Source organism: Thamnophis elegans, chromosome 13 (genome assembly GCF_009769535.1).
Source record: "Thamnophis elegans isolate rThaEle1 chromosome 13, rThaEle1.pri, whole genome shotgun sequence".
Lineage (NCBI taxonomy): Eukaryota > Metazoa > Chordata > Lepidosauria > Squamata > Colubridae > Thamnophis > Thamnophis elegans.
In genome coordinates, this window is record NC_045553.1 from 48,970,008 (window position 1) to 49,039,573 (window position 69,566).

Consider the following 69,566-nt stretch of genomic DNA (forward strand, 5'->3'; position numbering starts at 1 on the left):
TTTGTAGGGAGTTTAAGCTTACAAACAAACCTTGATATGCATTTGAACTGCCGGGATTTCTGGATTTCCTTGGGGCCGGACAGATTGTTAACGCTCATGGGCTTTCCTTTTTGATTTCATAATAGCAATAGCAATAGCAGTTTGACTTATATACAGCTTCATAGGGCTTTCAGCCCTCTCTAAGCGGTTTACAGAGTCAGCATATCGCCCCCAACAACAGTCTGGGTCCTCATTTCACCCACCTCGGAAGGATGGAAGGCTGAATCAACCTTTGAGCCGGTGAGATTAGAACCTCTGAACTGCAGATAAGAGTCAGCTGAAGTGGCCTGCAGTACTGCACCCTAACCACTGCGCCACCTCGGCTCTATAACCCACATTCTGCTCGGAAATTTCAATGAATCCAATCCAGCAGCGCTACAGCCCCTCACTTCCTGATGAGTTTCCAAACAATTAAAGGTGTTGCTGCTAATATTTGGAGCCTTAGGTGGTGTATTTTCCGTCCTCTCATCCTGGCTCAAGAACTGCCAGGCTGGAGAAAATCCCCCCTCCCCGAAGGGTGATTTGTTTGGTCGGCACTGAGCAGATTAGGAAAAAAAAAAACCCCAGGCACTTGTGGGTTATGCAATGCCGTCTGGGGAAAGAAATCGTGGCTTAGTACAATATGCAACACCCGTGCAAAGGATGTGCGTGTGTGGCGGGCAACTGCATTATGCATGGATTGGGTGCAACACGGAATAAAATGGGGAATTAAGAAATGGCACCAGAGATGCCCCTAAAATCAACATGGACTCTGGAAAGAGTGCAGAGAAGAGCAAGAAAGAGGATTAGGGGACCGGAGACTGAAACCTATGAAGAACGGTTGCAGGAACTGGGTGTGTCTAGTTTAATGAAAAGAAGGACTAGGGGAGACAGGATAGCAGTCTTCCAATCTCTCAGGGGTTGCCACAAAGAAGAGGGAGTCAAACTATTCTCCAAGGCACCTGAGGGTAGAACAAGAAGCAATGGGTAGAAACTAATCAAGGAGAGAAGCAACCTGAAACTAAGGAGAAATTTCCTGACATTTAGAACAATTAGTGGCACAACTTGCCTCCGGAAGTTGTGGGTGTGCCAACACTGGAGGTTTTTAAGAGATTGGACAGTCGGGGGAGGGAAGGTTGGGGGGGAGAGGGGGAGGGAGGGAGGTTTGACGAGGGGTGTTAGATTTTAATGTAATATGATTGCACATGTATACTGCCTTCTCTTATTTTTTCTTTAGAACTAGGATATGTTAAGTATATTGTTATGGAAGTATAAATACCATCAACATAGAATGGAGTTTGCTCAGAAGCGGAAATACACCAATGAGAGGAAGAGTGGGAAACAGAAGGGAGAAGAAAGATGAGAAGAGAGGGATAGGAGAGATGGTAAGGGGGGAAGATGAGGAGGATAAGGAGGTGTGGAATGTAGAGAGAGGAGGAAGAGAAAGGAAGGGGAAGTAGAGTAGAAAAGGATGATGGAGGGAAGAAAGGAGGTAGGAGAGAGGTAGAAGAAAGAGGTGTATGGAGAGCAGAAGAGCTAATAAAGAGTCTTTATCTTTTTGGGGTGTTGATGACAAGAGGAATTGATGTAATTGCCACTTAATACAATAGGATACTGGCTATGTAATAGTATACATGTGATTGTGTGTATGTTATGAAAATGGAAAATAAAAAAGTATGTACTTCAAAGAAAAAAAGAGGTTGGACAGCCATTTATCTGAAGTGGTGTAGGTTTTCCTGCCTAAGCAGGGGTTGGACTAGAAGACCTCCAAGGCCCCTTCCAACTCCCTTCTTCTGTTACTCTGTTCTGTTATTCAACATCTGGGTTCCCTGAGGTGACATGCAGTATGAAGGCAGCTCTGAAACTTTAGAAACGCGACAGGCACGATAGGCTGCCCCAAATCCCACGTCACGCCTGAGGCTGCAGCCTACGGAGTCTTCCCCGCAGGAGGCGGGCTGTGTGACGCACTCACCTGTGGCTTCCACGATGCCTTCCAGGATGATGATGATCTCAAACTGCTCCCTCTTCAGCGCCTCTGCAGACATCTCCCAGAACGGGCTGACGTCGTTGATGATGTGGCAGATGATCTGGGGCTCCACCAGGAAGAGACGGTCCTCCCCCGTGCCGTAGCCCAGGTTCAGTTCGGATTGGTCGAGCGGGATGAACTCCCCTTCCTTGGTTTGCCTGGATTTTATGAGCTTGGCCCTTATCTTTGCGTCCACCATGTGGCTGTCCCGAAGGTCTCCGATGCGGAACATGAGGCAAAGCTTCCCATCCCGGCTGGAGATCACGCACTTCTTGCTGAAGATCAAGGTCTGGGCGCGCTTCTTGGGCCTGGAGATCTTGACAAACATGCAGCCCACCATGAGGGCGTCGATCATGGAGCCGATGATGGACTGGGCCATCAGCAAGAGGACCCCCTCGGAGCAGTTGGCGGTCACGATGCGGGAGCCGTAGCCGATGGTCCGTTGACTTTCCACCGAGAAGAGCAAGGCGGAGATGAAGTTGTCGATGTTCTCAATGCAGGACTTCCACTCGAGGTCCCCGATGTGGTTGATGTCGTCCCGTATCCAGGCGTCCATGTAATACATGACGCCGAAGACCACCCAGGTGACGATGTAGCACATGCTGAACATGAAGAGGAACCAGCGATACTTGAGGTCCACGATGGTGGTGAAAATGTCCGAGAGGAACCTCTTCTTCTCCTGGATGTTGCCGAGGTTGACTTTACACTTCCCGACTTTGGTGACGTAGCGTTGCCTCTGGTCATTGTTGTTCCTCCCGACGAACTGCCGGTCGTCTTCGATGAGTTTGCAGAGCTTGCTCTGCCCTTTCTCCGAGGCGGACATGGAGATGACGCTGCGGGTGAGGGTTTTGCTCCGAGAGGAGTGGATGATGTTGGGCACGCTGAACGCGTGCGGGGGGTACAGCTGAGCGTTGAACTCCCGCAGGAGGGAAGGGGGCAGGGGGTCGGTCCTGGAGGGCCAGCAGTATTTAGGCAATTTGTCTGTGCTGTTGGAGGAAGGAGGCTGGTGCTTGGGAGGCCCAACCGCACTGAAGCTGGCTTGTTCCACCAGGCTGAGTCTCTTCTGCAGGAGGACCGACCTGACGTTGGGGACGTGGGAACTGCAAGGGATGGGGTGGTAGTTGCAGGAGACGGCGCTTCGGTTTGCGCTCATGGCTGTGGCTGGCGGGGGTCTCTTGTCTAACGGTGTCATTATTTCAGGCTGGGGGGAGAGGAAAAAAAACAGAGGACAGGTAGTACTTGAGTTACGACCATGACTGTGCCCCAGATTTTCTGTTGCTAGGCGAGACATCGGTGGAATCTCTCCCCCTTTTACGACCTTTTTTGCCACAGCTGTTAAATGAATCTCCGCGGTCGCTAAGTTAGCAACACCATTATTAAGTGAATTTGGCTTCCCCCCCCCCCACATTGACTTTGCTGGCCAGAAGGTTGCAAAAAGGGATCCGGGACACTGATGGTCATAAGTGTGAGTCAGCTGTTAAGCATCCGAATGTAAATCCCGTGGCCCTGGGAATGCTGGCACAGTCATAAGTGTGGGAAATATATAATTGGGTATCTCCAATCTTGGCAACTTTAGGACTCGTGGACTTCAACTCCCAGCATTCCCCAGCCAGCCATGCATTGAAGTCCACAAGTTGTTGTGAAGTCCACAAGTCTTAAAGCGCTGCTGGTTGGGGGATTCTGGGAGTTGAAGTCCACAAAGTCACCATGGTTGGAGATTCCTGATCTAAGAGTCACCCTGTGTAGACTCTTCGGTTAAAGGGAATGGCGCCTAGAGGCACCTGGCAACCTCATTCAGAGCACCTACCTTCGGGGAAGAGATCCCATGGCTGTCCGTTTCCGTGGGGGGCCGTGGAAGATAAGCCAACATGTACTTCGCGGTGGGGATCTTAGCGGGAGGGATGGAATTCCTGCGGATCCTGGAGTCGTCATACTTCAGCGGCTCACCTTCGACATCGTTGTAAATGTAGGGGTTATTGTCGAGTTGCAATTCTGTATTGCTCCTGCAATTAGGAAGCACCATGGCTACTTCAGACCCTCAAATGGTCTAATCCCAAACATCGTGTTTCCGCCAAGGAGGGAGTCTTCCAGAGAAGAATAAGCCATGATTTGGGTAGCAAGGAAGAGAAAAATGGTTGTTTGAATATAGGAGATTCAAGTTCCTTTTCTTTCTTTCTTTTTTTACAAAAATAGTTTTTATTAAACATTTTTACCTTCAAAAACAGGGTGGAAATGCAACAACAAAACAAGAACATAGCAATATAAAAAATAGTTATACAGCCTTCTGTATCGGCGTTCATGCTTAGCCTTTGTAGTTCTCCATTCTCCGTCGCCTTCCTATCGGTTTTAACCTCTGTAATCGTGTAATAACAGTTGTACTAACACTTGTAATAATATTAATTGTTCGTATCACCTTTGTGTTTACATTGTGGTCAATACTTTTAAGTTTGATAGTAATTAGTAACTTTGGTTAATTTTTATTCAATACTAGTTTAGAAAAAAAGAAAAAAGAAACTTCTATTCCCTGTTTGGGCTTCTGCTTTCTTATTAAATTCTATTCCCTATTTTATAGAAATCCAATTCTTCTCTTTCTTTTAACTCTATGGTCATTTTGTCCATTTCTGCACATCCGCGTATCTTTCTAACTATTGTTTCATCTGTGGGTATATTGATTTGTTCAATTTAATTCTCTTTTTCATTCAGTTTTTGAATCGAGATTTACGATTCTTTACTCAAGAGATCAGACTTAAAAACCATTCAAACATTTCAGGTTTCATCGATTATATAGTTTGATGTAAAGAAAGCAGGAAGGATATAAAACAAACCAGAGATGGGTGAATGAAGAACCTAAGTAAACAAAGCATTAAAATGGGGCAGAATAAATTTGAATTTTGTTTTTAAATTTCAGTTCCAACTCTCTTATCAATGCCCCAAATGGGAGCCGAGGGATGTGAAACTTTCACTATAGCAACAAACATTTGCATCTGGAAAAGCTACACAGAGTTTTGAAGTCTTCCTGGTAATTAGGACGTTTCTAACATTTGTTTGTCCAATTCCAACAACTATTATGCACTGATGGATTCGTAGGGCCTCAGCCACTGCGTACAATAATTAAGTAGCGCATCAACCTATTCTTTTTTTCTTGTTGTAAATATGTTTTATTTTCCATTTTCATTTTCGTACAGTCACACATATACTGTACAGAACTGGGGCCATATAACATTAAACAATAAACACCGCCATTCCTCTTGTCAATAATACCCCCCAAAATAAAAACCCAATGTACCTCTTCGACCCTCCATACACCTCTTTCTTTCGCCCCCCTCCAACTTTCCATCTTCCCTCCAACATTCCCCTCTACCCTACTTCCCCTCCCCCTCTACCACTCCTCTCTCCCGATACACTCCCTCCCTTCCTTCTCCCCCTCCCTCCAGTCCTCTCTCCCACCCTCTCTACCCCTCTTTCTTCTATCCCTCTACTCCTCCCTTCGGTGTATTTCTACAATCTATCAATATATTCAGCTTGTCCTATTTTTACAGTGAAATTAAAGAGCAACAGTATACAAGTGCAATTGTGTTACTTTAAAATCTAGCACATACTATATATCCACCCTCCCCCCTAAGACCCTACCTCCCTTCCCCCCCCCCCCCCCCGACTTCCCAGTCATCAACCTATTGAGGGACCTATTGGTTCCTGGGGCTCTTGAACTATCAAGAGCACCAAATAAGAAGGTAGGATTGTCCTACTGCCGTAGAAGACACAGAAGGAAGTTCAAGTTGAATGGAATGGACTTGGAGGTCAACGTTCAAATACACCCATGTAAACTCGGAGCATCTACAAGTCTGATATCCCAATTTTATCCCAGAAACACCATTCTAAAATAAGAGTGCTAAATACTCGTCTTCTGAGGCAGATTAGGCTGTCAATCCGGATAACTGTCCACTCACCTGCAGAGCAAGAAGTGGAGAAGCAGGGGACTTTCAAAGTAACGATAGGTTGCTTATATCTCTGCCTACCTCGCTGGGGTAGCAGGGATCCCCCAGGCTGAAAGAGACTGGATCCTAAGCGGTCCAAAACCATTAATTTTGAAAGTAGTTTTTTTTTTAAATAATGTTATTTTTTTAAATGTTAATGTTAATGTAATTTTTTAAAATAATGTTAATTTTTAAATAACGTTGGGAATTTAACATGTTAATGATTGGGGAAGGGGAATTTGTGAGATATTTTCTGGGAAGAAGAAATAGGGTAAACAACTGGAAAAAACTGTAAAAAATGGTGAAATACAGGTGTTCGGTGATGTGTAAAAATTGAATAAGAAATGATAAAGAACTACGTAAAGAGAACAATACTGTTGAAGTGGGAATAGAAAGCTACGGCGATAAATGATTCATTTAAAAATGATAACGATGAATTAATAGTAATTAGTTAAAGACCAAAAAAAAAAAAAAAGATCTTCAGCAATGATATGTAAGATTAAATGGATTAAGGGGGAAAGATAAAGCATTATATAAAAGAGAGGAATATTGATAAAAGTGGCAAGATTAAAATATATTGAAATACATTTATAGTTATAAACGTGATGTATAAGATGTGACTTGGTTAACACTCTGTTCCTAAAGTATATGTATGATGGAAATTAAGAAAAAATTGCAATAAAACTTCTTTAAAAAATAATCTGGAAAGAACATGAGGTTTCCCTCCCTAGTTTTAAATGATTTGGGGGGGGGGGGGGGGCGCTACAGTTTTCCTGTGCTTGGATACATGGGTTCAAAGTTGCATCGAGTTGTCGACGGGTTGAAATAATGGGCTTAAATGGGTTTGGTCACACCGGGTGAGAGGATGGGAAGATGGATTTTATATAACCTCCCCTTGCATTTTACTGAGCTGTGTTCTCCCTTTGTCCAGCTGCCCATCTCAAACCAGTGACAGTGAGTGACAGTGAAGAGCAGATGGCAAAACCAATTTCGGGCCGGAAGAGCAGTTCACAGATGGTGAAGGCAGGAGATTCTCCTCTCTCTTCCTCTGGGCACGTGCCAAATGAGGAAGAGGGGGCAGGATCCCTCTTCACGGAGGGACGGAGTCATCCAGCACTCAGGCAGACACACAAATGTCTTTTTTCTTTGCATGTAACATGTAAAATACACATACACAAAACTTAGACATACACCACATTTACACAATACAATACGAACAGGAGCTTCCTGTTCTTTCTAATAGCAATTGCCAATCGATATCGCTCACCTTATTTCCCCTTCTATTATATTTCATTTGTATTTCACCATTCTTAACCCTCTTATCTTACTCCTCTGTCTGCTATATTGGCTGATTATCTCTAGTAAGTTTAAACCACTTGGATACATATATATGTGTGTTAATTCAACAACTATTTTTGGGCTTTGTTGTCTTCCTTCATTAATCCTTGTTTCTTTCCTCCATCCACCTACACCATTTATCCCATATCTGGTAGTTTTCTGTTTCTCCTTTTCCCTGGATTTCTTTTGTTAATTTGTCCATTTCAGCACAGCCCATCACCTTTCTTCTTATTTCATCTTGGCTTGGAATTAATTTGTTTTCCCATTTCTGGGCAAAGGCAATCCTTGCCGCCGTAATTATATGTAATATTCAATACTGAATTTCTTTTTTATATTTCACACTCATTATTCCTAACAAAAAAAAAACTTCAGGTTTCAACAGCTGTTATTACCTCTAGCCACTTTTTGATCCTTTTCCAAAAAATTTTAGCCTCCTCACAGGTCCACCATAAGTGGTAGCATGTTCCATGTATTGATTCACATTTCCAGCATTTTGGGGAGGAATTTGTTGAGATTTTAGCTAACCTTGTTGGTGCCAGGTGCCATCTGCAAAACATTTTGTACTGGTTTTCCTTGTATGCAACTGATGGTGTCATTTTTAAGTTTGTTTCCCAAATTTTTTTCCCATTTATCCAATTCAATATTGTAGCCAAAGTTCTGTGCAAGTTTTTGCTCCTTTTTAATTTCTGTACCCTGCCTTCCTTTGGATTTATTTGGGGCGAGAGCTTTCCTGGGCTGGGTGAGGAAGTCCCCCACTCCCCAATAAAACCCCAAAGCAAAATTTCTTGAGGAAAGGAAATAAGAGATTGCGGTTTTATGAACTCCACCCGAAGGAGCTGGGACGATACGGCTGCTTGGGCTACACACAGGGAACCAGGTCACACCGAGGGCCTGGAGTTTTGGGAGGCTCTGGGACGGTGTCCAGTCTGGTCTTCCCTGCCGGGTTGCCTCCCTTGTGTAGGGACGGCAACTGTCAGAAGGTGCAGCTGAGAGAATTCTGGAAAATGGTGGCGCCAACAGAGTCAGGAGGCTTCAGATGGGGCAGAGCTGACACAAACCATCCCCGGGTGAGCTCTGCATTTTGCCCCAGCTGAAGTTTTCGGAGATTCCTCAAGGACAACATGGACGAAGGAACGGCCATTTTGGGCTGAGGAGAAGGCAAACTTAAAGGAGTCAAAGCTCGGCTTCCAGAGGTATCCCCAGCGCACGAGTAACTCTCTTTACTCGGGGGGGGAGGGGTGTCAATGGAGATCCAGGGGGAAGGGTAAATGGGGGAGAGATAGAGATCCTCACCCTTCTCCTTCCTGACTAAAGGATTGACTACCACAAATACAAGGAATTGCCGGGGGAACGCTAGATTGGAAGGATCTGTCTTTGGAAGGAGGAACCAAAGAATAGACTTCTTAATTGGCCACGTATGACTGGACACACAAGGAATTTGTCTTCGGTGCATAAGCTCTCCGTGTACATCGAAGATATAAGTGATAAACCATGATCCTAGTCATCATAAACACATTCATCATGAAAAGAGATCACTTTCACCCAAACGGGTTCTAAATTGAAAGGAATCAGGAAGCAAGATCACATATATTGATTTACATGCCGAAGAACGGCCCCTTCAGTCCATAATCTCTACTCTAGGCATGGTTGGTGTTGAAAGGTGTACCTACCTCATGTTTGCTGCAGGATGGGACCAGAGGGACAGGTCGAGGAGCTCCAAAGTTACTGGGAGGCCTTCTTGTTACGCAGAATCTGTCGTGATGGTCTTTCCTGGGGGCTCCTGAGCCCTCCAGATGGGCTCAAGAGCAGAGCTTCAGGTTAAGCCGCGTCCCTCTCCCTGAAAGGTTCCCACGCATCCTGGGAGGGTAAGCCATCTCTCTCTCCCCCATTCGGAGCCTTCAACATTCGCAGGAGTGAGGAAGGGAGCCCGAAAACCGCCTTTCAATTCAGCCTTGCAAGGAGAAGGTCACCAGTTAATCTGCTTCAATGACAGGCAGAATTATCTCAAGATGATTTAATCAGAGGGACGGGGTGAGGAGGAGGAGGAGGAGGAGGAGGAGGAGGAGAGCTGGGTGGGAGACTTGGGTGCCCACAGGGTTAATCCGCCAACACTTCCGTCCTGGCGAGAGACGTCTATGGAGAGAGGAACCCAATTCTGCCCAGGCTTCTTTCCAAGAGATGTGGGACACAGAAAAATGCTAAGACTCTGTGAGAATGACAGCCTATGGGAAAGGAAACACCGGGAATAACAACAACAATAACAACAACAATAATTCAAAGATACAAAAATCCACTGACAACCCAAACTGCCAACTTTGCAATAACGAAGTCGAAACTGTTTCTCATTTAATATGTGAATCCAGCAAAATCTCACACACTGAGTACAAAGCAAGACACGACCGAGTTGCTAAATTAATCCACTGGTCATTATGTAAAAAATACGACTTACCTCTATCCAGAAAGTCATGGGAACATAAAGTGGAAAAAGTTACCGAAAATGAGAAGGTGAAGATCTTGTGGGACTTTCAAATACAGACGGATCGTCATTTGGAACACAACACGCCAGATATTATGGTTGTCGAGGGCTGAAATGTACAATTTATTGACATCGTCGTTCCAGGAGATGCCAGAGTCAGAAAAAAAAAATAGAAAAAATAATGAAATATCGCGCGACCTGGCCATCGAAACTACACGGCTGTGGATGAAGCATGTAACAGTGATACCCATTGTCATTGGGGCACTTGGCACCATGTCCAAGAATTTTACAAGATACATTTCCTTTCCCCTCCTTGGGTTTGTGCGCCACCCTGAGTCCCTCCGGGAATAGGGCGGCATATAAATAAAATGAAACTCAAACTCATCAACAAATTGCAGCTTCCTGCAATAACACCAGCGGAACTGCAAAAAACTGCGCTACTCGGGACATCGTATATTTTAAGAAGGTCCTTGGTTGATACCTAGGACGCTGGCAGCAAACAGTCTCAACCATTAGCACCAGTCAATGGTATTTGTGATGCACTTTTGAACGTTCAGTTGGCTGAGTTTCACGTTTAATGAATAAAGAATATAATAATGATAGAGAATACAAGGAAAGCTGGAGAGGAAAACTGGATTTCACCCTGGGTTTCATCTCCTCCACCTGGAAAATTTCCTGAAAAACTCCTGTGGAGAGATTAAAAGTCTAATTTTACACCTACACCTACCTATCAAGGCATTTAAGGAGACGCACACCCAGGCAAGGCTGGGCAGAAGAAAAACCAGTTAGCCGAAACGCTTGAGCCTAATCCCCAGGTGGAGTTCCAGGGAGAACGTTGGAATGACAAAACCGCAAAGTGGTGAAAACTTGGGTGAAAGACAACGGTAGGCTGAGGAGCCCCGTGGAGCTCCCCGTGACTTTGCCTCTCACCAAGGACCGTCTCACAACTTCTGGCAGGCCACCTGGCCAGGCCCCAAGCCAGCATCCAGGTATGACCACCGTTGTAATTTGCAAAGGCCTCGTTGTCCTCACTCGGACAATTTTCCCTGCTAAACTCTTAAAACAAGCAAATCAAGCCCATCCCTGAATATGGGGAACAGAATGGCCACCTTCCTTCCCCAATGTCACCAGCGTCATAATTTCAACCCTCTGGGGGATGATCCCTCGTCCTGCAAGGATCCTTCACAGGAAAGAACCTGTCCTCAGAAAGGTTTAAGAGGATCCATCAGAAATAAAGCGAAGCCTCCATTCTGTCAAAATTAATATTTGGGGAGGAGAGAAGATTCTGGGACGGTAGGAGACGAAGTCTTCACCTCTTAGAGTTGAGAGACCGTGTTCTAGAAATTCCTTGACTTTGCCCAGATATGAAATGGAGCAGTGTTTCTCTTTTTCTACATTTTTTATTTTTATTATATGAAATATAAAATACCCCCAAAAAAGGGAAATTAAAGGAAGGCAAGGGAGCGGGGGAAAGTGGGTGTGAGATACAAGGGGAACGAGAAAAAGAAAGAAAAGGAGGCATTGACTTCCAACTCTTCCTAGCAGAGAACAAGAGAAACAAATTCCAGCCTCATTTTTTTTGCTTTTACACATTGATATATTATGAGCCATTCCTATAACACTAAATCTTTCTAATCAACAAAACCAAAGTTTTATATTTTTTGTTCTCCACAAGCACAAGTGATATCCAAATAAAATATATATTTTCCTCTTTAAATAAAGCGATCAAGTTACCCATTCCTGCTTTCATCTTCCTTGCTACGGAAATAACCTGTATTTCTATTTGCGCCTAGTCATCTTTACTACAAACATTTTTATTTACAAAATTCATTGCGCTCTTTCAAATTGTTTGTCCTAAAAATAAAAAAGATGGAGCAGTATTAGCAATAGCAATAGCAATAGCAATAGCAATAGCAGTTAGACTTATATACTGCTTCATAGGGCTTTCAGCCCTCTCTAAGCGGTTTACAGAGTCAGCATATCTCCCCCAACAACAATCCGGGTCCTCATTTTACCCACCTCGGAAGGATGGAAGGCTGAGCCAACCTTGAGCCGGTGAGATTTGAACCGTCGAACTGCAGAACTGCAGTCAGCTGAAGTAGCCTGCAGTGCTGCATTTAACCACTGCGCCACCTCGGCTCTTGAGGTATTGATCCTAAGAAGTCGCCATGCCGGGCGAGGCCACCATTTTGTCAGCCATTTTTCCTTTTCTCTTCCCACCTGGCGGCCTTTCAGCGGGAGAAGCCTTTGGGCCCTGAGACTGGGATGGGGTGTTTGGGGCGCCCTATTGCCCCACCTCAGCCCAGACCAACAGGAAGGACTTAGGCAACGCACTTGAGCAATTTATGCGTCAGGACAGGGAGTCAGCAAAGTGGGTGGAATGGGACGGATGCCTCCTGCCCCATGCATAGTCAGTCTCCAAGGACCAGTATTTTGCCCTGGAGCATTCGTGCCAATCGAGATGCTGCTAATGGCTTTAATATTAAATCCTGTCCGGTTTAGTAAGGTGGCCAGCCAAAAGTATGGCAACACTTAGGTAAGAAAAACCCAAGGGACACATATAAACTGGGCGAAACCAGGCTTAATAGCAGTGACTGTGAGAGGAATCTTGGAGTCTTAGTGGACAACCAGCTAAATGTGGACCAATACAATCCTAAGTTGTATTAACGGTTCCACCACAAAACCGCGGAGGACAAAATCGTGCTCGACGAAAGCGCGCATTTGACGTCATCACAGTGCGACGAAAACATCGCGCTGTGATCGAAAAATGTAAAAATAAAGCGAAAACCTTACCCTAACCCCCCCAAACCTAACCCTAAACCTAACCCTTAACCTAACCCTAAATCTAACCCTAAACGTAACCCTTAACCTAACGCTAAACCTAACGCTAACCCTTAACCTAACACTAAACGTAACCCTAACGCTCTAAACCTAACCCTAACCCTTAACCTAACCCTAACCCTAAATCTAACCCTTACCTTTATGTGAATCGGCTTGCTTTAATTTTAATTTTATTTCAATTTTTAATTTTTTTCGTTGCGCTGTGATGACGTCAAATGCGCGCTTTCGTCGAGCACGATTTTGTCCTCCGCGGTTTTGACGGGTCACGGTATTAACAGAGGGATACACTCAAGATCAAGGGAGGTGCTAATACCACTCTATAAAACCCTAGTAAGACCACATCTAGAATTCTGCATCCAGTTTTGGCCACCACACTAAAAAAGATGTGGAGACTCTAGAAAGAGTGCAGAGAAGAGGAACAAAGATGATGAAGGGACTGGAGGCTAAAACATCCGATGAACGGTTGCAGGAACTGGGCATGGCTGGTCTAGTGAAGAGAAGGACCAGAGGAGACAGGATAACATCTTTCAATACTTGAAATACTCCTCCTCCTACAGAGAGGAGGAGGTCAAGCTATTCTCCAAAGCACCTGAAGGCCAAGCAAGGAATAATAATGGATGGAAACTGACCAGGGAGAGATTCAACCTGGAAATAAGGAGGAACTTTCTGACTGTGGAAAACAATCATCCCATGGAACAGAAGTTGCCTTGGGAAGTTGTGAGGGCTTCATCACTGGAGGCTTTCAAGAGGAGACTGGACTGCCATCTGTCAGAAATGGTGTAGTGTCTCATGCTTGAGGGGGGGGTTTGACTAGATGACCTACAAGGTCCTTTCCAACTCTGTCAATATGTTAAGAACATTTTTTGCAACGAAACATGGAGAGAGGCCTGGATGAGGCAGAACGGTGAGCTTGGATGCTCTACTAATGTCTGATTGAAGGAACCTGCGCAAGAGGCAATAGAGACTGCTCATCCTCTGGAGTTGGAAGTCTTGCAAGACTCCTGGAGGTCCTCAGCAGCCCCTCCTGACCAGGAGTCCACCTGGTTAGGGGGAAAGAGGAATCGACCCAAGGGTGCAGCTTTACAATCCCTTCTGGGGGGATTTCCCAGCTTCAGTTGGGATTTCCTTCTCCAGGACAGCTGCCCTCCCTCTTTCTCCACCTCAAGGCAAGAGGTCTCCATTGCTGGTTGCTGCCAAACCAAATTCCAGCTCCTGAAATAAACACCAGCCAGAGCTTCAAATCGCCAGGAACAAAGACGTTTGCTGCAACATGGAAGCTGCATTCAAGGGATATCAGAAACCACTTTGCATCTGGTGCAGGGTGTGTGTGTGTGGGGGGGGGGGAGCTAAAGACGCTGTGAAGTCATGGCCAAGCACTGTTCTAAATCCAGGTGCCAGAGAAGAGAAAGCCACCAAGCGGTACTCAAACCTTCTCGGGGAAGCCTCAAAATAGCAGTAGTTAACCCGCTGGTTATATATAGTCTCTGAGCCTCTGTTGTAAACGGCTCAAGGTTTATTAATACACCCAGGAAATCTTAATTACTTTGACGGTGCTCTCCGGGAACAAGTGGCAAGTGGGCGTTTGCTGCCACCTTAAGCTTCATTCTGCCAAGGGAGCTTTTTCCACTTTCTTTGTTGTTTGTTTTAAAGACATTTCGCTTCTCGTCCAAGAAGCTTCTTCGGCTCATTGGAGAAGCTTCTTGGATCAGCTGAAGAGCAGAGCTGAAGAAGCTTGTTGGATGGGAAACAAAATGTCTTCAAAGGACTTCCTGGTTTTTCTTTGAAGATGTTTCACTTCTCATCCAAGAAGCTTCTTCGGCTCATTGGAGAAGCTTCTTGGATCAGCTGAAGAGCTGAAGAGCAGAGCTGAAGAAGCTTCTTGGGTGAGAAGTGAAAGGCCTTCAAAGAAAAACAAGGAAGTCCAGTTGCCTCTTGAAAAAAGCACCTTTGGGGTAACCAGGACCTGGAGGACTGAGAATCTCCATGGATGCTTAAACTTCATTTGAAACACTCCAATGTGCAACATACCTTAATTCGTGAGAATGGGCCCTCGTAAGTCCAATGTCAATGTTTATCAACCTTAAGAGCTTTCCGATCCTCAACTCAGAGGATTCCCCAGCCAGTGCGCTGGGGGTTGAAGTCCAGGCCTTTTAACAGGCTCAACTCGGTCCTATACAGAGGGAGCTCCAGGTTGGATCATTAAAGCCGAGTTGGCTTCATCAATTATCACGGCTAATACTTGGTGGTATGGATGGTTGTGTTTGCCTGTGCCGGCTACCCTTAGAAGCAGCATTTTTGACCCAGGAACTGTCAGAGAGACCGGGATGAATGGATTTGACCCATTCTCGGCTGTTCTTGGAGTAGATCCAGAGAAGTCAATGGGATTCAAGTGTTAATTCCATTCGACTTGATTTATATATGGCTGATTTAAGCTGTCTGCTTTGTTTATCCCTCAAGATCTAGTGCTAATACTGGGTTTTCTTCTTTGCACAAATCATCCTTTGCCCTGTGAGATTTCGCAATTCGCTCATTCTGCCACTCCTGAATTCTGGACCTGAGTTTTGAGACAAACTGGTCGAGTTGACCTGAAATGCATTTTTCTTTTTTCCATCGTCACAATACATCCTGAAAGATGCCAGCCTCTCCCTTTGGTTCCGCAAACTTTTTATAGCATTCCGGTTTCTGCACTCATGTTTGAGGTGCCTCCTCCTCCTCAGAGGAGCTCGCGAGATGTGCTGGCCTCACCTGCCCAGGTCAGTTTTTCTATTTCACGGGATCTGACTGAGATTCAGAACTGTTGGAGTAACATCAGTTGTCCAGTTGTCTTTTTTCATTGTGGTTTTCAATCGGCTAAGCAGTAGCTAAAGGGAACCGGAGAGGATTTGGGCTTCGTTTTCTTTTAAAACAGGGGTGTCCAAACTTGGCAACTTGAAGACTTGTGCTGGGGAATTCTGGGAGTTGAAATCCACAAGTCTTAAAAGTTGCCAAGTTTGAAGACCTCTGATCTAAGTGGAGAGATTGCAGAGGAAGGGATCAGAAGAGAGCAAGCTATGCTGGCTGGAGAATTCTGGGAGTTAAAGTCCACAAGTCTTAAAGTTGCCAAGTTTGAAGACCTCTGATCTAAGTGGAGAGATTGCAGAGGAAGGGATCAGAAGAGAGCAAGCTATGCTGGCTGGAGAATTCTGGGAGTTAAAGTCCACAAGTCTTAAAGTTGCCAAGTTTGAAGACCTCTGATCTAAGTGGAGAGATTGCAGAGGAAGGGATCAGAAGAGAGCAAGCTATGCTGGCTGAGGAATTCTGGGAGTTGAAGTCCACAAGTCTTAAAGTTGCCAACTTTGAAGACCTCTGATCTAAGTGGAGAGATTGCAGAGGAAGGGATCAGAAGAGAGCAAGCTATGCTGGCTGGAGAATTCTGGGAGTTAAAGTCCACAAGTCTTAAAGTTGCCAAGTTTGAAGACCTCTGATCTAAGTGGAGAGATTGCAGAGGAAGGGATCAGAAGAGAGCAAGCTATGCTGGCTGGGGAATTCTGGGAGTTGAAGTCCACAAGTCTTCAAGTTGCCAAGTTTGAAGACCTCTGATCTAAGTGGAGAGATTGCACAGGAAGGGATCAGAAGAGAGCAAGCTATGCTGGCTGGGGAATTCTGGGAGTTGAAGTCCACAAGTCTTCAAGTTGCCAAGTTTGAAGACCTCTGATCTAAGTGGAGAGATTGCAGAGGAAGGGATCAGAAGAGAGCAAGCTATGCTGGCTGGAGAATTCTGGGAGTTAAAGTCCACAAGTCTTAAAGTTGCCAAGTTTGAAGACCTCTGATCTAAGTGGAGAGATTGCAGAGGAAGGGATCAGAAGAGAGCAAGCTATGCTGGCTGGAGAATTCTGGGAGTTGAAGTCCACAAGTCTTAAAGTTGCCAAGTTTGAAGACCTCTGATCTAAGTGGAGAGATTGCAGAGGAAGGGATCAGAAGAGAGCAAGCTATGCTGGCTGAGGAATTCTGGGAGTTGAAGTCAGTCTTAAAGTTCCCAAGTTTGGACACCCCTGTTTTAAAACATTGAAAGAGGAAATCACGGCACAAAAAGAAGAAGTAGAAGAAAGAAGCAATGAGAAAAGACATATGTCAACTATGCTGTGCTGGAAGTCCTTGACTTATGACCACCGTCGAGCCAAAACTTGCTAAGCATAACATTTCAGCGAATTTTGCCCCCATCTTACAATCTTTCTTGCCACAGTCTCTAATAGCAATAGCAATAGGAGTTAGACTTATATACCGCTTCATAGGGCTTTCAGCCCTATCTAAGCGGTTTACAGAGTCAGCATATTGCCCCCAATCTGGGTCCTCATTTTACCCACCTCGGAAGGATGGAAGGCTGAGTCAACCCTGAGCAGGTGAGATTTGAACAGCCGAACTGCAGGACTGCAGTCAGCTGAAGTAGCCTGCAGTGCTGCATTTAACCACTGCGCCACCTCGGCTCTTCTAAGGTGAATCACAGCACGTGTTAAGTTAGCGATATGGTCATTAAGTGAATCTGGCTTCCCTACTGACTTTGCTTCTCAGAATTTCACAAAAGGTTGATCGCATGACCCGTCATAAATATGAATCAGTTGCCAAGCCTCTGAATTTTGATCGCAGAACCATGGGGACGCTGCAACGGTCATAAGTGTGGAAAACGGTCGTAAGTCAATTTTTCAGTGCTGTTGTAACTTTGAACAGTCACTAAATGAACTCTTGTATGTTGAGGAGTATTTGTACACCCTTTGTTCCTATTGCTGTTCCCTTGATCTGAAAACTTTCTTCCCGTTTGAGAAACAATTTCTTCTACATTTTTTTTGGTGGGAAAAAAAAATGTGGGATTTAGTCTTGACAACTTCCAAAGATTAACAACGAGGTGTAAACTGGTTTGGTTAAGAGGAAGCAGATAATGAAGGTATGTCTTGTTCTCCTGCTGAATGTATCCTAATTGTTAGAAGCATAATTACCTGTGCTGAATATGGAAAGACTGTGACAGGCACACCCAGAGAGAGAGAGAGAAAAACAGGGACTAGCTCCTTGCTCAAAAGCTCAAATAAGCACTCAGCTTCCATTATACATTGGGCAGGAGAGCCGTTTTCCTCAACGCAAAGCAGCCAGAAATCCTACAGGTGCAAACTCTTCCTTCCAACGATACAGCCAAGGTAACTGCTTGGCGCCACCGTCAACAATCCCAATGTCACAGTTTTTAATAACTGGAAGAAAGAGCTTCTCAGATGTTTTACGGTGCTGAAAAGCATGGAATCTCTCCCCGAATCATCTTTCAAGGGAGATCAGCTGTGGATGGTGCAGGTTTTATTTTGGGCCTGAAAGAAGAGTTGGTTTTTCCAGAAAAGCTCATTGGAATTTTTTTTAAAGAAACCTGAAAGGTGAGGCTTTCTTTTTTTTACTTATTTATAATTGATGTTAGGCCTGAACAGGCAGAGCAAGTACCAATAATTCCTTCCAGTCAATCAAACTCCTGGAAGGGGGAAACCATTAGCAACAGCATCTTACAGAAGAAAGATGAGCAGAAAAGAGACAGTAATCTTGCAATAACAAGGTTAAAATCCTTGTTATCCTTGTTTGTGTATCGGCTTACGGAAGGCGACACGGGGAAGCACGGGGAAGACGACACACTTCAGCTTGTGTGAAATCCGCTTTGTTTTTGCAACACAAACAGCTTGCCTCCCTTTTATCAACCAGCTTTGGATGTGCATGTTTATTAACGTTTAGGAACCGAGGACATAGTTCGTAAACCAATGAAACTCATTATCTGTTACACCATCCAGGAAGTGAGATGCAGGAGTTCAGTCCTTTGGTATCACCCGTGGATGGCTGTCTCTGTGTGACTTGATGAATGCAATGCGCCTTGTGTTAGAAGGGGATTGCAAAGTGGGTTTCTGCACTTCAGCAAACAGTGAGATTTCTGCTTTCTGGACTTGGAAGGTGTTTTTTTTTTTTTTTTAAATACCAGGAAGCAGAGGTTTTGTTTTTTAAAGAAAGAAATAAGGCCAACCAGGTATGAAAAAAGACTCCTGGCCACACCCAAGAATTAATGCTATCAGAATCAGTTTCTCCACCTATACCGTTCTTAAGAAAGGGAAGAATTGGCACCACATCAGATCTATTCTGTCCTTGCAGCCAATTGTGTAGCAGGTTCCTGACAGCATAAAATGCTGCAGGGAGGTTTTCATCCAAGCTCTGGACGGAAGGCTGAAAGGTCACCTTAAGAGGAGGTCACCCCACAGTCCAGGTATGAACTGGCACCAGGGCACCAGCGTCCAGCTGAGTGGGCTGGTCGTCTCCCTCTTCGGTTGGGTCTTGTCGTGCGTGACGACTTACGTGCCTCTCTGGAAGAGCCTCAACTTGGAATTAAACGACCTGGAGATCTGGAATATGGGACTGTGGCAGACCTGCATCAGCCAGGCGGTTCTGCAGTGCGAGAACTACGCTTCCCTCCTGGCCCTGCCTTTGGAGATCAAGATTTCCAGGGTGCTGATGGTGACTTCCAACGGGCTGGGCTTCCTGGCATTCACCTTGGCTCTTTTGGGATCCGACTGCCTGAAGACAAGCGACCCCAGGCAGAAGAGACATTTTGGGATTACAGGCGGCATCCTCTTCTGCGTCTCCGGAGTGACCACTCTTGTTCCCATCTCCTGGGTGGCCTACAACACGGTGCAAGACTTCTGGGATCAAAACGTCCCGGACGTCGTCCCGAGGTGGGAATTTGGGGACGCCCTTTTCCTGGGATGGTTCGCTGCGTTTTTCCTCCTCCTGGGGGGCTGCCTTGTCATCGGCGCTGCCAGTTTCCTAAAGACCCCGAAGGCGTCTAAGAGGCCAGCAATATGCCACAAAGCGGAGGTAGCCACGCTCGCCATCCAGCAGCTGCACTCCGCCCCCAAAAACGCAGACCTTGTCATCTGAGCACCTGGACCTCGTCTGGAATGGGACGATGGTTGGGGGCAGTTGTGGTTGAGATCTCTGCCAAGGACAGCTTGGGAAATCACGCTGACAAGGGGGTCACCCGTTTCCCGGCTGTGTGTTGTGTTCTCCCTAAGCGCCACTTAGAAATGTATTCTTGAGTAATGTGCTGGCAGAGGAGGGTCGTTGGGGGGTCCTGTATCTACTCTTAGGCAGAAGACAAGGCTTCCTCTCCTCCCTGCCCCCACCTTTAATCTTTTGGAGAAGAATGACGTAAAAACCACCCCGGTTTAATGACGGAAGGAATGTCGGTGGAGGATCGGATGTCTGCAGAATAAAGCTCCATTCAACAAGCATTGTTAGGCTTTAAAAAGCCATTAAGCACTTATAGAAATTGGAACTCTTTTACTTGGCATCAGAGGCAGATCAGCCATCCTGGGCAGAGACTTGGGGATACTCGGATAACAGTTTCAAGCGGGGCAGAAGAAAGCAATCCACAAGCCAAGGCACTGGGTGAGCTTCCATGGATGGATTCAGGAGCCAGCCCTGTTTTCTTCAGCCAACTCTCCTTTCGAATAGTCTTAGCGCTCCTTAAGGCAACCTCTCTCATCAACCGGGGACACAACAGCTGGATTGTTGTGCCACCATTTTTGATAGAAAGGTCACGTAGGAAGAGTTTGCAACTTCAAAACAGTTCTAGGGTCGACCTTCTGCAATCGGAGGCATGCGCTGGCAGGACGCCAGCCTCTTTGTGGATCACAGCCAGAGGTGATGGAGCAATTTATTTATTCTCCGAATCTAAGGAAATTAAGGGGTTGTTGGGTTGTGTGTGTGAAGTTAACTGCCACGGGGGACATGCCTGGAGGCTTCAGAATGACCGCTGAAAATTAGCAGAAGTTGTCTGTAGTTTTCAGGGATAGAAACAAAACCGCAAATATCTTTAAATAGGGTAATATTTATTGCACTTTGAAACCAGAAATCTCGTCAGATTTGTATTTCCCATCTCAATTTGTTAGCCTTCTAATAAAAACAGATTGCTTTAAAAGATCTTGAGGGAAAAAAAATATAATCATTAAAAGTGTGACTTTATTCAGCTCGGTTTCGTCCTGACTTCAGTGCATCCTTTGCCAATTCTACCCTGGTAATTAAACTTCGGTGATTGACGTTCAAGAAATTATTTGGAGGAAGGTTCAAGGAAGCGGCTTCCAATCTCGGCCTTCTGCGGGTTCTGCAGTTCTGTCCTCCTCTTCCTCCTCCCCTGGCACAAATGCCAGTGCTTAAAACAGCAGCCGGGGCAACAGCTGCATGCCAAGTGGCTCACCCATAAGAACGGCTACCGAAGAGGGCAGAGGGACTGCGGACGCGCGAATTCTCTCACTGCGAGGAAACCTTGTTTACAATTAAGGTTCCTTCGCCCAGAGCTTCCCTGTGTGTTATTTGACCCCCTGGGGATGACTTGACTTATGCCCAAATTTGCGGTACTTGAAGGTCAGCAAGGGTCAAGGGCCCCTGGCCAGTATTGTCCATGCAGTCCTCCTCACAATTAATGGCAGCATTCATGGAGCCCAGCGGTGCCGCATTAACATCCTGGGAGGTCAACATGTGGGGCAGGTGCCTTTAAAAAGTCCACAGGGTCCGCCCACAATCCTCTCAAGAAACCCCTGGAACCTCTGGCCAGAGAAAGCGCCGACGTGGCAAAATGGGACTGTCTCTATACAAGGCTTAGTGTAAAATGGCAGATTCTTCCTAAAAAGGCTCCCCACAAATCTCCTTGCCGGAAGTCAAGTCAATAATTAGCAAGTGGGGGTTCCAAAATCCATAACCCTGCATGCAACTAGGACATGGCCAAGGCCCCCCCACCCCGGCCCCCTCTTTCCTAGACATGCACAGCTGTTCAGGCGGAAGGTTGGAGTCCTCCAGTGCAGTCCCCCTCCCTCCCTCCCTCCCTCCCTCCCTCCGGGATCCTTCCCCAGAGTCCTCTGGCAACCGGATCCCACTCCTGGGGAGGTGGGGGTGGTTGAGGGGGCCTGGCAGGGCTTGAGCCGAGAGGGCTGGCCACTCTTTTATTTCACGGCCACGGTGGAGGCCCGGTGGATGGACTCCATCACCGCTGCGAATCGGCTGCAGAGGTCGTAGGGCGAGTTGGGGCGGATCTTGGGGGGCTCCTTGAGAACGACGCCTTCCGGGGAGCAATCCAGCAGGCGGGGCAGGAACTCCCCCAGCTTCATCTGCAACTTCTCTGCAGGAGGAGGAGGAGGAGGAGAGAGAAAGTTATGGACCACCGGCACCCTTGGCCCCTTCGAGGCAGCTTCTGCATAGCTTCTCCACGTAAGATGGGAGGAGGGCTCTCTGCTCCTGGCAGGAGAGGGGGGGTATGTTGCAGGCCCCTCTGGCAAAGAGCTTCACCTTTGGGCACCCCTGGCCTAGAGGGACTTGGAAGGAGGGTCTTTTCAGCCTGTCCTCTGGGACCCCCCCCCCCCGGCCTCCCTCCCTGCCAGCAACCTCGGAGATCCCCTGGGGAGCTTGTGAGGGGACTGTTTTTATTCTCCCACAATCTTGGTTTCCTTCACGCTTCCTGGGTTCCAATGGTCGTCGTATTGTTGGACTAACCAGCCGTATCCTGGATGCGCGAAGGTGCGCCTTAACTACTGCAGGCCAGGGAGAACGCCCGCTGCTGCAACGCCTCTCCAAGAAGCAAGCTCAGGCATGCCCCCCTCCCTCCACGGAGGAAGGCGTTGAAACTTGCTCTGCGCTTCACAAGCTTCTCCTCTTAAAGCCGCAGGTCCGAGATTTGGATCTGCCCAGGGGGGGGGGGGTCAAGGACACGGGACCCACCTCCGGGTCCTCCAACCTCCCATCAGCTGTGCAGGCTTGAGAGAGCTCCCAGAGAGGACCAAGCGAGCTGCTTTCATCAAAGAAAACGCGTCCCGCTTTATTGGAAACCCCTTCCAGATGTTGCCCTTGAAGGGGGGGGAATGAAACCCTGATTTGCCTGTAAGTTTGTGCATTCCAAGTGTGCAAAACTAAAAAGCAGAGCCTCCTTATCTTTATTCTACTGCGCTGAAAAGGACACGGGAGGTTAATGCTTTTCTTTCTGTGGTTTCCTATTCACGCATCGCTGCCTCCCCTCCTTCCTCATTGTCTTATTACTGTGACGGGGAGCCATTTCTGAGGGCCCACAAAGCGTTGCCCTGTCAGCTCCTGCGTGCATGCGCGCCCTGGCCAGCTGCTTTGCGGCCTTGATTTGGGGGCGTTTTTCACCCTCCTGAAGCCTCCGGGGGGGCGAAAAACCACCCCACACGCAAACCGGAAGTCTGTCCCCCGGTTGGGCCGTTTTTCACCCTCCCCAGGCTCCGAGAAAGCCTCTGTAGCCAGGGGAGGGCGAAAAAGAGACCCCCTGGGCCCACCAGAAGTTGGAAAACGGGCCATTTCCGTTCTCCAGAGGGCCTCTGCTCTCCCCAGGCTCCAAGAAAGTATGCATGTGTAGGGCAGCCCTGGGGGTGGGTGGGGGTTGTCATGCGCAGATGCACAGGGGGCATGGTGTGGGGGTGAGCATTAAATTATGGGGGTGGGCATGCTTTTGGCACCCAGGGCAAGAATGTTTCCCCATCACTGTCCTATTATCATTATTTTTACTTGCATTTTGATAAGTTTAATAAATATGTATGTATGTATATCTGTATATCTATATATCTCTATCTATACACACACATACACACACACATATACACTAAAAATAACCCCCATTGCAATAGAGAGGAATGACCGGAGGGACCAGGAGGCTGGAGTGGCGCTTGGGGATCATGCAGGCGTTTTCCTACAAGTGCCACCCAAGAGACGCCTGAGCAGGGCAGGCAGAAGGAAGTTGGGGGTGGTGCCCAGGGCACCTGACTTACCACCCACGTCCTTTCCCAGGTAGGCGCACCAGCGGCTCCTCATCACCTCGATGGCGTCCAGGTCGTCCCTGGAGACATGGTTGCTCATGATCAGGTGCATGCAGGGGATGATCAGCTCGTTCAAGACGCTCACCCCTTCGTCCACTTCCTTCCCGTCGCCGCTTTCGAAGAGGGCGGCCGCAGCGTCGTTCAGCCTCTGCGGGGAAAGCACCGCCGGGAGTCGGTTGGCGAGGCTCCCAGAGAGGCCCCTCCCGGCATTCAGACGGGATGTTTTACAGCCACCCAGCCTGGCTCTTTGGCCCAGCTGCTCCTTTCCTATCAAGGCCAGGCGCTTGAAGACGGCTGGACTTCAACTCCCCGCATTCCCCAGCCAGCCGGGCCTCGGAAGGCCAGGAAAGACTTACTCCAGTTACTGCAGCGTTGGTCACACCTGGCCACTTGGAGAGGCCTGGGGAATGCTGGGAGATGAAGTCCAGCTATCAAGGGAACCCGTTACCTGCAGAATCTGTTGGGGAGCGCTAAAAAACAGGGGGGGGGGGACTAGCCAGAAGAATTACCGCAAAGTTAAGCGGGGATTATCTTGCTCTGTGCTTTTAAATTTTAAACAGCTTCTGAATCGAGAGGGGCACGTTGGGAGGATAACCACTTGCAGGCACTTTATACCACAATTTATGTTGCTAAGTGAGGCATTTGTTGAGTGAGTTTGGCCCCATTTTACGACCTTCCTTCCCACGGTTGTTAAGTGAATCGCCACAGGTGTTAAGTTAGTAAGAGGGTTGTTAAATGGCCCCCCGTTTCCCCACTGACTGACTTTGCTTGTCAGAAGGTCGCAAAACGGAGTCATGTGACCCCGGCACACGGCAACGGTCATAAATCTGAGTCAGTTGTCAAGTATCCGACTGCAAATCACACGGCCCTGGGGGATGCTGCAACGGTCATACGTGTGGAAAAGTGGTGGTAAGTCGCTCTTTTCAGTGTCGTCACTAAATGGACTGTTCTAAGTCCAGGAAGGAGCCTTCAGCCACGTCCCCTTCCCAACCTCGGCCCGAATGGCAGGGAGGGGAACGGTGTGAAGCCTGGGGGAGGGGAGAGAAGGGGAGGGGAAGGGTCCCCCAAATACCCACCAAGAGGCACTTCCTCCTGTAGAGGGCGATCAGGGCGGCGTCCGCTCCCCGGCTGGCGCCTTTGGCCTGCAGGACGGTGTTGGTCTCGTAGGCGTAGACCAGGTAGGTCAGGGCCTCGCAGTATCTTTCGGAGGGTGAGAAAAAGGGCGTGTGGGTGCGTGTGACGCCATCCAGCCATTGCGATGGACGGATACAAACACACAACGGCTCCACCTTCAGGCCGCCCTTCTTGCTTGGTTTAATTCTAGAGCAGTGATGGCTGACTCTTCTGTCCTCGCGTGCCGAAAGGCTGTGTGTGCGCGCGCAACAGGGCGCCCATAACGCAATGCACGCATGACCTCCCCCCGTGCCCCATTTTGGGCCTAGAAGGCCCCGACCCCCCCGTGCATGCACACGCATCTCCCACATACTCAGCAAAGCCCTGAAAACCAGCTGGCTGGCGGGAGGCGCATACGCGGTGGAGCTGAGCTGGGCGAGGAGAGCTGGGCATGCCCAGAGAGAGGCTCCGCCTGCCACCCGTGCTTCCCCATCACGGTTCTAGTGGCAAAGGGCTGGATATCGAGGGGAGTTTACTGAAAAGACATTTCAGAATTCTCCTCCTGGACTTCAAATCGCCGGAAATATATCACTGCCTGGATCCGGTTAGGAGCAGCGGAAACATACATAAATAACTGCGGCAGCTTCAGGGAGCCCTTCGCAAGTGCAGGAGGAATCGGCACCACCTGCCTCCGTTCTCTCCCGAGGAGGCTCAGGGTGCTTTGAGTCGCACAGATTTAGCTCTCTGGGCAAAGCAAAACTTTATTATGGCTTATTAAAATTAAGTAGTTTCTCCTCGGATTGTACAAAATTGTATGATGATTCGGCCAAGTGCACCAAACAGAGGCCGAGGGGCCCAAGGCCAATATTGCCCCTTCGTAGACAACTCAAGACAGGTCGGAAGACACGACTTCCATGGAGGGCCTGAAACACTGCAGGAGTCAAAAAGAGGGCTGGGAAAATAGACCCCCTCGCATCCTGGACATAAATTGTTTCAACTCCCATCCTCAAAACAACACTACAGAGCACTGCACACCAAGACAACTAGGCACAAGGAGAGTTTTTCCCTGAATGCTATCCCTCTGCTAAAGAAATAATTCCCTCACCCCTGTCAAACCATTCACTAAGGCTGCATTGCTGTTACTATTAGTCTTCTCATCGTTCCTCTCATCCATCTCCCCCCACTTAGGACTGCAGGACTGTTGCTTGTATCCTTACAATTTATACTGATATTTATTGATTCTTGATTGTTTATTGGTACCCTCTGACTATCATTAAGTGTTGTACCTGATGATTCTTGGTGAATGTATCTTGTCTTTTTATGCAGACTGAGAGCATCTGCAGCAAAGGCAAATTCCTCGTGTGTCCAACCACGCTTGGCCAATAAAGAATTCTATTTCTATTTCTATTATTTCTATTTCTATTATTTCTATTTCTATTATTTCTATTTCTATTTCCATTCCCATTCTATTCCATTCCACTCCGCTCTACTTTATTCTACTCTATTCACAATACTCTGTCTGTCGAAACCTCAACTCATCCGGCCTGAAGCCTTTAGCAATCCCTTCCTAAAATCCCCGCGGATGAACTTACTGGTTTTTCTGATAGAGCTCCAACCCCGTCAAGAGATAAACGGACACCTTGCGGAACAAGCTGTAGTCTTCGTGCCATTTCTGCCCAGAAATAGAAAATGCAAAGTTTGGTCGTTGTTATGTTTGACTCCCCGCCACCCCCAAATCTCCCTTCTTGGTGCTTCTGCCCCGCCGTGGCTTGCTTGAAGCCACCGGTGACCTCCAGTGTCCCCCAGTCATGCCAGGCAGGAGAAGAGGCCGGTGATTCGACTTGGAGGTGGACTGTGGCTCAAGGTATAAGCCAATGGAGATGGCGTAATGAGCACCCCAAAGTCTCATTTCAACAGAGCCGGCTGTGACGAGAGAATCAGGAGCCAGGCAGCTTTTCACAAAAGTTGTGTGTCCATGTGTGTGTCGAAAGTCAGGACTTCTTACCTTGTACTCTTCCATGTCCACCTCATCTGGGCCGATTCCTTTCAGCTTTTCTCGGGCCACCTTCATGATGCTAATTGACCTGTTTCCCCCAACGGAGAGAAGGAAGACTGTGAGTCCAGGTGAGGTGGCATCTAGACAAACCTCTTCCGTTTGATTTGCTTCCATCAAAAGGGAAGGTCGGTGGTTTCCCAGCAACTCACGCAGGACCTGGAACCCGAAGATGGTTCCTTTAGGTCCCTCTTGCGTAGTAGTAGCAGCAGTAGTAGAAGTATAGCCTATATCCTAACCCTAATGTAGAGGTGGGTTCCGACCGGTTCGGCTGAATAGGTAGTAACTTGGCGGCCTGGGTCACTGGAACTGGCGGTGACCCAGGCCTGCCACGCCCCCGAACTGGTTCTCCTACGGTGGTGGCATCTTGTTTTTCGGTTCTGCACATTGCAAAAATTTATTTTTCATTTTTGGGGTTTTTTGCGCATGCACAAACCTTTTTATTTGCAAACGCGCCCACACGTGGATTTTTTTTCTTTTCTTTATTGAAAATTTTAATAAAAGGCTTTTACAAATATTTACCACCCCTCACCCACCCTCCCCTCCCCACCTGAACCTCACCCCCCCCCCAACCTCACCCCAACCGACTTCCCAGAACAAATACAGGGTATAAATCTTTTAACAAATATGTTCTAAAATAAACTTTTAACAAGTTAGTATCATCTTTTATTTGAGCTTTAACTCCTCTGTTGTTAGGCTAACTCTAAACAGATTATATCATTCCTCGCTTTTTCAGTCATAAACTATCTGGAATTTCTTAGTCCCATATTTATTTTGAGTATAGTCCATCCATCTTCTCCACTCCAGTTTATATCTCTCATTTGAGTGGTCCTTGAGATATGCTGATATTTTAGCCATACACGGGCGTGGATTTTTTGCACGCACCAAATTGGTGTAATGCCGACAGCAACCCACCCCTCCCTCCCCATATGAAGCATCTGCAAGCCAGCCACTAACCTCGGAGGACATCAAGGAGCCCCCCCACCCACACCAGGAGCTGCAGATGGCCTCCTCGCCGCCTGCTTTGAACCCACCTTTCGTCGTAGCTGAGGTTCCTGTCCGCAAACTGCTCCAGGAGGGTCCTTTCCACCACCTGCTTGGGGGCCTCGTTCTGCAGCAGGTACACCAAGACGTGTTGCAGGCGGGGGTCATTCTGGGGTGTCGGGGTCTCCCTCGACAAGGAGTATAGTCTGGAATATTCTTCACGGAATGCCTGGGGAAGTCGGGGGTTGAAGCGTTTATCCTTCTAGCTCAGTGTTTCTTAACCTTGGCAACTTGAAGATGTCCGGACTTCAATTCGCTGGCTGGGGAATTCTGGGAATTGAAGTCCGGACATCTTCAAGTTGCCAAGGTTGAGAAACACTGCTCTAGAGGAAGCTGCTGGAGGTGCCAGAGATAGCAAAGGAATCTCTAAGATAGTAGAATGAACAAACGTCCTAACTATTCATCCGATCCAGTCATAAAGTGATTACTACTTAAGATTGTCCATAATAGCCATAATTTCAGCTCACTGTTTATTTTGGGGTGTTTTCCTGTCTTACTGCTCTTCCGTGTTGATCAGAGAAGGCGGCTTGTACAGCATAGAGTCTAAGTGTCTAAAATCCCTACAATGCTAAAACACAACCGTCACTTCAGGTGCTAAGGGACCCCTGACGGTGTACGTAAGGAATAAACAATACATGGAATTAATCTTGAAAGCATTTTTTTTCCCCCTAGCTGTGGAAAGGATTTCCACAAAGGAGGTGGATAGCTCCCACTTTCTGGAATTTCAGCTGGGAAGTTGAACTTTTCCTAGTTAGAATTTTTAATAAATATGAAATGGGCTCATATACCAAACAGATACACTACATTCAAGGTTGACTCAGCCTTCCATCCTTCCGAGGTGGGTAAAATGAGGACCCAGACTGTGGGGGGAGATATGCTGACTCTGTAAACCGCTTAGAGAGGGCTGAAAGCCCTATGAAGCGGTATATAAGTCTAACTGCTATTGCTATCTACCTACCTACCTACCTACCTACCTACCTATCTCTATATCTCTGTCTGTCTGTCTGTCTATCTATCTCTATATCTCTGTCTGTCTGTCTGTCTGTCTGTCTATCTATCTATCTATCGGATTGTTGGGGGTGATATGCTGACTCTGTAAACGCTTAGAGAGGGCTGAAAGCCCTATGAAGTGGTATATAAGTCTAACTGCTGTTGCTGTTGCTATTGCTATTGCTATCTATCTATCATCTAATCTATCTATCTATCTATCTATCATCTATCTATCTATCTATCTATCTATCTATCTATCTATCTATCTCTGTCTGTCTGTCTGTCTGTCTGTCTGTCTGTCTGTCTGTCTATCTATCTATCTATCTATCTATCTATCTATCTATCTATCTATCTATCGGATTGTTGGGGGTGATATGCTGACTCTGTAAACGCTTAGAGAGGGCTGAAAGCCCTATGAAGCGGTATATAAGTCTAACTGCTATTGCTATTCAAATCTCACCAGGTTGACTCAAGGTAGACTCAGCCTTCCATCCTTCCGAGGTGGGTAAAATGAGGACCCAGATTGTTGGGGGAAAGAGGCTGACTGTGTAAACCACTTGGAGAGGGCTGTAAAACCACCGTGAAGCGGTAGATAAGTCTAGGTGCTATTGCTATTAGCAGGCAGCGCAAGTAATCCCCTCTGGAGGAAAGTCCCCCTCTTCTGTTTGGGATCAAAGTTATTGGACTAAAGATCTGTCCCTAAAGGGCCGGCCGGGTGGGGCCAAAGTGCAGAATCCGGCCTCCAGCTGGGCACCGCCTGCTCCTGCCTTCCACCCCATTCCAAGAGAGAAAAAGGGGAAGGAGGAGAGCCGGAGAAGAGGCCTCATCCCTCGTGGATGGAGGAAACGAGACACGTGCGCTTAGGTGCAAAGTAGTACCTTGACAAGCCCTGCTTCAGACCCATCGCGATCGAAGGTCTGACGCGCTTTGGCAATGGCCAGGATCACCCCTTGCATGGCGGGGCTAAGCATCACCTGCCACAGAGAAGGAGGAAGAGGAAAGGGAGGGAGGGGAGAGAGAGACAGAGAAGAGAGAGAGGGAGGAGGGGGGAAAGGCTGGATTGAAACAAGCTCTCTGTCATCCCACAGGCAAAAGATTCGAGTTCAGCTGAGGGAGGATATTGTATCCAGATCCTTGGGAGGCGACTGACAGAAGAGGATTTGATAGGGTTCAAATGTGGGGATCCTCCCTTGAGCTTGGTTGTCATCTTGAAGACATCTCGTGACCCAACTTGGTAACACTGTCAGTGCTGCAAGGCAGTGGGGGAATTGGGCTTCCACTACTGACGACGTTACCGAGTTGGGTCACGAAATGTCTGCAAGATGACAACCCAGTTCAGAGAGCACCAAGGACCATCATGAGAACCAAGAGCGATAAACAAGGAGCCTTTCCATGCAGCACAGCCGCACGGTCAGCCCTGAAGGGAATCCGGCTGATTAAAGTGGGTACTTATCAGCCTTATCCCGAAGGACTTTGGCAGACTACTGTAGGACTCTTTACAAACTATTTTGGGACTTATTACAGGCTGTGAACAAACATTAATTCACAGCTGTTGAAATAAAAATAAAAGTTTTTGGGACTAAGCATGTGCTTTTTACTGCATCCGGAAGACTACGTCAGAACAATCGGTGGTACCTCCTCGTTATAGCCATCCGCATCCGATCTAACTAGGATCTTCCCCACGCTGGGAATCTCCACTTCCGAGACTTGAGAGGTGAGCGGGGCAGAAGGCTCCCTCCGCTCCGCTTCCTGGGGCTCTTCTGCCTGCGGCATGGGGCTGACTTCCTCTGAGGGGGCCTTCTCTGCATCTGCCTCCTTCGGCTGTGGCAGCATCAAGGGTTGGGGGGGGGAGAGGAGAGGGAGGAAGAAGAGGAAGAGGAGGAGGAGACGGGAGTGAGAGGAAGGCCAGAGGAGCAGCACAAGAGGCCCAAGGAGGGCAAGAGGCTCAGCAGGACAGGTGGGAAGAGGACCGCTGACGATGACCCTCACCTGGTCAAGAGCAGCCGGGATGCCATCTTTCTCATAGACCTCAGCCGCCTTGGCGATAGCTTGGGCTGTCTGCTCCTTGGCCATCACGGCGTGCTCGGAGGAGAGCGAATGTGGCCCACACTCACAGGGGAAGGAGTGTTCTAGAAGGAGAAAGGGCAAAAAAAGGCATTTTCCATGGTTTACGCCAGAGGTCTTCAAAGTTGGCAACTTTAAGACTTGTGGACTTCAACTCCCAGAATTCCCCAGCCAGCATAATTTACTCTCTTGTAATCCCTTCCTCTGCAATCTCTCCACTTAGATCAGAGGTCTTCAAAGTTGACAACTTTAAGACATGTGGACTTCAACTCCCAGAATTCCCCAGCCAGCATAACTTGCTCTCTTGTGATCTCTTCCTCTGCAATCTCTCCACTTAGATCAGAGGTCTTCAAAGTTGACAACTTTAAGACATGTGGACTTCAACTCCCAGAATTCCCCAGCCAGCATAATTTACTCTCTTGTAATCCCTTCCTCTGCAATCTCTCCACTTAGATCAGAGGTCTTCAAAGTTGACAACTTTAAGACTTGTGGACCTCAACTCCCAGAATTCCCCAGCCAGCATAACTTGCTCTCTTGTGATCTCTTCCTCTGCAATCTCTCCACTTAGATCAGAGGTCTTCAAAGTTGACAACTTTAAGACATGTGGACTTCAACTCCCAGAATTCCCCAGCCAGCATAATTTACTCTCTTGTAATCCCTTCCTCTGCAATCTCTCCACTTAGATCAGAGGTCTTCAAAGTTGACAACTTTAAGAAATGTGGACTTCAACTCCCAGAATTCCCCAGCCAGCATAATTTACTCTCTTGTAATCCCTTCCTCTGCAATCTCTCCACTTAGATCAGAGGTCTTCAAAGTTGACAACTTTAAGACTTGTGGACCTCAACTCCCAGAATTCTCCAGCCAGCAGAGCTGGCTGGAGAATTCTGGAAGTTGAGGTCCACAAGTCTTAAAGTTGCCATGTTTGGGACCCCTGGTTTATGCTTTCCCAAAGATATTACGGGGAGCTGTTGAAGTTGGCAGGACCCCCCCCCCCAAATCTGCAGTCGATGGGGACCTTTTCCCTAAGGGGCTTCTCCTTCTGGAACCTGGGCCACAACCTTCGTGGACTACAGAACCCCTTACAGCGCTTACTCTCTTGTTTCGGCCTGCCCATCCTTTCCTGGCCCGCAATTCCAACTCCCTGTTCGCTGGGAGCGGAAGGCGAAGGCCGAGGGGCTCCTGTTCTCACCTTGACTGGAGTCAGATGATGGGTTCTGGGAGTCCAGAGGTTCCGGGGACTGCTCCATCTGGGCCATTTTGCAGGACTGCTCTTGCAGCTCCGCCATCTCCTGCTCCACCCGCCAGTTGTCTTCTTCGATGTAGCGCTGGAGTTCCAGAGGCAGCACTTCGACCTCTCTCTCCGCTTGTCCTTCGTCATAATCTGCCCAAGAAAGATAAGAGAGAGGGTCCTTGTGGGCCCACCTCCCAACACCTCTTGGGCAACAAAAGCAAGGCTTCTTGGTCTCCCCTTTTGCTCCTAGGAGGAGGCGGTGGCCACAAGTTGCTCTTGGCGGTCAGGAGGGGTACATATCGTCTCCCGCATCAGAGACCAGTGGCGGAGAATGGATCTGCCTTGTGCAGGACCAGAAGGGTGAAGAGTGCAAAGGCTCCCACCTCTTTCCTGCCTTTGAGACCCAATAATTTCTGCCTTCGTGTCAGTCTTGACTCCTGGCAATTGCATAGACCAAGTGATGGCCAACCTTTTTGGCACTGAGTGCCCAAACAGGAACGCATGTGCATGTGTGCGCTCCGGAGTGCCGGAAACCCGAAGAACAGCTGGCCAGTGTGTGCATGCCTGTTTTTGGGACATTTTTGGACATTCTTGGGGCCATTTTCAGGCAGTTTTTGAGCCGTGGTGGTGCAGTGATTAGAATGCAATATTGCCAGGAGTTCAATCCTGACCCGCTCAAGGTTGACTCTCTGGGCACACGCACGGTGGCCAGCTGGTCTTCGTGGGCACGGAAGCGCTGGGAAATGGCCTGAAAAACAGCCAAAACCAACATAGCCTGGAAAATGCCCTGAAAACTGCCTGAGAATGGCCCCCAAAATGTCCCCAAAACAGGCATGTCCCCTATAACCTTTGAAGAATCTGTTGGAAGAGGCCCAGGAGCAGGAGAGGAAAATGGGACTCGTACTCCCCAAATATCAGTAGTCGGTTGTGATTTAATATTGGCCCCGTGTTCAAGGGGTAAAGGAAAATAGGGGACATGCCTGTTTTGGGGACATTTTTGGGGCCATTCTCAGGCAGTTTTCAGGGCATTTTCCAGGCTATTTTGGTTTTGGCTGGTTTTGGCTGTTTTTCAGGCCATTTCCCAGCGCTTCAGTGCCCACGAAGACCAGCTGGCCACGGTGCGTGTGCCCAGAGAGAGGGCTCTGTGTGCCACCTGCGGGACGCGTGCCATAGGTTCATCGTCACAGGCACAGACAGAGTCACCCAGTTTTCTTGGCAGTGTTTTCCTTTGCCCTTGGCGCCTCCAACTGACCTGGACTGTTCACCGATGCCCACATTTCTTCCCCTTGGAACTAAACTCCCCCCACCCCAAATACATCAAAGCAGGAGGGAGAGAGAGAGAGATTCTCCTGAACCGCCACTCATTTCAAATCCCCACGAAGGTCGGAGGCGCATAGGAAGTGTCCAGGGCCCAACCAGAGGACAAGGCAGCTCTTCTGAGGAAGCCCAGCTCATCCAGAGGCCCCCGGGAAGTGGGAAGAGGCCTCGCCAAGGACCGAGTTCGGATCCTCACCTGCTGCGAAGTGTGGTAGTTTCTTACTGACGTAAATGAGGCAATAGGCGCTGGCGTTTTTCAAGCCGCCAAAGGAGTCCCGCTCCAGTTCCTCCCAGGAGGACTCCGTCACGGCGATGTCGTTGTACTTGAGCCAGGCCCTTCGGGGCAGGTGGTAGATGTAGGCCCAGTAGTGCCCGGCATTGGCCTGGCCTTCGTGGACCAAGACAGCATGCAAGTGATAAGGGACCTGGAAAACACCAACGCGGACACCATCGGCTCCGGGGTTTATTTTAAGAGAGGGGAAGTAACACGACCGCGGGGAGATTCGGTGAGGCAAATTCTCAGCTGTTGCGCCTGTAAGAACGACCCATTCATGTAATCAAGGCTCAGCAGAGATTCCTTTCCTGGGGCAACAACGAGGCTTTCTAGGTTGGTGACTGGGGCTGCAGAGACCATTGTGACCAGGCCAGTCGGGTCCAGAGACAGCCATCCGCGACACGCCCAACGGACTGACACTCGATGGAAGCCATTGGCCAGGCAGGACTCTTGCAACTAGCAAGGCCTTGAGGTGTGACCCTGTTGGGGACGGAAGAGCTCAAGGCAGTACGAATCCAGACCACGCCCAAGCTCCTGTTTGTTGTCTACTAAACCAGGGGTCTCCAAACTCAGCAACTGTAAGGCTTCTGGACTTCAATTCCCAGAATTCTTCAGCCTGACTGAGGAGGAATTCTTGGCGGTGGAGTTCCCCAAGTCTTAAAAGTTGTCAGGTCGGAGACCTCTGTCCTAGAGAGGAGAGGCAGGAGCTCTCCAGGCAAAAACAAGGATGTCCCAGCTCTCCCATCAAAATGCTCAGCCTCTGCGGCCTCCTTGGAGAGACGGCGGGGAACCAAACCGGTACTCAGAGGTTCCACCTTGCGTTTCAATGCGTGGCAAAAAAAAAAAATACAGCAGGCAGATTCAAGTGCCTGTGCTTTTAGCTATGATTGGCATGGAATCATTTTCAAAAACAAGGTAAAATCATTGTTTGTAGGAGAATGTAGTGTTTGAATTCCCAGGGATTCCCAGATTAAATCCTAGAAATTTAATTTGACACCTCCAGGCTAATTTTACAGGGAGGAACAACGGAAAGAAAAATGGAAAGAATTAATTAGGTAAAAGATGACAACAAGGTTTTATTTTGGGGGAACTGGGGCCAATCCGAGGTCAGAAGCACTCACGTAACCAGGAAGAAAGGCAGGCGCCCTACCTGGCAGAGTTGAGGGTCAGCATAGACGTAATCCATGGACTCAGAAAGCATCTGCATGGAAGCCTTCAAGCCTGTGAATCAAAGCAAAACACTAAATCAGTGTTTCTCAACCTTGGCCACTTGAAGATGTCCGGGACTTCAACTCCCAGAATTCCCCAGCCAGCATTCGCTGGCTGGGGAATTCTGGGAGTTGAAGTCCCGGACATCTTCAAGTGGCCAAGGTTGAGAAACACTGCACTAAACGCTCAAGTTTTCTTAAAGAAGAGGAAACGTTTGCTTTAGCAATCTCTAAAGACGCAACTTGAGCAATCAGCCCACATGGGAGACTTGTGAGGGGTCAGATGTCCTCAAGTCGCATGTGGAAAGGCATTTTGTGGAAAAGGAGGCCAAGGACCCCTTCTCCTCCCTGGAGAAAGCCTGGGGCAATGCTCATATCCAGGGGAAGGCTGGCCCTGAAGTGATGGACGGATCTATGGAGGTAACTGGTGTCCTCTTGGGCCAGATAAAGTCTTTCCTTCACCAAGGACACTTCAGCCCTCGACCCAACCATGAAAACTGCAAAAGGCTTCGAGAGAGAGAGAGATCAGTCGTGGCTTCCTGATCCCGTCCCACGCACAGAGAGAAGGGACGTTAACACTGTGACAGGGACACGGAATATCGCACCTCGCCACTGTCTCCAGTTCAGGGAAGGGACGGAACGGAAATCAGCCCGCGGGCAAAAGGGGAAACTCTCAGGAGCAGCTCTTGAGTGAAACGTGACGCCACCGGGCACAGACCTTCAATGTCCTGCTCAACCTCTTCCCTCCACTTCTGCAGGCAGGAAATGACCAGGCTCATCTCGTCTTCAGAGACGGGGGCTCCCGGGGGAACGGGCTCTTCCGACGTCTCCTCTGGGCCCCTGGGTGGAGGGAAAGATGTGCTCAATCGGCTCATGGGAACAGGGAGGCTTTGGGCCGGTGCTGCTAGCGCGCCTCAAAAGCCAGAGGTGGCAAGGAGACGGAAACGAGGAGGGCAGCTGACCAACACGCATTTTTCCTTTTAGAGTTTCTAGGTTAGGTTAGGTTAGGTTTATTGCATTTATATGCCGCCCTATTCCCCGAGGGACTCAGGGCGGCTAACAAACCCAGGGGGGCGGGGGGTAGTACACACAAGGTAACACAACAAACAAAATACAGAGAAAAGTTTAAAAACAATCAACAGTCACACAATTCGAGCGGGGAAGGGAACTCGTCAACCCCAGGCCTGCCGGAACAGCCAGGTTTTAAGGGCTTTACGGAAAGCCTGAAGGGAGGTGAGGGTCCGAATCTCCGCGGGGAGTTCGTTCCAGAGGGCCGGAGCAGCCACAGAGAAGGCCCTCCTCCGGGTGGTCGCCAATCGGCATTGGCCTGTAGATGGAATCTGGAGGGGGGCTAATCTGTGGGATCTAATGGGTCTTTGGGAGGTAATTGGCAGCAGGTGGTCTCTCAAGTACCCAGGTCCAATACCTTTCCTTCTAAACCAGCGTCCTTTCTAGGGGTCAAAATAACCAGGTTTATCATCTGATTGTTTTGATCCGGAGACGGACGTAATGGAAAGTTTGGCCCAGGTCTTACCTGCTTGGCCTGGCAGGGGTTTCCGAGGGATCTTTTGCTGCCGTAGTCTCTGCTGTACTCGTGGTCGCTGCGGAAGACATCTTGGTCCGTGCAAACTCAAGAACGGACTGCAGCATATCCGGCAAGGGGAAGCGGTCGGAGCCAGAGCCGTATCTCAGGTACCTAATTAGGAGGAAACCATCATCAGCCCCACTTCGGAACATCCGTCTTCTCTAACTCAACTGAGCAAGGCCTTCGCTTTCAAGGGGATCAAATAGCAATAAGCACTTAGACTTATCTACCGCTTCACAGTGGCTTTGCAGCCCTCTCTAAGCAGTTTACAGGTGTCAGCGTCTTTCCCCCCAACAATCCGGGTCCTCATTTTACCCACCTCGGAAGGACGCAAGGCTGAGTCAACCTTGAGCCTGGCGAGGTTTGAATTCCTGGCAATATTGCATTCTAATCACTGCGCCACCAGGGCTCAAAACTATCACATCAGTGATGAAAAGTTTATTTTCTTTTACCCCTTGAACACGGGGCCAATATTAAATCACAACCGACTACTGATATTTGGGGAGTACGAGTCCCATTTTCCTCTCCTGCTCCTGGGCCTCTTCCAACAGATTCTTCAAAGGTTATAGGGGACAGAAGACCCTCCCTCCAGGACTGCCTCACAGAAGGAGAATTGAGGAGGAGCTGGCAGGTTGGCGCTCCCCAGAACACCTGAAATGAAACTACACCGGGGGTAGGTAGAGGCTTCTAAAAAGCTTCACCACCACCGTCCCCCCCCTCCAAGGACAAGCAGACCAGCTGAACGGGGCTTTCTTTCATGGCAAGAAAGTGGGAAAGAGGCGCCAGCTGGTTGAGCTTCAGCTCAGGTCTCCTGCAAGGGAAAAGGCACGAGAGTTTGAGAAAGGCTGCCTACTTTTCCAACTGCTGCCGCAGGAGGGTCATCTGGTCTCTCAGTTTCCCGACCTCTTCTCTTTTCGCTTGAATCGTTTCTTTATTGCTGTACATAAACCTAAAGGAAAGAGAGCTTTGACAGCTGCGCGCTCCCCCTTATCGCAACCCCACACATACCTTTTTTTACAGGTTTGAAAGTCTCAAGCCATAAAGCTTCCCCCCACCCCCACCCCACCCCCTTACCTATCCATGTAAATGACGGGCGGGAATTCTAGCTTGTTGTGAATCTTCTCCGGCTGCCCAAGGGATTGATTGAACTCGAACCGGGAAAGTTCAAAGGTCAGGACTGGGGGCAGCTTTGTAAACCAGCGCTGAAACAGACACACAACAGGTAGAGATGGATGGGTGATTCTTCCCATTAACAGTGTTCTCCGTATACACGCAGGAGGAACAATAATTATGAGATCCCACTTCACGTCATACACAGAAAAAGAGAAATCAATGTTCGAGTTCAGCAAATTTGATTGTATGATTTTGATGGGGGGGGGAAAAATCAGTATCTCTCGAGATAGGAAGGCCTCCCACGAATCGCTTGCTAAGTACCACAAAGCAAATGTACACAACTTCGATTGGTTTACAGCCGTGTTGTGAAACACGGCTGTAAAACCAACTGGTCACTTTAAGACAGGTGAACTTCAAACTCCCAGAATTCCCCAGCCAGCACAGCATGTATGAGTTGAAGTCCACACATTTTAGGACGAGAAACACTGAATAAGAACCGCCTGCTGCAAATGGATGGGCCAAAACTTTTTTTTTCTGGAAGAGCGGGGAATCGGAAATTTTAAGGGCAAAATTGGTGCTTCCCATTCCCACTTTCTCTCCACACCCATAGTATTTAAAAAGGTGAAAGTCCCCAGGGCTCATCCATTCTGGAGGATTGCAAAAGTGGAGAGGCCCTTTTGCAACCGGCTAAATAGGTGGCTGAGCTCCAGTCCCTCAAATGCCGTTTCCTGATTTTTACAAAACCATTTCAAGTTGAAGGTGGGATGAAAACAATTTCACTGCCATCCTACAAGCCCCCCTGGAAAAATCCCTGCCAAGAACTCCGGCTTTTAATAGACTCCTGTCATCTCCTGCCAGACGGGCCCAAACCTCGTGATCAAAACTGCACCACCACCACCCCCCTTGGAAGCTATTTGTAGCTACTCAGTTCTACTGGAATAGATGAGAAGGTGCTGCAGCGTTCCCTCTTCCCAATGCATTTGGGAGAAGCCTTTTAAAATGAGGCTTTGGCCTCCCCTGGCTCTTTCTTTGCGTCCCTGGAGAAGAAATGACAGGGGGGGCCTTTAACTAAACCTCTCCAAAGAGTTTCCCAACAGGGCATTTCGTTCTGGGCCAGGGGCAGGGTGGCTGGAGCCATTCCGATCCCCCGGGATACAAATGTGAAAGCCGAATACTCCAATTCTTCTTCCCACAGGTAAGGGCTTCTTGGGTGAAGGTCTAGGGAGATTCTCAAGTCATCCAAGTCACGGTTGCCTCAAAGGTGATTTTTCAAAAAACAAAACAAAAACAAACTGGACTTCCTTGGGTTTTTTTCTTTGAAAATGTTTCGCTTCTCTTCGAAGAAGCTTCATCAGTTCTGACTGGATCAGCGGTCACCAACGGACGGTCCGTGGAACACTGGAGGTCCGTGAGAAAGTTTTGGTGGTCTGCAGAAAAATCTTTGCATTTTTTTTTATATTACACTAAATCAGGGGTCCTCAAACTACGGCCCCTGGGCCGGATACGGCCCACCAAAGCAATTACGCCCGCTCGCTGACGGGATGGGGTCCTTCAGGCACTTAGCTTGGCTGCCTGTTTAGTAGCTACAGCCCTTCCCTCCCTCCCTGGGAGTCCAGGCGCTTCAGCGAGCGGTGCGTAAAACTTCGCCCGAGCTCCTCAAAAGACAGAATTTACAGGCGGCCAATCTATCGCCCGGGCTGGCCACAAAGACAAACATTCATTCTTGGCTGTACTTGAGATTCCTAGCTGCAATCGACAGCAAACCGAGGGGCTTCTCTCCGCTAACAGGCGGCCAAGCTAACTGCCTGAAGGACCCCATCCGTCACTAATTCATATTAGTGGTCCGCGGGATTTAAAATTATGAATTTAGTGGTCCCTGAGGTCCGAAAGGTTGGTGACCCCTGGACTGGATGGTGGGGGTTGGGGGGCTGGGGAGAGAGATGGAAGGAACCTGTCAGAATTAATCCTTCCATTTCCCACCACCCGTGACCCGACAAAAGCGCGTCGCTAAAACCGCGACGTCATCAATGCACCGACAACAGCGCGGTAACAGAAGGGCGCTTTACAACAACGTGTCGACAGAAAGCCGATTTAAGTTAAGGTAAGGGTTAGGTTTAGGTTTAGGGTTAGCGTTACGTTTAGGGTTAGGTTTAGTTTTACAGTGCTTCTGTTGCCGCACTGTTGTCGGCGCGATTCAGCGCTCATTCGTCGGAGCGCTTTAGAACTCATGGTTTTGTCACCGCGGTTTAGTCAGGCGCGGTTTTGTCGTTCGCCCTTTTGTCGGTGAACCCCCACCACCATCCAACCAGAACCGATGACGCGTCTTGGACGAGAAGCAAAATGTTTTTTTCCTCCTCAAGGGAACGAACATAGTCCAGTTGCCTTTTGGAAAAGCACCTTTGAGGTTTTCTTGGGTGCTTTAAAAGTTTCCCACATATTCGATCTTTGGACCACAAAGAGAACTACAATGCTTTGCTTTACATCTTCTAGGCGGATGCAGGAAGTGTGCAACTCCTGAACTCTTCTCTTCTCTCAGCCTTGGGGGACTCAAAGGAGCCTGGACTTCACCTCGCAGAATTCCTTAGCTGGCCATAGGAACCGCAGGGAGCAAATTAGGATAGTCCTAAACAGATTTCCAGACTATCGGATGCAAGCAACATGATTACTTTAGGATTTATTAAGATGATTTTTGGAGAATGGAAAAAAAAAAAGACTGCCACATATACTCAGAATCAAAGACAAAGTTACAAACGAGAAAAGCATACCATTAAATCAAAAACTGTAGTTTTATCCCCCGAAAATACGGAGGCCGGGGCTCTTTCCTACAAGGCAGGCTTCAACAGAAAGAAAAATATTTTTATCACACTGCTCCGCAGACACAACAAGTGAAATACAAAGGTCACACGCTGCATGCCGTTAGTCATTCCACAGCGTTCCCTTAGCTCCAGCATGCTCTCGTACATCATATTCCATGTTTTCAAGTCGGTAACTGACAAGTCAGTCCTGGCTCCCTGAGAGTTGTGCAAATGCCACAACAACGCTCACCTCTTGCGTATAGGTCACCGCCTGCTTGGAAGGGCCCGTCTCGCTCTCCTTCTCCACCATGGCTCCTTCCAGGCATTCGTGCAAATTCTTGTAGCCGTTGACCTGCAGGGGGTACTGGCCAAAGGTCTCGATTTTGGAAAACCGCTTGCCTAAATAGGGGAGGGGGCCCATCAATTTAAGGAAAACAAAACCAAATCCCAAAGAGATTGTCCTTTTAAGTGGGGGGGGGGGTGGAACCCCAGAGGAGGCAGCAAAAGCGCATGAGAGGCCGTCTGTGCCAACTCCCAAGGTCTTCCCACTGACCTTCGTGAAAGCCTTCCGTCAGGAACGTCCCATAAAAAAGCTGCACCATGGGATTCTCCGATCTGTCCCGGGGATTCCTGTGGCAGGAGGAGAAAGCAAGAGAGCGTGAATCGGGTACGGAATGGGGTATTCCTAGTCGAATGAAAAGGAGGACTAGGGGAGACAGGATAGCGGTGTTCCCAATGTTTGAGGGGCTGCCATGAGGAAGAATTGGGGGGGGGGGGGGGAGAGAGTCAGACTCTTCCCCAAAGCGCCTGAAGGCAAGAAAAGAAACAGTGGATGGAAATTAATCAGGGAGAGAAGCAACCTGGGATTAAACTTCCTAATAGAAACTGTGGGTGCTCCATCACTGGAGGCTTTCAAGGAGAGACTGTTCAGCCACTTGTCTGGAATGGTAGAAGGTCTCCTGGCTGAGCAGGGGGTTGGATTAGAAGACCTCCAAGGGAGAATAACTCTCTTGTTCTGAGATCAAACTCACTTTTTTTCTAAAAAACAGATTGAGGAGGCTAAGGCCAAGCCGACTTTTCTAGAAGCTAAGCAATGCACATTTATTTATTTGCAAAATATTCATTCAAAACATTCCCCGTGTTTTGGCCTTCAGGGAATTCATCTACTTCTCCCCAAGCTTGGAGGGCAGATGGGAGCTCAGGCTGCAATGCCCCCTCCCTTCTAAGAGCCCCCCCATTTCTAGTGTAGCCCTCACAGAGGAGCAGATTAGAGCCCTTCTCCTCACACTTGGGTCTTCCTGTAGGCGGAGAGCCGCCAGCTACAACCAGGAATTCAGCCCAGAACTCAAACCGTTCCTGAAGAGCCACAAGTGATGAGATGTTGTGGGTCGATTCCCTCGCATGTACAGTGCCTGGTCATAGTGAGCTGATGGGGGGGGGGGGGGAACCTGAGACCACGGGAATTTTAAGAGCTCGTTTGGTTACAAGCCAACTGTATTGGAGTTCCTGATCATTTAACTCAGGTGCTCGGAACAGGCCAAGTTCCTTGAAGTCAGAAATATACTCTGACTTCATTCAGGATCGCTCACGTGCCCACCCAGCCCCAGACATGCCTGTAGCACACAGAGAGAATCACACCATCCTACAAAGGGGGGGGGGGAGGACACAGGCATTGGGGTTGTTTTTTTTTAAATCTCCGTGGCCAATTCTGGCAACTGGGCAGCTTCCCCGAAGCTCCTTTAGACTCACTCGGCCTCCACCGTCAGTTGGAAAGCATCTTCCAGCCAATCCAGGAGTTTGTGGGTGAACTCGCTGACATCTTGCTAAAAAAAGGAGACAGAGGGAGCAGCTAAGGTTAGTTTTGCTTACCCTGAAGAGTTTTCTCCACTCTTTTCATAGAACTTTGGGTGTCTTCCATTTTTAATTTTGAAATTACATTTTAACGTTTCTGTAATTTAGAGTTGTGAACTGCCTTTAAATTAAACCTCTCTGCCAGCTGGGGAACTTGGGCACACATCTTAAAGCCAGCCAGGCTGAGAAACACAGCTGTACAGCGTAGTCCAAAGTAGAGACCGCCCTTGCCAGTGGGATCCTGGGCCAAGTGGCAGCTGGGATCTGGGAAGACCCCAAGGGTGCCTTCACCTGTTGCTCCTCGGGAGACCTGAATGCCCCTTTGAGAAGTTCAAGGGCGGTTGTTGGGTCTACAAATTTCCGACGCGTTCCCAGCATTAAAGCAAAGAGATATTGGAGTTCCTGCATGAACGCGATGTTCCTTTTTTCCTGCAAAACAAGTAGAGGCGCAATTTTAAAAAATCAATTAAACAACAGGCCAAGAATGGGTCACTTGGATCAGCAAAGTGTGCTTCATTCAGAAGTTATATTTGCTGGAGTGATGGGTGGCGCACAATTCATACGACCCGGACTCCATTTACAAACCATCTAAAGCCAAAACTAACTAGGGCACATTGTGACTTGGAATATTGCATGGATTCATTCCAGACAGGATTCCCCCAACAAAGGGCTGGCTTTGCAGCCAAGAGGGGAGGAAAGAGATTTGCATCACTTCTTCCAAATTCACCACCGGCAAAAGTTCTAGAGAAAGCCTTCAATGGGGTGGTCAGCAACCCCAGCATCATCTCTCCCTAGATCAGAGTTCGTGATCACCCATCAAGTTGCCACCTGTCTGCTTTTAGGTATTTGGGGTCATTCAATCAAAAGTTAAGTGTAAAGCGGCGGGAGCCCAAACAATTACCATCAATATTCTAACATTTAGGACCCTTAAGAGGCCCAGACTCGGATTAGGGTGGCAGCCAAGAAGACTGAAAAGGTTCCAAACTTGCTAGAGAAAACTAAAATTGGGGAAATTCAGCATAGCATGGAATCACAGCTTTGTGTTCTAGATTCTGAACATGGGGGAGTCCTTAAAATTTCTGGAGAAATCAGAAACTCTCCTTCCTCTTTTAACTGACTCCCACCCTTGCAGGTTGTCAAGTATTCGACCAGCCCTGTTGTACCAACGTGGCTCGGGAAGACGAATCCCCCTCCCGCCACCCAGGAGTCACTTACACTTCGGCTGCGGCAGCTGTCCAGGATGGCTTCGGGCAGGGAATAGTTCAGGACCAGGTGCCGGACTTCTGGCAGCTGGAAGAGAGACTGACAGCACCCCTGGAATTAACCTCCCGCTCAATCAGGGACCGTCTATATCCGTGATAGGGAACCGATGGCATGCGTGCCACAGGTGGCACACGGAGCCTGTTGTCAGGGCACGCGAGGCATTGCCCTGTCAGCTGGTCAGCTGACTTCGGCCTTCTTTTGAGACCATTTTTCCTTGAAGCCTCCGGAGTGGGAAAAACTGGCCGTACGGCCAAACCGGAGGTCCATTCCCGAACTTCCGGTTTGTCCATAGGACCGGGGTTTTTTTGCACTCCGGAGGTTTCAAGGAAGTTCCCGAAGCCTCTGGAGGGCCTCCGGGAGGGGGCGGGGGGAGCTGTTTTCGCCCTCCCAAGCCTCCTATAAAGCCTCTGGAGCAGTGTTTCTCAACCTTGGCAACTTAAAGATGTCCAGACTTCAACTCCCAGAATTCCCCAGCCAGAATTCTGGGAGTTGAAGTCCGGACATCTTCAAGTTGCCAAGGTTGAGAAACACTGCTCTGGAGCCTACGGAGGGCGAAAAAAACATACAAAAAATGGAGGGGGAGCACTGGTCATGCGCGCATGTGCACTGGGGTCATACATAGCATTATGGGTGTGGCACACCCGCACAAGACCCCCCTGCACTCCCCCAGCTTTTGGCATGTGAGCCAAAAAAGGTTCACCATCACTGGTGTATATAATATTCATATAAGTCTATATAATACTCATCACTCCCCGTGGAGCTTCGAACCCTCACCACCTTCCAGGCCTTCCGCAAAGTCCTTAAAACCTGGCTGTTCCGACAGGCCTGGGGCTAAAGAGCTGTTGCCCCCCGTCTCGAATGGTATGACTGTTGTGTGTTTTAAATTATGCATTATTATGTTTTGTTTTATTTTTTGTCTGTACTCCCTTCCCTGATTTGAATTGTGAGCCGCCCTGAGTCCCCTTCGGGGGAAAAGGGCGGCATACAAATATAATCAATCAATCAATCAATCAATCAAAGAGGATTTCACCTAGAGAGAGGCTAGGGATGGCCACAGCGACCTGCCAACAGGTAAGTGCCATCTTCTCCATCCTCCCACAGGCTCCATTAGGTAAGTGACATCCCAGCCCAGGAAGAGAAGGCAGGCAGGGAAGCCTGAACTCGTTAGCTCTTACCGAGCCGAGGTGGCGCAGTGGTTAAATGCAGCACTGCAGGCTACTTCAGCTGACTGCAGTTCTGCAGTTCGGCTGTTCAAATCTCACCGGCTTAGGGTTGACTCAGCCTTCCATCCTTCCGAGGTGGGTGAAATGAGGACCCGGATTGTTGTTGGGGGCAATTTGCTGACTCTGTAAACCGCTTAGAGAGGGCTGAAAGCCCTATGAAGCGGTATATAAGTCTAACTGCTATTGCTACTGCTATTACGTCAACGGAAGTTAAAAAAAAGTGGTCGATTGGAGAAGTGGTGCTTAATCTCAGCCACTTTTAACAAGGGTGGACTTCAACTCCCAGAACTCCACAGCCAACTAAAGTCCACTCGTCTTAAAGCGGCTGAGCCAGAGTTTGAGGGAGCCTCGACGCCAGCAAAGACCCAGAGAAGTCCCAGCACCCCGAATTACCTGTATGACTGCGCTGAACCAGCAGGTGTTTCCAATGTTCTTCATCCCAACCGGCCACCCGCTGACCCTCCTCCAGTCCCGCTGAGTGGTGTTCTCTCCCCAAGCTTCACAGCGTTTCCTTTTGGAACGGTTTTTGTTTTCGGCTGCACCGGGCTCGTGGGCTCTGCCAGGAACACAAACAGCAGCCGCTGCAAGGAGGTCTTTCTTTGGCCAGAAGCAACTGGCCCCTTCACTACTCCTTCATTACCTCCACTAGGCCAATAAGATCCCATAGATTAGGCCAGTGTTTCTCAACCTTGGTGACTTGAAGTCCTGTGGACTTCAACTCCCAGAATTCCCCAGCCAGCTATGCTGGCTGGGGGATTCTGGGAGTTGAAGTCCATAGGACTTAAAGTCACCAAGGTTGAAAAACACTGGATTAGGCCTCCTCCGAATCCCATCAGCTGGTCAATGTTGACTGGCAACTACCCGGAGGAGAGCCTTCTCGGTGGCTGCTCCGACCCTTTGGAACGAACTCCCCGTGGAGATTCGTACCCTCACCACCCTCCAGACCTTCCGCGTAGCCCTTAAGTCCTGGCTGTCCCGACAGGCCTGGGGCTAAAGACTTCAACCCCACTCAAATAGTATGACTGTTGCGCTTTTTAACGATGGATTGTCTTCATGTTTGTAACTTGTTTGTCCTTCCCTCCCCTTGAATTGTGAGCTGCCCTGAGTCCCCCCAGGGAAAAGGGCGGCATACAAATAAAGTAATCCAATAATCCAATCCAATCCTCTCTGGGGCTCTTGAGGATGCCCTACAGAACACACAGTCCCCAAGGGGATAATGGCCATCCCTCTTTCAGTAGACGTTAGCCCTCAAGGAAAGCCTATTCTGCTAGGGACGCAGATTATGATGGTCAACTGGACGTTTCCTGAAAACGGAAAACTCGGATGGGAATAGATTTGGCCCCGTGTTTCTCCTGTGGGGGTTGGGGCATTGCAAACACAGCAGGGACCTGGACAGGGGCAGGAGCCTGGGAGGTTTTCCAATGGCGACAATGCAGAACAAATACAACAATGACATACGCGTTCGTGGGTGCAGCAAAATCCTTCTTTGAGAAATCTTGGCTGCCAGAAGAAAGCGGTTCCTGAATATCGCCATGATCTTGGGGGGCTTCATTCTGAGCTGGAAATTAAGATAGCAGCCACTATGAGTTATTAGGTAAAGGTTCCCCTCGCACATCTGTGCTAGTCGTTCCCGACTCTAGGGGGGCGGTGCTCATCTCCCTTTCAAAGCCGAAGAGCCAGCGCTGTCCATGGTCATGTGGCTGGCATGACTAAATGCCAAAGGTGCACGAAGCGCTGTTCCCTTCCCACCAAAGGTGGTCCCTATTTTTCTACTTGCATTTTTATGTGCTTTCGAACTGCTAGGTGGGCAGAAGCTGGGACAAGTCACGGGAGCTCACTCTGTTGTGCGGCGCAAGGGATTCAAACCGCCGAACTATCTGATCGACAAACTCGGCATCTTAGCCACTGTGTTCCTTTAGTTACGAAGCCCAAGTGCGCTTCCCATTTCACAGCAATGTTCCCACCCAGAGAGGCACATAAAGATCGGGATGCATCATGGGGATCTTTGGGATCTGACATCTTACTTCCTTGGCTCTTCACCCCATCCTCCCCTCACCCCACCACAAGTGACTCAACGCAGCCTACCCCCAATGATGGAGATTTCTGAGAACTGCTCTTCCACTACATCCCAAAGGCTCCAGCGGGGGCTTAGCAAGAGCGCTGAAGGCCCTCCCTGGTCTCTGCTTCTAATTATAAAGGCTCCGTCCCAGAGGGACAGAATCGGCTGGGTAGGTTTTCAGAGTCGGCCTTCCTTGGAAGACTCAATGCTGGATGGATGGGGGGGAAAGTCTATGAGGGAGAGAGCCAGGGCTTACTTTCCCTTCCCTCCGCGTCGGAAGCAGCCACGTCTCCCTCGGACTCTCGGTCGCTGACTTCGGTCAGGAAGCCCACCGCCTGCATTAGGTTTCCATCTGCAGCCTGGGGAGAAACAAAGATGGCAGGAGAGGACGACATTCTGCTGCTTAAAAGTTTGGCAACTTTTAAGATGCGTGGACTTCAACTCCCAGGATTCCCCAGCCAGCAGAGCTGGCTGGGGAATTCTGGGAGTTGAAGTCCACACATCTTAAAGGTGAAGTGCACATATATTAAGCTGCCGCGGTTGAGAAACACTGCTCTAGGGGTTTTTTCTTTTCTTAAACTTCCTCTCCTGTTAATGGCTATCTTTAAGGAAGAACAAAAGGGACATTTAAAATTGGGACGCTCGGTTTCATATCCCAGGCTGGAGCAGCCTGTGCACCCCCTAGACCAGAGGGCACTGGCTGCGAATCCCAGGAGGAAGAGCGGGAGCAGAGGAGAGCTGCGTCTTGGGCAGGGAATGCGGACAGCTGTCCAAATGCCATGGTTGGGAACAACCACTCCGGGAGAACGGGGGGGGGGGTTGGATTTCAAGGGCCAAAACAAGCAGAGAAGCAGCTGGAAACAGAGCGGACGGCAATGCCATGGTGGCAGGGAGGTCCCGCCTTCCAGAACCTACATTAAAGGCCTGGGCCACAGTCCTAATTTCAAGGCAGACGCGCCCTGAACGGGGAGCAGGTTAAGGAGCCCATTTCAGCCGAGGGGACTCACCTTCAGTGCCGCCTGGAGGAACTGCGGATTGTGGATGCCCGTGATTTCTTTCAGCTGGCTTAGGAGCAAGCTGCAGGCCTGGGTTAAAGTGGCACAGAGAAGGTGTTATCAGAAAGGGAAGAGGGCAAGGCCTACTGTAACGAAGCCAAGGAAACATGAAAGCACTTAAAAAATAAAAAGGTTGGTAGACTTTTCCAAGTACCAATGGGCCAAACAAGGCTTTTCATTTATTTAATTCCAAGCCACTCACAACAGCAACCAATTTAAAACAAATAAAATGTTTATTTTTTTAAAAAAAACCAAATAATTCTCTCCTCGAATTACTCCAGTTCTGGCCAGTTTGAAAGTAGCCTTTTTCTGTATTGCATTTAAGCTCCTGAAGTTGTTCTGACTTTTAAGCTTAAATTTGGCTGATCCCTTAAAACCACGCTTATAACGATATGCCTCTTACTTCATGTATCCTGGTGTGTGTTATCTTCTCCTGAGTGTTATAGGGTAAGCAGAAACACCCATTTGTGAATGTAATGTTCAGAAACTGTAAAAATTCAGGTGAAAACGGTTTGCACTCTTTTAATTAATAAAATGAATGTGGAATTGTCAAAAAAAAAAAAAACCAAATAAAATGGCCCCACTTTATACAGGAGAAGACACCAGACTTCTGGCCCTATCAACTTTGCATCTGGACTGCTGGTGTTGTCAGGAATGTGATCACTTTGAATCAGCAGGTGTCCCTATTCTTGTGACACTGCCAGCCCACAGCCGAAGTCCCCCGCAAAAGGAAGGCGAGTGCCATAAAGATGGGTTGAATAAAGAAATAAGCCCCATCTCTGTTTTGGGGAGATCTTCCTATCTGACACGCTTGGCTTGGCTAAAAATAATTCTCCAAAGAATGTTTTGAGCCTCCTTCCTCTACAGCAGTGTTTCTCAACCTTGGCAACTTGAAGATGTCTGGACTTCAACTCCCAGAATTCCCCAGCCAGCGAACGCTGGCTGGGGAAGAAGTCCAGACATCTTCAAGTTGCCAAGGTTGAGAAACACTGCTCTACAGGGAAATCCCAGCATCCCAACTTAGCTTCAGAAAGCCAAAACACGCAACCTGAGCATCTTTTCAAGGCCAACGGGCGTTCATAAAACAAAGTGCCACATCCTCCCTTTTCTTTCCGAAAGGCAAGTTAGAACTTTTATTATTCGGAAGGGAAAAGAATGCAAGCGAAAAAACCAGCCCAGTGGCCTCTTTCTCCCCAAATCCGGGAGCCGAGCATTTATTCTGCCAGCAGATGCTCCATAGACAGACATACAAGGAGCCTAAAGAATGCGCAGGGCTTTGGGGAGAAGCTATTTTAAGCCGGCTGCGCATGCCATCGCGGCTGGTCACTTCTCATTTACAACGAGGTGTCAGAGATACGCAGCGCTTCTGAAAAGGGCGCTCCAATCAGCAATGCTGGCCTTTGCACAAACCAGTTTAAAGGGAAATGTGAAGAGGTACCGGGGAAACAGACCAGGGTTTAGGGAGTAATGGCAGGAACAGCCTCCAATGGGCCAAATTCCAGATTACATGTCAAACAGGCCCTAAATTCTTGTTCGGCTTGTGCCGAAGCTTAAAAAAGAAATGAGCAACCAATTCTGTTACTTTCCAAGGTGTCATTAGAGAAAAAAACACAGAGAAAATTGATGCTCGGCCTACCACCATCATTATGCCTACATCAGTGTTTCTCAACCTTGGCAACTTGAAGATGTCCGGACTTCAACTCCCAGAATTCCCCAGCCAGCATTCGCTGGCTGGGGAATTCTGAGAGTTGAAGTCGGGACATCTTCAAGTTGCCAAGGTTGAGAAACACTGGCCTACATAGTTGCAACAATCTTATCTTTGGAGAACAGGGATATTCAAAAAACAAAGTCTCAAAAACTATCCCAACAAACACAGCAGTGAGGATCCTCTAGCTAACAAGTTACTTGTGCTGTTAAGAAATTTTGTAACCAATGTCCTGTAGTGCAATTTTCATGTTTTCAACATCTGAAGAACTCTTTATCTTCAGAGTGTTGTATCGTATTTTCAGAGTATGGTGATTATCCCAAGAATTCCTTGGAAGTACAACGATTAGGGGACTCTAATAAAATCTACAAGCAAAAATAGCTAATTATACCCAGCAGTAAGAGGACAGTTGGACAGAGTGGGTGATACCAAGTTCAGCTAAAATTGTACTTCTCCAGGGAGTGATACAATTTGCAATTTTTAGCTGGCCCTGGAACTCCAGGAGGAATCTGGTTAAGGACCCACAAGGAGGATTATTTTAGTTTAGTTTAGTTTTGGTTTATTGGTATGCCACCCTTCTCCAGGAGGGACTCAGAGCGGCAAACAACTCAAAGGGGAAATTTTGTTATCCTACCCCCAATATTAACACCCCGTCAGCTTTTAGTTATTTAAATGTTACAAAATGCAAATAGGGGTGCAATATAAATTACTGGCTTTGATATTGTTTTGGAGACCCGTTTCTATAAGACTAGGAAAAAACCATCATCCTGCAGAGGCACCATTTGTCAGAAATGGATGTAAGGTTTCCTGCTTGGGCAGGGGTTGGACTAGATGATCTACAAGGTCCCAACTCTGTTAATCTGTAAAAATTTAGAGTTCTCTCTGGTCCTTTGGAAATAATCATTTATCGTTAGAAGACGCGACCACCCTATGGGTAGCTTGCTTCCCGCTTTGTCATTTTTTTTGGTCAATTTTAAGTCAATTTAAAACTTTAAAAGTTATTATTCTAATATTTTAAGGTTTCATCTTGTGGCTTTTGTTGTAAAATGCCCAGAGTTATCTCTAGGCGAGAGGAGCAGCATACACATTAAATAAATTGTAACGAGATTCAATTAAATTCAGCATAGCATCCGTACGAAATGCGTCCAATCCCCTTTAAAATGCTACTCCCCATTTTTGGAACCCTGCAACTAAATAATAAAACTGATAAAACTTCATTCCAAAACAGGTCACAGCAGCTCCCTCATCCGCAACTCCAATGTGGCGGCTCTGTAACTTGGTCCAGCAGGATGAGCCCAGGAGGATCTATTGGTTTTCATCCCTCAAAAGCATTGCGATGTCGCTTAAAAACACAGAAGAAAATAGCAAATCCATCCTTCTTAAGACGCCCAGAGAGACATTTCGAGAGGGCAGGGATCAAAAAAAGGGGGCTTGTGAAACCAGGCTGGGCAGCAACCGAGTGGTCAACGCCTGGAATGCTCCACCCGACTCCGTTGTTACATCCTCAAAGCCTCCACAGCCTCAACCTCAAACTGTCCACCGTGGACCTCACCCCATTCCTAAGAGGTCCGTAAAGGGGGCCTGCATAAGCGCACCAGCGTGCCTTCCGTCCCTGTCCTATTGTCCCCATTGATATGCACCCATTTCATGTGTTCACGGCCATGTTCTACTTATTTATATCCATCCATCTGTACCCATCTCATGCAAAAATGTCCACGTCTATGCGAATACCTGTTGTCTTGCACATGTTGACAAATAAATAAAATAAACCGGTGGGGTGATTGGGGGGGGGGGTCACCAAAGGGGCCCAAAGTATCCTAGAGGGGGGGTCTTATTGTAAGAGGAGGAGCCTCCAATCTGTTTGAGGAAGGGGGGGGTCTCCCAAGGGGTTCTTCAGGTGAGCCCCCTCCCTGGCCTTCATGTGCTCCCCCACACAAGAGAAGGGTCCCTGGGGTGTGTGTGATTGGGGTGTCACCAAAGGGGCCCAGAGTGAAAGTTACCCTAGAGGGGGGGGGTCTTATTTGAAGAGGAGGGGTATCCAGCCTGTCTTAAGGGAGGGGCGCTGCAGGTGAGCCCCCTTCCCAACCTTCAGGTGCTCCCACCCCCAAAGTGGTCCGGGGGGGGGGAGGCTGCTGCTTTAGGGGAAGGCCCAGCAGAGAGAGACCCCTCCCCATGAAAGAAAGACCCGGGGGGGGAGGCTTCTGGCCTAGGGGAGGAGGGGAGGCGCCCTCCCGGCCCACCTGGCGGGGTTGTTGTGGGGAGGGTCGCCCGGGGGGGGGGTCGCTGCTGCCTCACCTGCGCCGCCCCGCCGGCCGCCCGCTCCTCCTGTCCCTGCTGCTGCTGCAGCTCGGCCGTCATCCTCCTCTCCTCCTCCGGCCCTTCGACCACCGGACAGCCCGCTGGACGCCAGGCGAGCGAGGGGGGGTGTCGGGGGGGGGAGGGGAGCGGCGGCCCCGCCCCTTTAACGGACGCCCACCGGCCCCGCCCTCCCGCGAGCCCCAAAAAAGGGCGCCCGCGCCGATTGGCCCGCGCCGGCCGCGCCCCCTTCGCCGGCCCCGCCCTGGCGGAGGCTCTTCCCGTCGCCGCCCCCCGCGACTTGCAGGGCCGTTCTTTCAGGCGGTGCAGCCGCCCCCCGAAAGGCGCCGCGCGCGTCCAGCCACTCGAGGGCGCCGGCGGGTCGAGGGGAAGTCAGGTGACCGCGGTGGGCGGGGCTCTCCGTAGCGCGGGAAAACTGGGGGCTCCGAAAGCCAATCAATAGCCGGGGGGCGTGGCCGGTTGAGAGAAAGACACGCGCGCTCCTCCCCCGCCTCTTCCCCCTCCCCTTTCGCAGGCCGAAGTGCAACCGGTGGAGAGCGTCGCTTGGCTCTTTTCCTTCTCCTCTTTTTTCACTTTTTCCACTTTTATGCGCCTCAAAGCGAGGTCCCAGGTCCCATGCTCCACTCCCCAGCCTTTTCCCGCTGGGCTCCGCAGAGGAAAAAGACCCAGGGGGAGGGAAAGGGCACCACGGGGTGATCCCACCTGTGCTTCCCACGCGGCCCTCTCGGACTCTGGTGGGCTGGAGGAGCCCCGAGGAGCGGCTGAGCCCCGGACGGGGCGCGGGGCGCTTCTTGCCGTCCCTTTCGGGCTCCCTCCGGCGTGGCCAGGGTTTTCTTTTGGCGGGGGTGGGATGGATGACCTCCGTGGACACCCTCAGCTTGGCCTTGGACCCGTGCTTCTCGGGGCGCTCCGGTCCCCCGCCCTGCCCACGGCACGGATACGCCCTCCGACCCTGCCGCGAGGGATGGAAGGTTGCCCTGGAGCCAGGGCCGGGCAGAGCTGGAGCTCCCGAAGCCGCGGCTCCTCCGTGCGCTCCGGAGGAGATGCGCCTCCCGGGACCCGAAGGACCGCTGCACCTGTTCGACGGGGACCTACCCCTGCCCGCCTCCCCCTTAAAAGAAAAACCCCCGGGTTGCCCGTTGAGGACCCACGGCGCCCTCTTTGGCAGGCGGGTGGGAAGGGACCCTCGAGGTCATCCAGTCCACCCTCTTGCTCGGTAGACGACCTCATCTTCAAGCGTTTCTGGAGCGGGGATCGCCCAGCAGCCACGGAGGGCCCCGTTTCTGCCTCCCGGGTGTCTCTTCCATCTTGTGGGACAGGCAGGATTGGTAATGGGGGTCACTCATCCAACCAGCTCCCAGCCCAAACTGTGGGGTGAGGAGAGGGGGAAACACCCCCTCTTAGCCCACCGCCCGTCTTATAGAGGACTTAACTGGTAGGGTTTCTCCACTGGTTGCCCCAGTTAAGACCACAACACTAGGAGAGAACATTTATGAAGATTATGGAATAGAATAGAACTGGAAGGGACCTTGGAGGTCTTCTAGTCGAGCCCCCTGTTCAAGCAGGAGACCCTATACTGTTTCAGACAAATGTATGTTCATTCTCTTCTTACAAGCCTCCAGTAATGGAGCACCCACAACTTCTGGTGGCAAGCTGTTCCACTGGTTAATTGTCCTCACTGTCAGGAAATTTCTCCTTAGTTCTAAGTTGCTTCTCTCCTTGATTAGTCTCCATCCATTGTTTCTTGTCCTGCCTTCTGGTGCTTTGGAGAATAGCTTGACTCCTTGTTCTTTGGGGCAGCCACACAAATACTAGAACAGTGTTTCTCAACCTTGGTGACTTTAAGTCCACAGGACTTAAAGTCACCAAGGTTGAGAAACACTGTACTAGAATATTGCTATCATGTCGCCCCTAATTCTTCTTTTCTTTGGACGAACCAAACCCCAAACCTGCAGCCATTCATGTGGTTTATTCTCCAGGCCAAAATCTCATGGAAATTTACTCCCGAACGAGAGAAGTGTGGCATAGGACCCCTGCTCAAATTCTCCAGATGGCCTTCCCTCTCCCTTGAGTGATGCATCGCCAGCCACTGTCTCGGGGAAATGCCCTGGCCTTTTGCATTATTCAGACCCCAACCCATTAAAAACAAAAATTGCAAGTATAAAATTCAGGCCCTGCATTAGAGTGAGGTTCAAAAGGAAATCCAAAACCAATCCATCTCAATCATCTTTCCTGAAGTTTAGGCTCTGAAACGGGTGAAATCCAGCAGGTTCTGACAGGTTCTGGAGAACCAGAAGCGAAAATTTTGAGTAGTTCGCAGAACTGGCAAATGCCACCTCTGGCTGGCCCCAGAGCGGGGAGGGAATGCAGTATCCTTCCCCTGGAGTGGGGAGGGAATGGGGATTTTGCAGTATCCTTCCCCTGCCACCACTCCCATCAAGCCTCACCCACAGAACAGGCGGTAAAAAATTTGAATTTCACCACTGCTCTGAACCTGTTTTGTACCCCCAAGCAGATAACAGCAGCCTGGAGCCCTTCCAAGTTTGCCAAAGAGCTAAAATATCATTAGACACCCCCACTTCCCAAAGGCAGCGGGAGGGGCTTCGTGGTGCGGAAAGTTTGGGGGGGGGGATTTGTGCATGTTCGTTCACATGTGCAAAAGAAGACAAATGGGAGAATCGGTACAGCAGCCTTCCAGACGTCCCCATTAAAAAGAAAATTATGCTAATGCACTGGTTTTTTTTCCAGGGGGTGGGGGGCTTGTGTGTTTACCTTGTTGGCTTCTGAGCTGGGGAGGGGCAACCTACAAGCCATGTAAATCAGCAAATGCCTCCTGGCAGGTCCCTCTCGGTGTGTTTGTAGTGCCCCATTTGGGGAGCTGTGGACGCCAGCTTCTGCTGGCAATAATCTGCCCTAATCCTCCCCGCTTGGGGAGGGGGAGGCCTTGTCACCCACCTCTTCCTCTCCCCCCTGCCTGCTCCCCCTTCCTCCCCTGCCCAGATGTGGCATGGAGAGAAACGGGGGAGGATAGCTTGCCTTCCTCCCCCCCCCTCCTAAATTTGTACATCTGTCATAATTCCCGTCATTTTGGGCTCTGCTGCCAGGGGAAGGAACAAAGCCCGCTGGTGATTAACTTCAAAGAACTTTGTTGGAGAGGAATAAAGATATTTAGGGCCTATTTTGCGAACTAATTGCATTTGCATATTTATGGGATTTACTGATATAGCAGTAATTAAAAACTATTTAGTAGTCTTAAAGGACACATAACTCAGTTGCTGTTTGCATAATAAACACATCCCTTATTACGTTTATTATGTTTGCATAATAAACCTTTCACATCTCGATAATTCAGAGGGCCATTCCGGAGAGGCCGCGCCTCGATTGGCGGCTTTCCGAGCGAGCCGAACTGGGGCACAGCAAAAAGAGGGGGGAAATGCCCAAGTTCACCCTCGGTGCCATCACATCCTCGCTAGGAGGAGGGAGGGGGAGATCATCAGCCCCCTCCCTCCCAGGCTTTGCAAAACAGTTCAGCGGTTCTAATCTCACCGGCTCAAGGCTGACTCAGCCTTCCATCCTTCCGAGGTGGGTGAAATGAGGACCCGGATTGTGGGGGCGATATGCTGACTCTGTAAACCGCTTAGAAAGGGCTGAAAGCCCTATGAAGCGGTATATAAGTCTAACTGCTATTGCTATTGCTATTCCTTCTACCAGTTCCTCCCTGCCAGCATCGGAGCTGCTGGGATGGGCTCCATCCAGGCCCAGCCTCCAGGCCCTGCCGTGGAGACGGCATCCTTCATAAAGAGCGGGGAGAGCCAGACAGCCCAGCACATCTCATTTGCGCTTTCCTGCTGGGACGCTGGTGCTTCAGCAGCTCATCAAAAGAGCCATCAGAAGCGCAGCGAGCGAGCAAGAGCCAGCGAGGACCCCCCAGATGAGATTTTGCTCACACACGTTGGCAATTGGCTGCGGCGATGCTGACTCCCGAGGGCTTTTGCCCGGCACGGGTACCAAAAACAAAGAGAATCTCTTCTTTTTTTTTTTTTGCAGTTCCGAGGGGCTCCTGGGGAAGGTGTCACTTGTAATTTGAGGCCTCGGTGTCACCTTCCGTGGCTTGCTCGGATATTCTCCTCCGCCTGCAAAGAAACCCATTTTGGGAATCGCAAGGGTGGCCAGCTTGCCTGGAAAAGGGGAGAGGGAGGAGGGAAGTGCCCGCCTGCAGGATTCAGGCAAAAATCTCATTAGCTCTCAACCCACCAGGGGGTTCTGGGTTCACTAATTCCCGTTTCACGTTCATTTCCATGGCGGAGATTCTTGAGTGAGAGCTGCAGAACGGGAGCCCAATTAGCAGGAAGTCGAGTCTGTTCTCACCACCAAGATCTCCCAAATGAAAATGATTTTGGTGAGAGAGACGGATGGGGAATGAACGGGTGAGACCTGTCCGAGGGAAATTCTTCCTTTAGAATATAATTCTTTAGAATATAATTCTTTCTTTATTCTTTATCGGCCAAGTTGTGGTTGGACACACAAGGAATTTGTCTTTGGTGCAGATGCTCTGAGTGGACATAAAAAGACAAGATACGTTCGCCAAGAATCATAAAAGTACAACACTTAATGATAGTCATAGGGTACAAATAATCAATCAGGAAACAATATCAATATAAATCGTAAGGATGCAAGCGACGAAGTTACAGTCCTGCAGTCATAAATGGGATGAGATGGGTGATAGGAATGATGAGAAGACTAATAGTAATAGTAATGCAGCCTTAGTGAATGATTTGACAGTGGTGAAGGAATTATTTGTTTAGCAGAGGGATGACGTGTGGGAAAAAACTGTCCTTGTGTCTACTTGTCTACCCTGATGACATGGGATTCCGCATGGCCAAATAAGTTTGCCGTGAAAAACCTTCTATCTACAGGAACATGGTGGAGGTCTTCTCAGATGGCGAAGATGGACCCCAGGCTGGCTCCCAACCAAACGGCTTCCAAGAGCTGATGGGGCGCAGTGGTTAGGGTGCAGTACTGCAGGCCACTTCAGCTGACTGTTAGCTGCAGTTCAGCGGTTCAAATCTCACTGGCTCAAGGTTGACTCAGCCTTCCATCCTTCCGAGGTGGGTAAAATGAGAACCCAGACTGTGGGGGCGATATGCTGACTCTGTAAACCACTTAGAGAGTGCTGAAAGCCCTATGAAGCGGTATATAAGTCTAACTGCTATTGCTAATTATTCGTGGGGGACAGTGGGGGCAAGTGGAGTATCTTCCATTGATGTCGGAGAAGAGCATTGGGGCCAGAGTTAAATGCACCATCAGCTTGGAGTCATTACGTTCCCACAAATGGTTTAAATCAAAACCTGCTGAATTCTGTGGGCCCTTCTCAGGCCCCAGTTTGAGACTGAGCTTTGCTTGAAGAGCCGAGGTGGCGCTGTGGTTAAATGCAGCACTGCAGGCTACTTCAGCTGACTGCAGTTCGGCTGTTCAAATCTCACCGGCTCAAGGTTGACTCAGCCTTCCATCCTTCCGAGGTGGGTGAAATGAAGACCCAGATTGTTGTTGGGGGCAATATGCTGACTCTGTAAACCGCTTAGAGAGGGCTGAAAGCCCTATGAAGCGGTATATAAGTCTAACTGCTATTGCTATTGACTCGAGTGGAGCCTCGCACAAAATATCTTCTGTACTGCAACTGGTGGCCCTGATCCTTTGCCCCCCCCATAGCTCAACGCTCACGTTGCAACGTGAGAATACAGCAGGCGGGAGGGGCGGCCTTTGCTCCCACTTCTTCGTTCTCCGTGTGTCCTCGAGAAGTGGCAGCCTCCGAAGACACTGCGGTCGAGGACACAGCAGCCCCAGCTGCTAACCAAGGCAGCCTCGGGCAGCCATTGCCGTGCCTGGAGCCGTCTCCCTCTCCCTCTCGGCGGCTTCCTTTGCTGATCTTCCGCCGCCTGTTTTGTACCCATAAAAGGGGGGGGATCCATCTGACGTTCCCCCCGTTCTTAGGAGGGCCTTGGGGAAATCTGATTAGGCAGACAATCTAGTCGAGAAAGGGAAAGGCCCAATTTGTTTAGATTGAGTTTCGTCTTGGCTGCCGAATCCCGCGTGCCTTCCCATTCCACTCCGAGGCGGAGAGCCTCCCCGACAGACGCCGAACATCTGTTCCAGCAGGATGGCAAACCGGCGGAAGACGAATAAGAAGACGGAGGAATTACCGGGGATGTTTGCTAACCACCAATTTAAGGCTAAGTAAGCTCCCGATGATAGGAAGACTAATGAATTCCAATTCTCTCAAATATCTCTTTGCTTTTAACAAGCAAGATGGAAAGGCGCTGCGGTGCCAACCTGGAAGGCAATTATCCTGAGAGAACATCAGAAAGGAGTTCGAGTTTCACTTCTGCCTCTTTCCTAACTTTCTCCCTCTTTGGGTATTGGAGGGCAAGGTCGCCGGAGGGAGCTTCCTGAGAGGCGGCAAAAAGCTGGCTGGGGGATTCTGGGAGTTGAAGTCCGCAAGTCTTAAAAGTTGCAAAAGGTTGGACATCCCAGCCTTGGAACTTTCTGGGGCTTGCCTTGAGATCTGCAGGAAAGCGGGGAGCTGGTTTCTTCCTGCCGTTCCCCGGAGCAGGGATGAGCGGAGGGAGGAAATTTCCTCGGTTTAGATCTCGACTGGGAGCAAACACTCCATTAATTTTAAAGGGAGCAGCCTGCAAATGTTATTAATGGGGAAGCGGAATAAAGGAAAGTGTTCAAATAGAATCACGCCCAAAGAATCCTCCGTAGGGAGGTGGCGGAGGAAGCAGCAGGCGTATGCTCTCTCTCTGGAGAAAAACATCCCCCAGGTGCCCACGTGGCCGATTCTTGAGCATTTCGGACTGGTCTTCGGGCAGCTGGAACAGTTCCTGTTTGCAGGGGTGGAGCAGTCCTGCTACCAACCCCAAGGAACCATCATCCCAGGCGTTCGACCCATACGAGATGGAAGCATGGAAGTCTGGTGAGCAGGTATCTACTGGATTCATAGATCAGGAATCTCACCTCTCGGAACTCATGAGTTGTGTCCAGCGGTGCCTTCGGGGGGCTGGGCATAGGTGGTGAATCCAGAGGGACAGCTCTCATTTCTCTCTCCCAAATTTTATTTATTTATTGGTACGATTTATAGGCCGCCCAATCCCGGAGGATTCATGGAGAAAACCCTGCTCCAGGCCCAGGTGCAGGCAGGCCGTCAAGAGGCAGGAGTTTTAATTGGGGGGTGGGAGGGGAGGAAAGGTAGGAAGGGGAAACTTCATTCACCCAGTACTGAAAGACAACATTTTTTGCATTTGTACATATTCACGTTGATTGAGGCTGCAGACGTATTGCTCACATATTCAAATAAAGGAGGAGACCGGTGGGGTATTGGACTCTCCCCCTCCCCCTTCTTTCTCTTATCAGTTCCACATTTATTTATTTATTTATTTATTTATTTATTTATTATTAAAATTTATATGCCGCCCAATCCCAAAGGACTCTGGGCGGCTTACAAAAGAAAAAGAGAAAGAAAAAAATTAAGAAAAGAAAAAGACAGGTTAAAATCACAACACATGCATTCATTCTAATCAGGGCTGGACCTCAACAGAATAGCCAGGTTTTAACAGATTTCCAGAATAGCCAGGTTTTAACGGCTTTCCTGAAGGCCATGAGAGTGGGTAAGGTCTGGATCCCCGGGGGTAGCTGGTTCCAGAGAGTCGGAGCAGCCACAGAGAAGGCTCTCCTCCGGGGGCCCGCCAGCCAACACTGTCTGGCTGACGGCATCTGAAGGAGGCCCAATCTGTGGGATCTTACTGGCCGCTGGGAGATATGTGGCAGTAGGCGGTCTCGGAGGTACGCTGGCCCTAAGCCATGTAGGGCTTTAAAGGTAATAACCCATACCTTGGATTGCGTCTGGAGACCAATTGGTAGCCAAAATTCTTCAAGGCTTTTTTTGCTGGAGAAAGGAGGACGGTGGGGACAGATCCTTCCCTCCCGCCCTGATCTACAACCTTGTGGCTGAAAGTCGGCCTCTGTTGGTGTCACAAGGCAGCTATGCAAGATTGAGTGTGCCAGTGGGGGCCTCTGCCGAGGAGGCAGTTGGCATCTAACCTTGGGTAATATTCTAGCTGAAGCACGGAAGTGTGGAACGGGCACGGAATGAGATTGATTCCATTCATTAGCGCCAATGGGCTGCAAATACCTTTTGTGTACTTATTATTACCTGGCGGTAATGGATAATGAAATGGCATAATATCGCTAACACCTGAAGGGTGTCTAATGGCCAATGTGGCTAAATGGAAACCACGCCGCCTTCTTTGCTTCCCTTCTTCTGCTGGGGAATTTGGAGGAAGCGAAAGGGCCAGCTTGGAAGAAGAGGGGCAGGGAAGCGGAGCAGAGGAGCAGGAAGTTCAGGACCACGAACAGCTCACTCGGAAGTGGTGGAGGAGGAGGAGGAGGAGGAGGAGGAGGAGGAGGAGGAGGGCCAACTTCCTTGGCTTGGATAATCAGACCCAACTGCCCATCAAATCCATCCGATCAATTCTCTGAACCAAATCCAACTTTCCTGTTGAATCAAAAACTCAACAAAATGAAACTGGGGGACTTTCCCATATTTAATAAAAGATGGTGTCAGCACCTCTCCATTTAATAATTAGGAAAGAAAAACCATGAGACTCCATACGTGGAAAATCAAATGTACTTTTACTAATTAAAAATGGTTAAAGAGCGGTTGCATAGCGAAGTCTGATTAATTAGGCGTGAAAGCAGTTGATATATAGAATAGCCCATTCCACACCCCCTGGCATCATAGGCCTAGTCCAATCATAAGTCCTTCAAGTGTCAGGTGTGAGATAACTTCAAAAGGCATCACGAAGATGGAATGTCGGTGCCGTTAGTCCAGGCGGGAAACACCCACGCATGCATAGTCTGACCATCCAGAGAACTCCAGAACATTCCTCCAGCACATCGAGTAACCCCACCCAAATACCATGCCCTCCCTCCCCATTTCATGGCAGCTGAAGCAACAGCAAAGCAGAAGCTGACAGATGGCTTTTTCCAACTCCATATATGAGCTGTGGTTGCTCCGTGGTTAGAATGCAGTACTTCAGGCTAAATCACTGCTCACTCCAGGAGTTCGATCCTGACTGGCTCAGAGTTGATTCAGGCTTCCGTCCTTCTGAGGTCGATAAAATGAGGATCCGGATTGCTGGGGGCAACAGGTTGACTCTGTAAACCCCTTAGAGAGGGCTGGAAAGCATTGTGAAGCGGTATATAAGTCTAAGTGCTATTTCTATTGGAGAATTAAATCATCTGATTTGTCACTTAATACTCAAGTATCGAGTCAATTCAACTTGATTTCCCAAATCCATTTTAAACTTCAAACCAAATTAGTTGATCCGATTCAAACGATTGGAATAAATACAACAGGTGCTGGAATGGAGTCTGGATTATCTGGAATAATTTCAATAGATAGCAGTGTAAAACTGTGTAAGTCTGATTTCCCCAAACTGGTATCCTCATGCTTCAAGGTCAGCTCAATCTTTTTGGTGATCTTTTTGATACAGATAGTCCTCGACTTATGACCACCCTTGAGCCCAAGATTTCTGTTGCTGAGTCACTTGTTAAGTGAGTTTTGCCTCATTTTATGACCTCTCCTGCAGCAGTTGTTAAGCGAATCACTGCAGTTGTTAAGTTAGTAACTTGGTCATTAAGTGAAGCATGTTTCCCAATTTCCTTTGCTTGCCAGAAAGCTCAAAGAAGGGGATCACGTGACCCCCGGGGACACAGCGACCGTCATAAGTACAAGTCAGTGGTTCGACCGGCAGAATTTGGATCACGTGATCACGGGGATGCTGCAACAGTCATAAGTGTGGAAAACGGTCATAAGTCACTTTTTCAATGCCATTGCACGGTAACCACACGAACTGTTCTAAGTTGAGTACCTTGATAATTAGCAACCCTCTTTACATTCTTACACACACACACACACACACACACACACACACACACACACCTTTTAGAGCTCCAACAGGCCCTTCCAGATGCTTCAGAAGATGTCCTAAAATATCGTCCTGATTGCCATGAAATTTAATAAAAGCTCATTCCTATTAAGATCGTATTGCGGTCTAAGTACAGCAACCGATACATCAACAGCAATTAAGGGGAGCAGCAGCAATTAATAGAAAGCAGAGTGAAATAAAAATGTTTTAAGTGGTTTCTGAGAAAGTCCCAGCCAAAGGCTCCAATTTCCTTCCCAACCTTCCCACCCACCCACCCACCCTTCTGCTTTTCCTGCATCCTGCTCTCTACCCCCCCACCCCACCCCTGGCCACTAAGTGCCAGCCACCCCTTGAAATCAGTCGACCAGCAAGGAAATCCCATGGATTTGGATGCGGCTGTTTCATCCCAGTTCATGTAGTTAGATTTAAAAAGTTAACCTGCTTGGTTCATGCGTGACTCCTGCCCGTCCGTCTCTGCTGGGAAATGCAAGCTGGAGAACCCGTGGCTTGAAGAGTGACATTACCATCTCTGCAGCCGCAGAGAAAACAGACCGCCTGCTGCCAATTACCTCCCACAGACCCATTAGATCTCACAGGGTTGGCCTCCTCCGGGTGCCATCTACCAGCCAATGCCACCTGGCTATTACCCGGGGGAGGGCCTTCTCTGTGGCAGCTCCGGCCCTCTGGAACGAACTCCGCGCAGGGTTTCGGACCCTCACCTCTCTCCAGGCCTTCCGGAAAGCCGTCAAAACCTGGCTTTGCTGACAGGCCTGGGGGTGATGAGTTCCCTCCCCTCTCGACATGTATGGTTGTGCGACTGTTGTTTACTTTTATTATTTGTATTTTGTTTTTTATGTTCCCCTTTTTTCCCCCCTTGAATTGTTCGCCGCCCTGAGTCCTCCCGGAGAAGGGCGGCATACAAATAATAAAATACAAATACAAAATACAATACAAAAAGGACCTGAGAAGTGTTGAGGAGGCCTTTCCATCACCCCAAAAGTATCTCGAGGGCGATTCAAAGAGAAAGAGGGAACGAAGGCACAGGCTAGATTGTGGCTGATCACAGCCACAGTTCGCATTGGTTTTGTTCTCCAAGTAAGAGGATAAGATTGGTCTAGGCGCAAAATTGGAAAAGCAGAGATGCCTCCACCGAAGAAGAGGCGAAAAAAGAAAACTTTGATTTGTGCAGAAATGGGCAGGCTGACACAAGAAATCAAAAACAGAAACGAGACAGAATATTATGACCTTTGGAACAAAATGTACCAATGGTTGGAAATGAGGAAAAAGAGCCGGAAGAGAATATTTTGAGGGCTGTAAAACTGGAACTGGATAAATACATAGATAAAGGAGGATAAGGGGATGTGTTAATAAGATTAAAGGAGCTATGTACGATAAGTAGAAATTGTATTTGTTGTTGTGTTAGAATATGCATGGAAATGACAAGGACAGAAAGGTCACTCTGTGTCCAATGTGTGCAATGTTTATTCAATTAAAAATATTTTTAAAAAATGAAATAAGAGGACGACAAAGGCCTCGGCGTCCCCCTTTGACAGCATGGCAGCCTTCACCAAGGGGCCTCAGCTGGCCTTCCCCACCGGGTCATGCCGAGGTGGCGCAGTGGTTAAATGCTGCACTGCAGGCCACTTCAGCTGACTGCAGTTCTGCAGTTCGGCGGTTCAAATCTCACCGGCTCAGGGTTGACTCAGCCTTCCATCCTTCCGAGGTGGGTGAAATGAGGACCTGGATTGTTGTTGGGGGCAATTAGCTGACTCTGTAAACCGCTTAGAGAGGGCTGAAAGCCCTGTGAAGCGGTATATAAGTCTAACTGCTATTGTTATTGCTTCCAGCCTTTGGGTGGCCCCGTCCTGCTTCCATCCATTTCCTTCCAACGATTGAACTTTGGAATGAAATTTGAGGGAACCTCTCGGGGTCCATGGGAATATTTTCAGAGGAGGGAGTCAACCGGTGTTAACAACCAGTTTGCTGAGCGTGTGCTTCTCACAGGCGCAGTGGGTTTGAATGCAGCTCAAAAACGTACTTTCTACTGCAGCCCCAGTGAGTAAAACAGCTGAGGTGCAGCAATCCACTCTGCCGCGCTGATGAGCTGGGCTTCAAACCAGGAAATATAGGTTAGTGTAGCCCGGGGGTAGATGGGTGGGTGCAGCTGATCGTCGGAGCGAACCAGTTCACTCTCAGCTGATCGTCGGAGCCACCGGTTCGCCCGAACTGGCTGAATCTCACCCCTGGATTTTGCCCCCAAGTGGATCTGTGACTAGACAAATTGCCAGCGAGGATAAAGTTCTCCTCCTTAAGGATGAGAGGAAGAGGAGGGAGGGAAGGAAGAGGCAAGGAGAGGAGGGTGGAAGGGAGAGTAAGAAAAGGAGAGAGGGTAGGAAGGGGAAGGGGAAGAGTAGGAGTAGGAGTAGGGGAGAGGTAAGGGAAGAAGGACGGAAGTAGAGAAGGGAGGGGGGGAGAAAAGAAAGGGAAAATAAAGTGGTGTTAAAACAGGCGGAAGGGATGGTAAATAAAGCAACCCAAGCTGTATACTATAACCTTTTAAATGGAATAATAAATGTATAAGAATGACAAATGTAAAGAAGAAGAATAACTCTATGAATGTATACCTATAAATGTATGTAAAAGAATAAAAAACTTTTGAAAAAAAAAGTTCTCCTCCTTCAAGAAATCCCCAGCCAATTCTTTGCAACACCTACAAATTCTCAGCACGAGTATCTTCAACTGCGGCCACAGCCATCTTTGGGTCCCAGGCCCCCTCTTTTTAGGCTGAGTTATTTACCTAAAGAGACATTTACGGCTTTGTAATTAGCAAGACAACACACCCCGTTTCTCCTCCCCCCCCCCCCAAATGCTGGTGATGAGTTGCTTCTTCGTATGGGAGCAAAACCCATCAGTGTCGGAAATGACCCATGACAGCGATTAAATTAGCACGGGGGTGTAGCACTGCCACCTCTCTCCTCACGAAATACTCCGAGCTTTCCAACAAATCAGATCCGGGAGCAGCAGGGAAGGTCCCGTAGTACTTACACTTCGGCTCCGTTTCGCTGCACAGCAGAACTGAATTACAGCCACCCCCGACTCGGCCTGTGGGACAAGCAAGAAGGGAGCACTCTACAGCATTTTAAGTGATATGGGGCCAAATTTCTAGACCACTGAGAATTGCCTCCCCCTCCCCAAATAAGAGACATTAAAGCACAGTGTGGGGGGGGAGCCAGGAAGAATTAAGGGGCACGGGAGCACGCAGAAGGCCTGCTGAGAACTTCCTTTCCGGGAATCTTGGTGGAGTTGATGGGGGAACCTCCCCTTACAATGACAAGGGGGGGGGGTCCCTCAGACTTCACGGGGTCCCCTGTTGCTAAACCCGTGTGGGGATCCCAGGCTGATACGTAGCCCGAAGTCGTTTCGTCTAGGCTGCAGAGGAAGAGCAGTGATATGGCAGAAAGTGGCACCTCTTTGCTGCTATCTGCAGTCATCGGATGCCCAGATACGGTGTCCCCACCTTGTGCAATAAGTTGGTGAGTTGGGGCAGAGATGAGTGGCATGGATAGCAATAGCAATAGCAGTTCAACTTATATACCGCTTCATAGGGCTTTCAGCCCTCTCTAAGCGGTTTACAGAGTCAGCATATCGCCCCCAACAACAATCCGGGTCCTCATTTTACCCACCTCGGAAGGATGGAAGGCTGAGTCAACCCTGAGCCGGTGAGATTTGAACAGCCGAACTGCCGCACTAGCAGTCAGCTGAAGTAGCCTGCAGTGCTGCATTTAACCACTGCGCCACCACTGCCACTTAGATGATATAGTGGCAACCCTCAGCCTCCAGATGCTGCCCTCACTATATTGCAATCAATCAGAATAGAACTGGAAGGGACCTTGGAGGCCTTCTAGTCCAACCCCCTGATCAAGGAGGAGGTTCCCGTATGCCATTTGAGACAGGAGGCTGTCCAGTATCTTCTTAAAAGCCTCCAGGCTTGGAGCACCCACAGTTTCTGAAGGCAACTTCTGTTCCACTGGCCAATTGTTCTCACTGTTAGGAAGCCCCCAAAGGTTCTTTTTAAAGAGGTCTTTGGGCTTTCTGATTTTCCTTCGAAGACATTTTGCTTCTCATCGAAGAAGCTTCTTCAGCTCTTCACCGTTAGGATGTTTCTCCTGGAATTAGGGAGAGTTTATGGCACTGCTACTGGCCACGGAGGCCCCCGCAGGAGAAGGTGGGGATGCCTGCAGCATGTGAGAACGAGGAGGAAGCACACCTTAGCCAAAAGTCTACCCCGCTTTGGCTGGCAGGTCCTTTGGGTGGTTAGTGATTCCCCATCCCTGTTTAGCTGGGGTCCTTTTTTCCTTTGCAAGGAGGCGTTCGAGTGCCTCAGAGACTATGGTCTCTGCTAGCCCTCCGCCCCATTTCTCCATCTCAGAAGAAGGAGGTGGCGTGCGCAGACCTGGCTGAATCGGTGCGACTGGTGGCATGCCACCCCCAAGGCTGTGTCAATTTCCACAAAACGGAAGGCTTGCGCAGCCCAACAGATCGTCCCTTGCCTGATATCCTTCAAAAACCCATTAGCTTTTATGGGGAGCTTGTCTCCATCAAGGAAAGGAATGGCTCGCCGCGCAGCCCTTTCAGAGGCTGCTCTCCATCTCAGACGGGGTCGGAGGCTCTGCCTTGGGGCGGGGGTGTGTGTGTGTCTCTTCTCCGCAGCTTCAAGGATCTTTGCCAACTGCAGGAAATGGGGGTGGGGAAGGGGAGAGAGAAACCAGGATCCAGTCCTATTCCTTCCCCCACCCCCTTCCCACTTTCTCAAAAAGTAATGGGAAAGAAATGCCGTGAGTGGAATGGGATGAAGTCAGCCGAATGAGAGAAGCATTTATGAAGACTTTCTTAGTCCCCATTCTAGTGGGGGGATGCAAATTTTTTTACTACTGGTTCTGTGGGCGTGGCTTGGTGGGTGTGGCTTGGTGGGTGTGGCAGGGGAAGGATACTGTAACATCCGCATTCCCTCCCTATCAACTGGGATCTCAGAAGGCAGAGAATAGATAGGGGCACGGCCAGCCAGAGGTGGTATTTGCCGGTTCTCTGAATTACTCAAAATTTCCGCTACTGATTCTCCAGAACCTGTCAGAACCGGCTGGATTTCACCCCTGGTGCGAAGGCGTCGGCTTGGCTATCCCGTTCAGCCATGGACTGGTTTGTTTGGAGACAGCAAAGTTTGTTACGGCCGAAGGAGAGCTCCTTCCTTCTTTCCGCCACTTGGCAGTCTCTAGACGCCGAGAGTCTTTGATTTCCTGGAAAACCAATTACTGAACAGCAGATTAGAGCACTAATAAAGTCCCATTATACCATTTTCAGAAAATAAATCTGATCGGATGCTGCCAATTTATCTCTGATGGCTCACACTGCAGGCCTCCCTTCTGCCCGGCATCCTGTGAGCCGTCAGAGATGGATGGAAAAAAGGCAGGGAGGTGGGGAGGAATACCAAATGCCAGGCTAGCCAGCTGATTCGATGGGGCACGGAAACGAAGTCTTGAAATTTTCTCTGCGTCCCAGCTTAGAATGAATAATTTGATGAGCCTTTATTTCAGGGGTGAAATCCTCCCGGTTCAGCCTAGTTCGGCTGATCTGCTACGGAGGATTGTCCTTGGTTCTTTGTACTGGTAGTAAAAAAAAAAGCTTCCGAGTATTGCCCGGCTGAGCTGTGAGTTGCGTGGTCTTTGGAAGCTTTGTTTTCACTTTTTTAAAGTATTTTTTCCCTGCCTATTTGCCCAAACCAGGAAAAAAAATGCTTTAGAAAGTGAAAAAAAGTTGGCCATGCCCAACCCAGTCACATGACCCAGAACCAGTGGGGGGAAATTGTGATTTCACCACTGCTTTATTGGTTTTATTCAATGTATCAGCACCTCCCAAGAAGGTAGGAAGGTCAGCCCAGCTTTGAGGCAGGATGCAACCAAGGGCTCCTTCCCACCTCCTTTCTCCCTTGGAGGTCAACAAAAGGCATTCAGGGATTTCCAAGCAAGGGTCAAAGGCCACTGACCTGCTCCCCAGCCACAAGACATGGACAATGAGCCCCATAAAATCTCCCCACATCCAGCTGCCTTTATTAGTTGGGTCCTCCATGAATTTTCCCAGGCTCCTTTTCAACTTTATACCCTTTGATGGGTGGTTATCACCCCAACCGAGGACTCTAGTTGTGCGAAAGCTTCATCATGGCTGGCCATTACTAGTCATCCCCAGTTCCTGCAACCATTCTTCACATGTCCCCTAATCATCTTGGTTGCTCTTCTCTGCCCCCTTTCTGGTTCCTTCTTCCCGACGCTAGTTTAGAGGGAAACAGATTAGCCTCCAAAATGGCTTCAAACAACACTGCTTTTTTAAGTTTGGAGTCTTTCTTCTCCGGGGATAAAGAAGTATAGAGGACTGAAACAATCTAGTTGTTATATTGGATTATAGTCCACCTTATGGACTGAAATCTCTTTTAGTACTTGTTGATTTTCTTCAGTGACAGTTCAGAGAAGTAGTTGAAAAAGAGCAAGGGTGACCCGTCAAAAGCGCGAACGTCATAAGTGCGGCAACAACACCGCGGCGCTAAAACCGCGATTTCAAAAGCGTGCCGACAACAGCGCGCCGACAACAGCGTGCTAACAGAAGCGCAATTTCATTTAAGGTAAGATTTACAGTTAGGTTTAGGTTTAGGGTTAGGTTTAGGGTTAGGTTTAGGGTTAGGTTTAGGGTTAGGTTGAGGGTTACGTTATAGCACGCTTCTGTCGGCGTGCTTTTGTCAGCGCGCTTTAGGGCTAATTAGTCGCTCATTCGTCACACGGTTTTGTCACCGCGCTTTAGACACCGCGGTTTAGTCAGGCGCGCTTTTGTTGTGCGCGCATTTGTGGTGGAACCAAAGAGCAAGATGAGAGCTACGGGAAGAAAATCTACAGAGAAGTAGAGAGGCAGAAGTATGTTAAAGACCAGTTTTGTTGATGTGGAAGGAGGGAAAAGCTGAGATGTGTAGGATGAAAACACTTGGATGAAAATCCTAAAGGGGAAAACAACTCAAGAACCTTGGGAAATTCTGAAAAAATATGATCATAAAAGCCCAGACCAGCACGATACCACTGAGAAAGAAAAAAAGGAAAAGAAATCCAGCAGCCAGCGGTGATTTAACTGTTCTCTGCATTTTCTTTTATTTATTATCAACATTCAATAACAGCCCACCCTCCTTCCCAGCTATTTCCACTCTGCCGGGAGGAGGCTGTCTATCTGCTAACAGAGACAGGTAATCAAATTAGCACTGCTTTTGCACTCACTTTCTCTGCAACGTGACAACTGGCAGTCAAAGGCCAACTCCATCAGTACCAAGCACTAATTTCTTAACTCCCTTAAGTGACTCTGGGCTGCTCTGGGCTGCAGCTGGACCTGGATGGAGACAGATGAGGCAAGGTGAGCACCCTCCTGTGCCCCTCCCTTCTGGCCTGCTGCTGGAAGATGGGGATTCTCTCCTTCCCCGTACCAACACCACACACACTCCTCCCTATATACCTGTTATCTGTCTATGTATAGGAGCACGGTGGCTCACGAAGTTAGAATGCTGGGCTGATTATCAGCAGCCTCATGTTCAAGACCTGTTGCAGCCCTGGGGTGGGGTGAGTTCCTGACAAAGGCTCCAGTTCCCACTGACCCAGTGGTTCAAAAGCAGATGACCACAAGAACATAAATGGGTCCTATTTCATAGGGACCTGAAAGGAGGCCCTAACTGGATGATCTCCCAGGCAATGGC

At 49.0% G+C, this 69,566-nt stretch overlaps 3 protein-coding genes across 5 annotated transcripts in view; 1 reads left to right on the forward strand and 2 right to left on the reverse strand.

The window, feature by feature from the left end:
- LOC116516644 (G protein-activated inward rectifier potassium channel 4-like) overlaps nt 1–9,816 on the reverse strand; it is an 11,458-nt gene extending 1,642 nt beyond the window's left edge. Inside the window, exons 1-3 of the mRNA XM_032229268.1 lie at nt 9,027–9,816; nt 3,852–4,128; nt 1,991–3,245 (exon numbers count right to left, since the gene is read on the reverse strand). Of these exons, the coding sequence (XP_032085159.1) occupies nt 1,991–3,245; nt 3,852–4,067 (1,471 nt within the window). The 5' untranslated portion in view covers nt 4,068–4,128; nt 9,027–9,816. The remainder of the gene's footprint in view (nt 1–1,990; nt 3,246–3,851; nt 4,129–9,026) is intronic.
- Nucleotides 9,817–17,364: 7,548 nt separating this feature from the next.
- CLDN25 (claudin 25) lies at nt 17,365–21,374 on the forward strand. Its single transcript, XM_032229104.1, has one exon. The coding sequence runs from the start codon at nt 18,932–18,934 to the stop codon at nt 19,598–19,600; it is 669 nt and encodes a 222-aa protein (XP_032084995.1). The 5' UTR covers nt 17,365–18,931; the 3' UTR covers nt 19,601–21,374.
- Nucleotides 20,533–51,954, reverse strand: USP28 (ubiquitin specific peptidase 28). Of its 3 annotated transcripts, XM_032229100.1 has the most exons (26): nt 51,780–51,954; nt 47,732–47,809; nt 46,981–47,083; nt 46,124–46,223; nt 45,059–45,221; nt 43,395–43,481; nt 42,471–42,608; nt 42,078–42,151; nt 40,882–40,958; nt 40,579–40,727; nt 37,495–37,622; nt 37,274–37,369; nt 36,370–36,531; nt 35,554–35,675; nt 34,778–34,848; nt 33,550–33,778; nt 31,995–32,186; nt 30,731–30,870; nt 30,377–30,562; nt 29,620–29,715; nt 27,742–27,920; nt 26,660–26,738; nt 26,247–26,326; nt 24,618–24,741; nt 23,494–23,689; nt 20,533–21,836 (listed from the first exon to the last, which is right to left on the reverse strand). In XM_032229100.1, exons 1-26 carry the CDS (start codon nt 51,840–51,842, stop codon nt 21,661–21,663), a joined length of 3,288 nt encoding a protein of 1,095 aa, XP_032084991.1. In that variant the 5' UTR covers nt 51,843–51,954; the 3' UTR covers nt 20,533–21,660. The 3 variants fall into 3 exon arrangements, with proteins under 3 accessions (XP_032084991.1, XP_032084993.1, XP_032084994.1); XM_032229102.1 differs by lacking the exon at nt 30,377–30,562 and having other exon boundaries at nt 51,780–51,953; XM_032229103.1 differs by lacking the exons at nt 29,620–29,715; nt 30,377–30,562 and having other exon boundaries at nt 51,780–51,952.
- Between the last annotated feature and the right edge of the window lie 17,612 nt (nt 51,955–69,566).

Excerpts from the sequence above, each read along its gene's own strand:
- CLDN25 (XM_032229104.1), top strand. The coding sequence starts at position 18,932 with ATGAACTGGCACCAGGGCACCAGCGTCCAGCTGAGTGGGCTGGTCGTC.
- USP28 (XM_032229100.1), bottom strand. The coding sequence starts at position 51,842 with ATGACGGCCGAGCTGCAGCAGCAGCAGGGACAGGAGGAGCGGGCGGCC. Across the intron at positions 47,084-47,731 it reads TCCTCCAGGCGGCACTGAAG|GCTGCAGATGGAAACCTAAT; the intron begins GTGAGTCCCCTC and ends GTTTCTCCCCAG. Across the intron at positions 42,609-43,394 it reads ACAGCTGCCGCAGCCGAAGT|GAAAAAAGGAACATCGCGTT; the intron begins GTAAGTGACTCC and ends CTTGTTTTGCAG.